This window comes from Phoenix dactylifera, unplaced genomic scaffold, assembly GCF_009389715.1.
Source record: "Phoenix dactylifera cultivar Barhee BC4 unplaced genomic scaffold, palm_55x_up_171113_PBpolish2nd_filt_p 000482F, whole genome shotgun sequence".
NCBI classification, from domain to species: Eukaryota; Viridiplantae; Streptophyta; class Magnoliopsida; order Arecales; family Arecaceae; genus Phoenix; species Phoenix dactylifera.
The window spans coordinates 23,916-96,004 of NW_024067903.1; the positions used below are offsets into that span (position 1 = coordinate 23,916).

General features: G+C 40.0%; 1 protein-coding gene across 1 annotated transcript; it reads left to right on the forward strand.

Moving 5' to 3' along the window:
- Positions 1–27,408: 27,408 nt before the first annotated feature.
- On the forward strand, positions 27,409–50,641 carry LOC103701267 (MADS-box transcription factor 16). The gene is made up of 7 exons (XM_008783267.3): positions 27,409–27,709; positions 27,817–27,883; positions 28,023–28,084; positions 28,206–28,305; positions 28,971–29,012; positions 50,049–50,093; positions 50,214–50,641. Exons 1-7 carry the CDS (start codon positions 27,522–27,524, stop codon positions 50,385–50,387), a joined length of 678 nt encoding a protein of 225 aa, XP_008781489.1. The 5' UTR covers positions 27,409–27,521; the 3' UTR covers positions 50,388–50,641.
- Positions 50,642–72,089: the final 21,448 nt, after the last annotated feature.

Consider the following 72,089-nt stretch of genomic DNA (forward strand, 5'->3'; position numbering starts at 1 on the left):
CTCAAGGACCCAAGCAAGCTTGGGTACCCAAAATGAAAATATGAGGATGTAGATGAAGGTGTGCCAAGATACCCATAAAATAAATAGAACTTTCATACAAATGGGTGCTCTAGACACACATTAAAGAGTGAAACTTAAATACACTTATGAAAAGTAATTAAAAAATAATAATAATGAAATCAGTAACCCTTGCATCTCATCATTACTTTTGCTTTAGTATTTGATTAAAATATGAATTGCAAGTATTGATCAATTTTGTGATATAGAAAATACTTTTGAAAATATTATCAAATCACTTCATTTTATAGTATGATTTACTCACTATTGGATAAGTTGCTAAGAATAACTCTATGAATTCTCTATATGCTTGATTGAGAGTTTTTATCCATGGCATTATTGTTTATCGATCATAGATATGAAAATGTGCACTTGGTATGCCTTTGAATATATGCACTATGAATACCAAGATTAAAGAAACCATCTTTGGGATATAAAATCAACTCATGCTAGTATGTACTTAATCTCAAAAGACCTTGCCATTGGCTTACTTAGAGTATCTTCTGAAAGGTCAAAGTTTACTATGCATGTTAACTAAGGAAACAAACAAAAATCAATTTCTAAATCTAAAGTTGTTGTTTCCAACACTAAGTTTTCAAAAGCTTACATTGGTTTTGTTCTTGGCACTTAAATTGAAATATTTTCTGCATTGGCACAAACTCACAAAAAGGGATCAAATGAAAAAGGTTTGCAAACTATGAAAGTAAAGAAGTATCATGGCATAGTGTTGAAAACCAATTTTGTATTAAGTTGTGCACAGAAAATAATATTGAATGCAATTGTTTCTGCACCAAGAACACTATAAGTAAAATAGGATCAATAGAATCCTTGAAGAAATGAAGAAGGCAATGTTGTATGATAGTCATCTACTTAAATGATTTGTTAAAAGCTATCATCATTGCTTGTCATATATATGGTTTCTATTAGATCTATTATTGATGAAAACTCCATTTGATCTTCTGAAAAATAGAAAATGATCTATTGCATATCTTTCATATTTTTCAGTAGCTTATGATATGCTTGATATGGTCTTTTGAAAATAATGCCAAATCTGATAAAGATATTTCTATCCTTGGATATCATTCATCAAGCAATGCGTATAGAATATTCAATGAAAAGATTCTAGTTGAAGAAATATCAATTCAGTTTATTCTTTATGAGACTAATGATTTATTATCAAAATACTAAAATCAAATTATATATGTATATGGTTAATCTTTTACCTATAACAATCTGAAAACTTGTTAATGATTAGAACCAAATTGAGTTCTTCAGAAATGCACTTAATGAAGAAAAATTGATAACTACTAAAAGACTAAATCAAGAAAAGATGAAATAGATCTTGATGAAATTCTTGCATGATTAGAAGTAAAGATCACCATTATCATTTGCTTGCTTATGAGCTTTATATTCTGTCAAATGAATGTGTAGAATACACTTCTATGTGGTTATTTCATTAAAAAAAAAAAGATCTATGTAAAATAACCACCTTATTTGAAAACATTCATTACAAATATGATAAAGCAATTTGTGATTTGGAACAAGCATCAAAAGCATGATAGAATAATTATTTTATCATATACCTAATAGACCAGATTATGTGATCATTATGTGCCTTTGTGCAAGACTTCAATCTAACTCTAATGAATCATAATTTATTGATAACAAATGAATCATAATCTGAATTTTGATAGAAACAATTGTTTAAGGCAATTTGATCAAAACTTAGCTAGCATGCCTTATTGATAATTATCTTAAGCAAATAGAATCTAAGCTAAATTGATGTTGAAAATAAGAAATTGATTTGATCTTGATAAATCTTTCTATTGTCTCACATGCTTGTCCTTGAACCTTCTTGGTTAATGAAACTATCTCTTAAGTTCAAGTGACATGTGTTTGCTTATATTTAGGCAATCTCTTGAGTAAAGTGACTCAACATTCAATTGTTGTCATATCTTATGATTGAGTCACCCAGTTAAGAAATATGCTCTATGAATGTTTTGTATCTTGAAGAAACTAATGACTTTCTTTCAAGAAAGAAAAGGAGTTTGTTAATAATGCAGGATCCTTGAGCAAGAAAATGAGATATTTCTACTTGAAGGATATCTCCATGTAAGATACAATAAACATTCACATGCAAACAAGAGAGAGGACCTTCATCAGCCAAAAGTTCATACATAAGAAATCTAGTAGATATTTGACTGAAGAATGTAGAATGAATTGATAATTCTAGATACCTCTCTCATAAATTAATTGAGCAAAGTCAATAACTTAAATCTTATTATGGCATGATTAAGATCTTTAATTGTTAATTTTTGATATCATGTCTATATATATATTGATTGACTTATACTTTTAGAAATTGTTTCATGGTTTGCCCAAACTAAAATATATCTTTGCCTATGTCATAACCATGAAATACACAAGTTTATGCTTAAAATTTTGATTTAAAATAACTTGTGAGAAATTATGAATCCATGAGCTTAATGAAAATGTTGTTTGCATGATATACATCTATATGGTACATAAGATTATTTCTTTATTCTGTTCTTTCATGTAAATTACTTGAGAATAACAAAAAGAGAGAGAGATAAAGAAAAAAAAATGGATATTATTCAAGAGAAGGCAAGTACTCCAATCTTAAGCAAAAGCAAAAACAAGCATAATATATTCGGCACATTTGTGATACTTGTGTGAGCATTCTTTTGGAAGGAATAAAATTCGTAATTAATTACACTTAAATAGAGAGAGTTTCAAGTGAACATTTTAACCTTTCTATATTGCTCATCATAGGGATGGTGCCAATGGGGAGGCTAGTGGTAGTACCCGGCACTATTTGACCCAACTATTCGGTGTAGGGCATTTTAGGGACGGCACAAGAGGGAGGCTAGTGGTAGTACCTCGTGCCCCTTCCAACTCCACCGGATAGGGAGCAAATAGAGTATAGAGCACAAGAAAGTAAAAATGAATGACAAAGTAAATGAAAGTATAAGAAGAATCAAGTCAAGCTTTAATCACTTGGAAACACACCTTAAGAATGAAATCAGTGCAAGATTATATTTAAATAAGGGGAGTTTATTTGAAAAGAATTGATTTTGGTCCTTGACATGCTTATTCTTAATATTTCAATGTATGACTTAACACATAATCTATTTTGCATATGGCATGATGTCTTGAATTATGGGTTCTCAATATTTTGTAATGCTCCATGCTTAGATAAGTTGATTGGAATATGTCTTAACTTTGCTCACAAGTTTTTGCTTCACCCTTGCCTCAAACTAACTTGTGTTCCAATGCTTGAATGTTTGAAATACTACATAAAGTTTTTAAGTAATATTAAGAAGAAATTTCAGTTTTATCATTCACGATTATCTTTGGAAGTTAAATAGATTTACAAAAAGAAGAAGAGAAGGATACTTCTATTTAGGCAAAATGAATTGATCTTGATCTATCTTTCTGCTTGCCTAACTTTGATACATAATGTCCTAATACTTATTAAAATATCCTCCATTGTGTATCGAAACTCAATATTAAATATAAAGATTCTGAAAGTGCTCTAATGTTATTGAAATATGTGTTTTCAATCTTAGTGATTTAAGATGAGCTTCAATGTGAAAGATACATATCTCAAATCATGATTTAAAAGCCTCTATTGAAAATCTTTATAAAATTCAGAATCTGATTTTGTATAAAAGCTTAAACTCAATATGATTCCTAGATAAAAACTACAGTTTAAGAAAAATAGAATAATTCTGATGCCTTGATTGTTTGCCCCGATACGCATCTGAAACATATCATTTCTTATCCTTACAGTGTACCAATATTGGTCCAAATAATGTGTCTTTCGATGATCTTGATTGCAAACAAAAATTTCTAAATATATAATTTTATTTTGATATTAAAAAGGGATTTATTGTGTTTCATGTATACATTGCTGAAAAACTATGATTAAGTAATTGAGTTCTATAAATCTATATACCTCAATGATCATCTATATGTTTTTCTCTCCTACATTCTTCAAGACTTCTATCAGAATATATATAGAGTGAATGATCTTAAAGCTAGAAATATTTCAGCTCACTCAAATGATTCTAAAAGAAAGAAAATGTAAATGCTTTTGAAAGAAACTGAGCTTAAAATGAATCATTTTCTGTTTAATATTTCTATACATTTTCTCTAAGATTAAGAGAAAGCATAACTTGTTCTTGAAGGATTAGAAAGAGTAATTGCCACAAATTTTGAATAATACTAGATTACTCTACATTCTCGATATCATAGAATTTCAGTCTTATTCACGTTTATCATTAAAATCTGAAATTCAACAATAGAAAAGAATGATTAAAGAAGAATGCATCTTTTGAGGGGGAGCTTTAGATATTCAGTATCTTTTTATGGATTGATTTTAATGAACCTCCTTATATTGCAAGACTTGCTTTAATTATATAATGAGTTTATACCTTGAGATGAGTTCTATAAAGGTTGTCTTATCTCAAACATTGAGTCTTATGAAAATAAGCTGAAACTTAATCGCATAAATCTATAACTAAAGGAGAGAGAAAGCATACTAAATGAAAAGTGATCCTAATGCTCTCCAAAATGTATCATCTGAAATTTAAATATACAAATCTTTATGATACACCTTGAGGCTTGTTATTTGGTTAATATATCTTATGCATAAATCATGAACCAAATTGCAATTCAAACAGTTGATCTTAAGAGCCTCTAACTTAATGAAAAAGGGGGAGAATTATGTGTTGAATTTTCTTGAGTATCTCTTAGAAAACCTATTTTTGAAATTTACTGATGAGGTCTCATTGGCTTGTTCTTTAGAACTTCAATTTTTGTGCCAATTCATTATTATATGTACCAAAATTTTTTTTAAGGATTAAAGTTTTTATAAGAACCTTCAAAGCTTTGAATTTTATGTATGTTCTAAGATATATCATAAATTGCATGAATTCATGTTTTTGGCATTTATGCCACAATATTTTTACACCATAAAAGAACTTTGCAATCATACTTAATATACTGCACTTATACTCTGAAAATTAATTAAATAGCTCTCATGTTGATAAAATACTTAATATATTGGGCAAAAGATCTTAAATGAACAAGCTTTCATACTTATTATTGAAGAGAGGTTAGATTTCCATTCGTGCTTTCTTTGAATATCATTCGTGGTACTTCTTGAATTAACTTAAGAAAGATTCCATCTACACTTGAGTTGAAAACTATCCTTGGAATCACATTCGATGTGTTCTGCTCTGAAATTATCTTAATTGGCTCTGATCTATGCTCATTAATCTTATTCTATATTATTGCCTTGAGTTATATGATTCATATCCTTGCAATAATTTGACATGCAAATCAGAGTACAATAAGAAAAAGAAATATTTGAGTAGTCTTATCTTTGTGCTTAATGTTTCACTATCTTTTTGATGTTGTCAAAAAGGGGGAGAAATATCTAAATATATGTTCACAATGCTTTATGTTTTGAATTGAATACAAACCAGCTTAAATTTAGATATGTTGATTATGTTAAGCTGATTAAATCTAAAGCATTATCATGAAGTATGTTTTAAATATATATGTTTTCTACTTCATGCAACTTAGCTATGCACTACTTCTAGAACACAATATATTTTATATTGCATATACTCCAAGTTTTGTCATCATCAAAAAGGAGGAGACTGATGACCCAAAGATTGATTTAAAGATTGATTTTGATGATCACAAAACCTTGAAGTATAAATACTAATGTTTGTGTTGCAAGGAGAAAGATATTTATTTTGCAAGGAACATAGCAAGTTGGAAGAACACAAGAAGAACTCCAAAGTTCTCAAGAAAAGTTGGAAGAAAGTTACACTTCATTGGCCCAAGTTTCAAATTCAAAGGACTCAAGTTGGAAGAGCAAATTCAAAGAAAAATTCAAAAGAATAGTCCTCGAGTCGACTCCTGGATAGTACGAGTCGACTCCAGGGAGTAACAAGGCAGAAACATAGAGAAGATATTTTGGACCCTGAGAGCTGAGTCGACTCCCGAAGAACTCGAGTCGACTCCGATGGTTGGCAGGTCGACTCCTAAGGAAGTAAGAGTCGACTCCCAGAGAAATACAAGGCAAAAAGTCAGAGAGCCAATTTCAGACACTGAGAGTCGAGTCGACTCCCGCGAAGTCCGAGTCGACTCCGAAGCAGCGCAACCCCAAAGACAGAAGACGGTATTTTCGTCTCTGAGAGGCGAGTCGACTCCAAGACAGTTCGAGTCGACTCCAAGGCAGCGCGACCCCAAAATACAGAGGATCAGTTTTCGGGCTCTGAGAGCCGAGTCGACTCCAAGAGAATCCGAGTCGACTCGAGGAAGAAAATCAGAAAATATGTCCTCTGGATTCCTGAGAATGAGCCGACCCCCAAGTGCCCGAGTCGTCTCCAGCTATTGGCGAGTCGACTCCAGTTTGGTCCGAGTCGACTCTAGGACAAGGCATGCACATTAATTCAAATTTGGAACAGTGGCCGAGTCGTCTCCAGAAAAGCACGAGCCGACTCCTGCAACAGGCGAGTCGACTCCAGATCGCGCGAGTCGACTCCGATCCCAACGGAAACTTTGTCAGGAGTTGCAGACTGTGCACAACGGCTCTATTTTTGTCTCTAACGGCTAGATTTCTATTTCCACGACATCTAAAGCTATAAAATCAAGAGGAGAGCTAGGATAGAGAGGATGGAAGTGGGAGAAAACATTTAGGAAAGAGATCTCAAAGAAAAATCTCCCAAAAGCACAAAAGGGCCATTCAAAGCAAATAGAGAGAAGAAGAGCATCCGAGTGAATCCCAAAGCTTTCTCTTCAACTGTGTGCTGCCTTGGTGATCCTCTACTTCGTGCAAAATCAGAAGAGGGTCAAGTGAAGAAGAAGCCGAGTTCCTCCATCTATGAATTAGTTTGAGGGCTTCTTCTCTTTACTTTACTTATTTATATTTGCTATATCTGCTTAAGTGAGAAGCTTGTATTTGTTTTTAAACCTTTGTTTTAATATCTTGTAACTTGATTCAATCAAGGGATTGAATCAAGGGGTTAAGGTTTGTTGGTGAGCCAAAGGAAAAACCAACGGTGTAAGGTTGTGGTTGGTGAGCCTTTGGAAAAACCAACTGGGTTGATTGTGAACCCGGAAAACAATCGTTGTAAGGTTGTGGTTGGTGAGCCTGTGGGAAAACCAACTGGGTTTGATTGTGAACCCGGGAAAACAATCGGTTGGTTCTAGTCGGTGAGCCTGTGAAAACCGACCGAGTTCATTGTTATCTCGCAAAACAACAAGTTGGGTTGTGAGCTTGTAAAACAACCGGCTGTAATCTGTAGGATTATAGTGAAATTCCCAAGAGGTCTTGAGGAGTGGATGTAGGTGCTGGGGTGCACCGAACCACTATATGTTTGTTGTGTTTGTAATGCTTCTTGTCATTGTCTAACTTACTCACTTACTTACTTAGATAAATTGCTTGCTTAACTCTTATCCGCGCATCCTTTAGTTGCAAGCATAATCAATCAAGTCACAATCTATACATCAAACTGTTGCTAAGTTTAAATTTCACTGTGCATCTATACAACTTAGCATAATTAACTCTAAAAGATTAGAAGTAGTTGAAAAGTTTTTAAAAGACCCAATTCACCCCCCCCTCTTGGGTTGTATTTACTGGGCAACATAGGTCAACAAGGAATCAGTCACTTCTAGTAAGAGAAGGTAACATCCTACTTACTCTAATCTTATGATGATTCAAGAAACTTTTGATCAAAGCAAAATGAATATTAGAAAGAGTTTCTAATGTTTCATTGTTTGAATTATCATATAAAAGATTGAGAGAGACATGAATAAGTGATTGAGTTTGATATTGATCCATACTCATGCACTTATTTAGGATGTAGTATGACTGAGGGATTGAATTGCACGGTAACTTGCCACTGAAGGGTATGTTTGAATTTGTCCAATACATTCCTCATCTTCCGGGTAGACATGATACGTTGCTAGACGTCAATCATGTCTTGTGGGTTGATCGGATCAAAGAGTTTGATTAGATCAAAGCATCAGAAAGGTTCTGATTGCTAAGTCAGGTTTAGCACTAAATTGAACCTAAATTGGATTAGAGGTATTCTAATCAGGTTAGGTCAACTTGCACCTGCACCTACTGCTGGCTAAGATAAGGAACCCAATGGGTCACACACAAGGAAATTGATCAAGGGTCTAATTGGATTAGATCATGTTTGCAAGATGAACATGCTAGCACGTGTTGCAAACCCTAGCTCCTGATTCAAATTAAATTCGAATCTGATTCTTAGGTTAGGTTGATCTAATATAATTAGATCATGACCTAAAATGGGTTAGCCATGAGTTGGAACCCATTTGGCTTTAATTAGACCTGATTTGATTAGGTTTAATGTTTTCTTTAAGTTGGTTAAACCCAATTGGATTGGGTTTGATAGGGCCTTCACTTCTGGACCATTGGATCGCTCCCTGGATGAAGGATCTTGTCCATTGGTTGGCACCTTCATCTGGACCATTGGATGGTTTTCTGGATGAAGGATCTAGTCTACTGGTTGGCGCCTTCATCTGGACCATTGGATGGATTCCTGGATGAAGGATCTGGACCATTGGTCAGCGCCTGAATCTGGACCACTGGATGGCTCTCTGGATGAAAGATCTGGACCGTTGCTCAGCGCCTGAATATGGACCATCGGTGATGACATCTTGCTTCTGGACCATTGGATGGCACCCTGGATGATGATGCCTTGATCTGGACCATTAGATGGCGCCTAGATCTGGACCATTGGCTTTGGTTCACTGCATTTGGGCCCTTGGATCATCAGGATTTAAGAGGGAGACATGAGAAAGAAGTTGATACACCCTTCTCCTTAGCACCCCATCATGATGGGATGCCTCTCTTGGTACATGCCTCATCATGATGAGGTGTGTGGATGGGATGCATCCCTTTATGATGCATCCCTCCATCTCTTATAAATAAGGAGGTGCCTTGGGGTTCTAAAGATCAACATCGGAGGATGAACATTTGGGCACCTTAGGACATCTTCAAACATATTGGATATAGCGTGATAGGTATTCTTCTATACCAAGATTATATTTCTACATTATTTGGTTATACTATTAAGGTGATCTTGGCTTATTAGGATTCATATAATGGGTTTTATAAGAAAATTTTATAATCCCGTATCTTCCGCTGCGCTCTAGGGCACTGGGAAACCCAACAAGCCTATCTCTAAAGCTAATACTAGTACAGCATAGAAAAATTTCCATGATGCTAGTAGTGAGGTTTTGTCAATTAGTGTCAATAGCTCTAGAAAAGAGTAGATTTTTTATTTTGATTGTTCTTTTCATATAACTCCTAATAGAGACTGGTTTGTATCTATTAGATTAGGGAATGAAAGGTTTTGTTGGGAGAATAAAGCTGTTGTGGTTATTGGTGTTAAAATAATTCAAATTAAGATGTACGATGGTATTGTGAGGATCATAGAAGCTAGGCATGTTCTAGAATTGAAAAAGAACATTATTTTCTTGGGTACTCTAGATTCTCAAGAGTATAAGTACACCTATAATAATAGTTTACTAAAAGTCTCTAAGGAAGCTTTCATAGTGATGAAGAAAAAGTTGGTTAATAGCTTGTATCATTTAGCATGTAAAACAATAGTAGGTACTACAATGATTTCTTCATCATTAGGATTGTCAGATATGGATGCTACGTAGTTATTGCATATGGCATATGCATTTAGGGCAATGAGTGTGAGAGATTGATAATGGTTTGTTCAAGAGAGGCCTACTTGATAGTGTGCAGATAGAAAAATTGGACTTCTATGAATATTGTGTACTCGGCAAATAATGCATGGCAAAGTTCAGGATTGATATTCATAGTACTAAGAGCACATTGGATTATATCCATTCAAGGTCCCTCTTCAGTTGCATTGATGAGTGGGTATCGTTATTTTTTGATATTCGTTGATAATTATTCTAGAAAGATTTGGGTGTATTTTCTGAAATACAAGATGAAGTATTTGTCAAATTTAAATAGTGAAAAGCTTTGGTTGAGAATCAGATCAGAAAAAAGATTAAAATACTGAGAATTGATAATGACTTGGAGTACTAATAAAAAAAAATTGATGATCTCTGCAAGAATGAAGGTATACTAAGACACTATACTGTACAAGGAATACCATAGTAGAATGAAGTTGCAGAATGGATGAATAGAGTACTCATGAAGAGTGCTTACTATATGCTCTCAAATGCTGGACTCCATAAAACTTCTGGGCTGAATAGTTAATACAGCATGGTACTTGGTAAATCGGTCTCCATCAACTACAGTTGAGTACAAAATTTCACATAAGGTATGGTCCAATCACTCTATTAATTAGGCTTTGTTTGGGGGAGCTGTTAGTAGTAGAGCTTTCGGAAGTAGAGCTGTTGGAAGTAGAGCTGTTGAAAGTAGAGCATTTATAAAAAGCTGTTTGCTGTTTGGTAACTACATTTGTAAAGTGCTGTGGTACTTTAATATGTGTTTGGTAAATAAATTGAGAAAATACTTTTGTATGACAAAATGACCATAAAGGACATTACTAGTATTATATAACAGAGCATAATAAAATATAATATGTATTAATACATAAATATATGATATAGTATAATATTAATGTAATGTAATATAATATTATTATAATACAGTACTATAACATTATGTATTATAGAATAATAATTTAATATAATATTAAATTATTTAACATAACATATCAATGTATTATGATATAACGTAATATAATATTATATTTATAGTATAATATAATAATAAATATATAAAATATTATAATTATTAGTGTAAATTAATTTTTCATCCTTCTAATGATCATTTATCTCTCTAACAAATTTTCTAGCTAGGTGATAAAATTGGTTAAATAATTACTAATATTTTTATTTATTTATTTATTTATTATTTTATTTCATTGAAATATAGAGGGATCGCTGGCCATGGGTGGTGGCCAGCATGGTGGCTACACAAGCTTCCAAAACAAAAAAAAAAGAAGAGGAAGAAGGAGCAGAGGCGGCGGTGTTGAGAGGAAGAAGAAGATAGAGAGGGACAAGGAGAGGATGGGTGAGAGAGGAAGAGGCGGGATGAGGGTTTTGGAAAAAAAAAGTGTGATTTAAATGGGGGTATTTTGGTCCAAAAAATAGCTTTCTGACAAAGCTGAAAATAGTGTTTTCGGAAAGCTCCAAATTGGAGCTTTTCCCCAAAAGCTATTTTCAGCTTCCCGCAAAAGCTGAAACAGCTTTCCGAAAATTTTACCAAACACCATTTTTTATCTAAAAGTACTTTTGGAGGGCCAGAAAGTGCTTTTTGGCCCTTCAAAAGTGTTGCCCAAGAAGACAATCCAAGAGGGGGGGTGAATTGGGTTTTAAGTAATAATTGCAAATTAAAACTTAATGAGTAACTAATTAATATTATTGCAGGCTGATTAATTAGATTACTAGTTGTAGTGAGTGGAGAGGATGGAAGAGACAATAAACCAATTACAAATACAAGAGGTTTTATAGTGGTTCGGAGCTAATCCTTGCTCCTATGTCCACTCCCCAAGCTTCACTTGGGAGTTCACTATAATCTCTAGGATTACAGTCGGTTGTTTTACAAGTTCACAACCCAACTTGTTGTTTTCACGAGATCACAACAAACTCGGTCGGTTTTCACAGGCTCACCGACTAGAACCACCCGATTGTTTTCTCGGGATCACAATCGAACCCTTACACCGTTGGTTTTAACTTTGGCTCACCAACAAACCTCAACAACCTTGATTCAATCCCCTGATTGAATCAAGTAACAAGAAAACAGTATGTAAAGAATACAGGAAAAGCTTCTTAAAAAGCAAATATGAACAATATAAATAATGTAGAGTTAGAAGCCCTCAAACAGATTTTCGAAGAGGAAGAAGGGGCTTCTCGAACTCTGAGTCTCCTCTTTGAATGCACTGATGATCTGATGTCAGAGGAGTGCCTTGAATGCGAAGGAAACGTTTGTTGGATGGAGTTCAATGCGCTTTTTCCTTCTTTCTCTTGTATTTACTCTTGAGAGCCTTTGGTAGGTGAAAATCCCTTTTTGTTTGAATGGAATAGCTCTCTTGATGTCTACTACTGTTCACTCTGGCTATTTAAGCAGTCCACTTTGAAAACTAGCCGTTAGACACCTTTTTGTGGCCGTTCTGCACACTCTGCAACTCCTGACAGTGTATCCGTTGGGGTCGGAGTCGACTCGCTCGATCTGGAGTCGACTCGCTCGATCTGGAGTCGACTCACACTTTACTGGAGACGACTCGCCTACTATTCAGGATTTGAATTAAAGTGCTGTCCCGTTCTGGAGTCGACTCGTCCAACCCAGGAGTAGACGCGCCAATGTCTGGAGATGACTCGGCCCTCCGGAGACGACTCGTTCTCAGGGTTCCAGAGATCTGATTTTCTGTATTTCTTTCTCGAGTCGACTCGAATCATCTTGGAGTCGACTCGAATCATCTTGGAGTCGACTCGGCTCTCAGAGTCCGAAAACTGTTTCTCTATTTTTTTTGAGTTGAACTGCCTTGGAGTCGTGCTTTCCTCAGAGAGTCGACTCGTACTTAACTAGGAGTCGACTCGCCAAACTTCGGAGTCGACTCGTAACCTTCTGGAGTCGACTCGGTTGCAGGGTCTGAAATACATTGTTCTGTCTTTCTTCTATTACCCTTTGGAGTCGACTCGGAAACGTTGGGAGTCGACTCGGCAACCATCGGAGTCGACTCGAACCCTTCTGGAGTCGACTCGCTGACAGGGTCTGAAAATCAACTTTCTATCTTTTTATCAGTTCTCAGTCGGAGTCGACTCGTAGTGTACCGGAGTCGACTCGAGCATGTGCCAGAGCTTCTGAAACACTTGGAGTCGACTCGTAATCTTCCGGAGTCGACTCGAGCTTCAGACTTTGGTTCAAACTGAGTTCCATACTTAGCCAAAATGTATTGAACCAAAGCTAGAGACACTTAAACATAAATTCACAAATATTTGGCTGAAACACTAGATTGAATTTATTAGTATAAGATATACTCAAATGCTTTGAGCTCATCAAAATCAAATAGGGTTATAATCAATCACTCCACAATCTCCCCCTTTTTGATGATGACAAAATATTGAGTATTTGTAAAGTGAATTGCTCAACCAAAAGGGAATTTATAATAAAGTTTTGAAATGAATTCAAGTGTCTAGTCATTTAATTTATCCAAAATTGAAAGGTGTGAAACAGTAAATCCTGAAGTTAAAGCTCCCCCTTTCATTTGGAATTATATAAGCCTTCATGTCATGCAATCAATTGTTTGGCTTATATGTGTTTAATGAATTTGCTTTCTTAAGATTTCAAATTCTCCCCCTCAACATATGCATTCAATTTTGTTTAGATTCTCTGAATTTTCTTTTAATGTCTTGAAGCTTTTGAGCTTAAATTTTTGGTTTTAGAGGAAAAATCTGCCAATTTGTTCTTGAGTATTATTCAACTAATCTCCGAATATCTCTTGAATAGATTCTGGAGATTACTCCTTTAGGAGCCCCAACAGAGAGATAATTAGCCTCGAGGTATCGAATCCACTTAGAACAAATTACATTTTGCTTTAAGAATTTTTTCTCTTTTTTTGTGATTCCCTTTGTATTCAATTCAACATATTTTCTCCCCCTTTTTGTCATCATAGCAAAAAGAAGCGCAGAACACAGAAAAGTATTGCACAGTTTTGTAAGAAAGTGTCTACTCATTATATTGATGCTAATTTGAGTACAATTGTAGAGAAAAAAATACAAATATAGAGCAAATACATCATAAGATGGAAAACAAAGCTACTCTAGGGTTTCTTTGTAGTGGAGGATGTGGCTCCTGATCTAAGTCTATTCATTTGCATGACTAAGCTTATCCCCTTAGATACGTTCCCTAGCTGTGCGATGATCTCCGGGGTGAGTCTAAACTGTGTCGAGGAATTCTCGTTCACTTTTTCCTGGATGGTGTCAAGCTTGAAGATCAACGCATTAGCTAGCCGCTCTGCACCCTGACTCTGGTTGCCTAACTCATGTCTGATGCTGTCTCGCATCTTTCTTGTGTCATCCTTGACGTCACTTATGTTCCAGTATTGAGCTTGAACTAGGCTTCGAATATTGAATATTTCCTCCTTTAGGTTTGCAACCATCTCTGTCACGGCTGCTAAGGAGGGAACTAGCTCGGTGGAGGGAGCACTCTGAGGACCTCGGAGCTCCCTCAGTAGATCATCTCTCAGTTCCCTCACTATCTCCTGCCGCAACTCTCGGAGCTGCTTAGAAGATATCCGAACCTCCAGGGGCTACTGCTGAGAAGGTGGGGCAGTGGAGGTGGAGGGCTCAGTATAGGTAGGAGCAGAGGTGGAAGGAAAGGTGGGAGGAGCTATGTCATGGTCCTGATCATGATCGGGACTAGTTGAGTGATGAGTGGTAGGGTCAGAAGGTGTGGATGTGGATGTGGATGGTTTCCATACCCAGACTCCCCCAACTCTATGGAAACCCATCCGATGGAAGGTCCCCTCACCCATGCGATCTGTAAAGCGCAGTGAGCGAGAGGGTTCCCCCTCAGGAATAGGGACCTCTAACTTCCTAAATATAAAGGTGAATAGCATGCCATATGGAAGGCTGAGCCTAGGTTTATCTAGGGGTTCACATATGTACTTGTAGATGAGCTTGCAGAAGTTGATGGGAGTGTCTTGGAGGAGATGGTACATCAGTGCCAGGTCTCTCTCTGAGATAAAGTCAAACCTACCCGTTTTGGGGAAGAGAGTCCTAGAGATGACACTTAGGAGAAGCCGCATTTCAGCCGAAAGCTGATTTACGAACACCTCCTCTATAGGGGACACAGGTGGACTCCCTAAGATGGCCGTAAGGGCCTCTGTCCTATCGGAGGGGTGTGTGGGAACAATCCCCTCACTCGAGAGATGGAGGACTCGAGCAATGAAATCCTCCGAGATGAAAATAGGGACACCCAAAACAGTTCCCTGGATACCCCCGCTAACCCGTGCGACAATACCATAGAATTTCCTAACTAACCCTAGATAGGTAGGGAGGTCAAGTGTGCAGAAAAACTCTAAACCCTGGGCCCTAAGGTGATGCCCTAGGTTGAACCCTTCCCGGGAGAGGAAGTCAAAGTTGACTTGCCTCCCGGTTGAGACAACCTTCCCGGCGCATGAGCGCGAGGGAACCGGCCTAGGCGGGGAAGGAATCGGAGGTGGTGGCCTCGCCGGTTCGTTCCGAGCCTTGGACCGTCGCTCGGCCCCACTCGCGGAGGAGGGTCTCTTTCGGCTCGGGACAATGACCTTCCTAGGCATTTTTGACCTAAAAACGGGGAAGGACACGGAAAATAGGGAGAAACCTCGACAGAGATGACCTAAAGTGGGTCGGAGACGAGGTCGGAGACGGCTCTAGGATTTTTGAACAGTGGCGGCTGAAAATAGAAGTAAAAAGGAAAGCATTCCACTTAGGGTTAAAAGTCGGATTTCCGACCTCGAGTCGACTCCGGTATGTCGCGAGTCGACTTGAACTCGAGTCGACTCCCAAATATGCGCGAGTCGACTCCCCCATGAGCCGACTCTAAAATGTATCTGAGTCGACTCGAACTCTGGCACACAATCAAGAATCTTGTTATTTTCGTGCCAAAACAGAGAGTTATTGACCTATCTAGGATTTAAGAACTGATTTGATGATCATAGATAAGAAATCCTATGTCCAACATAAACTAATCCTCAAAATCAATGAACTAGAGGAGAGTATCACTAGAATGGATCGATCACTCCTAACCCTCTTCTTAGTATGCAAAATCGATCTGCACTCAAAGGTTTTGTGAAGATATCAGCAAGTTGATCATCAGTACAAACAAATTGAAGTGTCACATCACCATTCAGTACATGATCTCTTATAAAGTGATGTCTTATCTCAATGTATTTAGTTCTTGAATGCTGAATTGGATTTTTAGTTAGATTAATGGCACTTGTATTATCACAGTTTATGGGAATTTTATCTTGTTTAATGCCATAATCTTCAAGTTGTTGTTTAATCCACAAGATTTGAGCACAACAACTCCCGGCAGCAACATATTCGGCTTCCGCCGTAGATAGTGCAACTGAGTTTTGTTTCTTGCTAAACCAAGAGATTAAATTTTCTCCTAAGAATTGACATGACCCGCTGGTGCTTTTTCTATCAAGTTTACAACCAGCAAAGTCTGAATCTGTGTACCCTATTAAGTTTATGCTATATTCTTTAGAGTACCATAAACCTATATTTTTTGTTCCTATTAGGTATTTAAAAATTCTCTTAACTGCAATTAAATATGATTCCTTAGGATTAGATTGATATCTAGCACACATGCATATACTAAACATGATATCTGCTCTACTTGCTGTAAGATATAGTAAAGAGCCTATCATACCTCTATACAGCTTTTGATCTATTGATTTACCTGATTCATCCTTATCTAGTTTGCATGATGAGCTCATGGGTGTGCTGATTGGCTTGTTTCCATCCATATCAAACTTCTTAAGCATCTCCTTAATGTATTTAGCTTGATTGATGAAGATCCCCTCTTTAGATTGTTTGATTTGGAGCCCGAGGAAATAGTTCAGCTCTTCCATCATGCTCATTTCAAATTCGCTCTGCATTAAGTCAGCAAATTCTTCGCAGTGGTGATTGTTAGTAGCACCAAAAATAATATCATCTACATAAATCTGCACTACTAACATTTCTTTGTTTTTCTTCTTTAAAAACAGTGTTGTATCAACATTTCCTCTAGAGAATTCATGGTCTAATAGAAATTTGCTAAGTCTTTCATACCATGCTCTAGGGGCTTGTTTTAGACCATAAAGTGCTTTATTTAGTTTATATACATGATTGGGATATTGATGATTTTCAAAATCAGGAGGTTGTTCTACATAAACCTCCTCATTAATATACCCATTCAGAAAGGTACTTTTTACATCCATTTGAAATAGTTTGAAGTCTTTAGAGCATGCAAATGCTAGTAATAATCTAATTGCTTCAAGTCTAGCCACATGAGCAAAGGTTTCATCAAAATCTATACCTTCTTCTTGATTATAGCCCTTTGCTACTAGTCTAGCCTTGTTTCTAACCACAACTCCATTTTCATCAAGTTTGTTTTTATATATCCATTTAGTTCCTATTATTGAGTATTCAGCGGGTCTTTCTACTAAATTCCATACCTTGTTTCTAGTAAATTGGTTTAGTTCCTCTTGCATAGCATTTATCCAATTTACATCATTTTCAGCTTCTCCAATGTTTTTAGGTTCTAAGTGTGAAACAAAAGCTAGGTGATTATTTAAGTTCCTAAGAGAAGCTCTAGTTCTAATAGGTTGTGATGGATTATCTAATATTAATTCTTTAGGGTGACTGTATGCATACCTCCAAGCCTTTGTAAGCCCATGATCATCAATTACCTCTTGACTTGTTGAGGTTTCTCCACTTTGCTTCGGTTCATCCTCTTGTAATGTCATATCATCTATCTTTTTCTCAAGTATTCCTGCATCATCATCAAGAGCTACTCTCTTGCTAGAAGAGACATCATTAGTATCATCAAAAACAACATGTATAGACTCTTCAGTAACAAGGGTTCTTTTGTTGAAGACTATATAAGCTTTACTTGATGTAGAATAGCCCAAAAAGATACCTTCATCAGATTTAGAATTAAATTTACCTAAGTTATCTTTGCCATTATTATGAATGAAACATCTACACCCAAAAACATGAAAATAGTTTACTTTGGGCTTTCTATCTCTCCAAAGTTCATAAGGTGTTTTCTTTATAATTGGTCTCAATAAAACTCTATTTAATATATGACATGATGTTTTAATGGCTTCTCCCCAAAAATACTTAGGGAGGTTACTTTCACACAACATGGTTCTAGCCATTTTCTCTAGGGTTCTATTCTTTCTTTCCACAACTCCATTTTATTGTGGTGTCCTAGGTGCAGAGAAATTATGAGTTATTCCATTTTTACTACAGAATTCATCAAATAGATGATTTTCAAATTCCGTTCCATGATCACTTCTAATAGCTATGACTGAAGCATTTCTTGCATTAGTTACTTCCTTATAAAATTTCTTAAATACAGAAAATGCTTCATCTTTATGAGCTAAAAACATGACCCAAGTATATCTAGAAAAATCATCTATTATAACAAGACCATATTTGTTTCCACCAAGACTTGTGGTTCTAGTTGGTCCAAATAGATCCATGTGTAGTAGTTCAAGAGGTCTAGACGTAGAGACACAGTTTATGGATTTAAAAGAGCTCCTAGATTGTTTGCCATATTGACATGCTTCACAAATTTTATTTTTCTCAAATTTTAGTTCTGGCAAATCTATTACAGAATCTCTTTTAACTAACTTAGATATTATATCCATAATTGCATTACCTAATTTACGGTGCCATAACCAACTTGCATCATCAACCTTAGTATCACTAGCTACTAAGCAAGGACTGTTTTTAGCAAGGTCTTCAAGATCTACTACATAGACGTTGCCACGTCTAATTCCTTTAAATACTAATCCATTGTCAATTGAGTTGGTTATGATGTATAAAGATGGCTTAAACAAAACATCAAAACCTCTATCACATAATTGACTAACGCTAAGTAGGTTATGCTTAAGACTATCTACAAATCATACATTATCAACGAAGGTTGAAGAGGTGATTTGTACTTTACCTATACCAACGATGTGACCTTGGTTATTGTCTCCAAATGTCAGAGCACCTCCCTTCTTAGGCTCTAAGGTGAAGAATTACTCCTTGTCACCCGTCATGTGTCTTGAGCAGCCACTATCCAAATACCAACAGTTTTTGTCGACTTTGGCTGCAAGACACTCCTACACAAGGAAATCATACAATTTTAGGTACCCAAGTTTTCTTGGGTCCTTCAAGGTTAGTAATGTTGGTTCCTTTTGGAACCCAAATCTTTTTAATTTTTCTTTTAGCTTCTGCTTTCCTATGGTCCCACACATTAGCTTTATGTCCTATTTTTCCACAGCAAAAATAGGTTATATTCTTAGTTTTACTTTCCTCTGCTTTCATAAAGATATTTTTAAGGAGCTTTTGCTTATTATTAGGTTTATACCCTAAACCAGCTCTATTAAACACAGCTCGTTGATTGTTAAATATCATTTCCAATTTTTCAGAACTATATGTAAACTTTTCAACAATAGGTTTGTATTTTTCAAGCTCTTGTGTTAGCTTTTGTTTTTCTGTTTTTAGTATGCTTAAGTCTTTTGTGAGATTATCTTTTAAAGTTTGTTTACCGTTTTTAAGTTCTGAAATTTTCTTGGTTAGTTTTTCGTTATCTTTACTTAAGGGATTAGTTTTTTGAATTAACATTTGGTTGCTTGTTTTAAGTTCTAAATTTTCTTTAATGATAAAATCCTTGTCCTTAATTAATTTATCATACTTATGGAAGTGAGATTGATTAGTTAGTTTTAGTTCTTTATTCTTAAGATTTATTGTCTTATATTCATTCATTAGTTCATTAAAAGCATCATACAATTCATCAAAGATAAAATCTAAATGCGTTTCAGATGTTACCTCATTTTTATTTGCCATAAAACAGAAGTTGGCCTTTTCCTCTTGCTCCTCATCCGATGATGATGACGATGAATCGGAGTCTGTCAGGGTGGTGACAAGAGCTTTCTTCTTCTTGTGCTTGATGCTCTTCTTCAGTAATGGACAGTCGATTCGAAATGTCCCGGTTTCTTGCACTCATAGCAACCGATTCCCTTACTTTCTCTTTCCTTACCTTTGTCCTTGTTGTAGAAATTTGAGGGACCTCTCCTCTGATGAAAGGACTTCTTCCGGTTGATGCACTTTCTGAACTTTCGCACGAGAAGAGCCTCATCATCAACTCTCTCATTGTCTTCTTCTTCGCTGCTGCTACTGCAAGATGGATCTTTGTTAGAAGAAGTAGATTTGAGGGCTATTACCTTTTTCTTATGAGAGGATTCTTCTTCGCTGTGTTGTTTCATTGTGAGCTCATGCGTCATCAGGGATCCAAGAAGCTCTTCGAGTGGCAGCTTGTTTAAGTCCTTGGCTTCTTGGATTGCCGTTACCTTGGCTTCCCATAATCTTGGCAAAGATCGAAGAATTTTTCTGACAAGGTCACTGTTAGCATAACTTTTGCCAAGGCTTTTTAGACCATTGACAATATCAGTAAATCTAGTAAACATGCAAGTGATAGTTTCATTAGAATCCATTTTAAATAGTTCATACTTATGAACTAGTATGTTTATTTTGGATTTCTTGACTTGATTCGTGCCCTCGTGGGTCACTTCAAGTCTGTCCCATATCTCTTTTGCAGAACTGCAAGTAGAGACTCTATTGAATTCATTACGGTCTAAGGCACAATAAAGCACATTCATTGCTTTGGCATTTAGTTGTGCCTTCCTTCTATCATTGTCATCCCAATCTTTTTCAAGCTTGGGAATAGTAATGTTATCTACAAAAATAAAAGGAATGTATGGTCCATTAACTATGATACTCCAAATCTCATAGTCTTGGGCTTGGATAAATATTTTTATCCTAGCCTTCCAATATGCGTAGTCGGTTCCATTGAAGAATGGAGGCCTATTGGTGGATTGTTGATAAGTGCTAAATAATGCATAAACTAATATCTTATTCACAGCACTTATCATTATTTTAATCCGCATATTTTGTAAATTTAACTAAAAAAAATGTGTTTTCTTTCATCATTTCATTTTAAATAAATTATTCAAGTTTGATTCTTTTTATTATTATTATTGGTTGAGTCTAATGGATGCAGGTCAAGCCGAATTGATTTAGGATGATCTCTGAACCCAAATCGCATGCACCCCGCAAATCAAGACCCTCTGATTCAGTCACCTAATTTTCTTCCCACTCGTTCCAACTCTTTTTCCACATGATCCAATTTTAATCTCAAAAACAATAAAATCTCTTCAAATATTTGTCTCTCATATCTCAAAGCATACCATCTTAGTTGCACAGATCCCAAAGCCTCACCCCTTCAATCCATTTCAACTTTCCACGAATAATCCTATAACTCCTCCCAGCCATTCCGCTTCCCTCCACGTCATTTAGGAACAGAGTCATATAAGCTCTCATATCCAAATTTCCCCTTCTTTCGGAGCGTTCTCACATTCATTCCATTCGAAACTCAAAGCTTCATCCAAACTCCTGGATTAATCCCAAACATCCGCAGCCAATCTCCTTCTGAAGTATCTCCCAGCCGTTCCATTTTCCCCAACTTCCAAATCCGAACCAGCTTATTCCAGCATCCACGGATAAGCTCGAAGCCCCTGTTCCACGTCAAACACAACCCGTCCTCGTTATCCCCTGCTACCAGCTCATCACAAATCAAGCTCAGCCATAATCCCACGAACCGAATCCAAGAACAAAGCTTTCTTCCGTTCACAGAATCAGCTCCCAGCTTCTTCCAAATCCCCTGCATCTCAGAGTCATCTTTCCAAAAATCAAGAGTCCAGCTTTCCCAACGTCCCGAGTTCATCTCGCGTCCGCATCCTTCTTCATCCAAATCGAATCCCCTGTTCCCAATCGTATCCACCATTTCCAAACCTCCTCAACTTCTCTTCATTCCGCATCGTGCACGGATGAATCCCCTGCATCCATAACCAGCCAACGGCTGTATTCCTGGATAAGCTTCATCCTCCCGTGATCCACTCATCTCCCAGCCACCCACTTGCCATCCTCCCCTGTTTCGAAACAGCAACAATCCTCCCAGCCGAGATCCTCTCAACTTCATGAGTTTTCCCCGCGTCCGAACCTTCTCCCAGCTTAATCCCAGCCAAATCCAAACTTCCTCGTCCACGGATCCCTCCACGTCTACGAACAAAACCCATCCCAAGCTCATCTCCTTCCAGCCGAATCCCTTGCATCCCAGCTCGCGATTCATTTTCATCTCCCCTGCTTCAGCGGAACAGAGTCATGAATAAATTCAAAGCTTTCACCCGGATTCGTTCCAGATTTCTCCCAGCTCATGAATCCGTTTCTTCCTCCCGTTCGGAATTGACTCCATCTTCCACGGATAAGATCCAGATCCTCCCAGCATTTCGCACATCCCACATGGCCGTCCGTTTCTCCCGTGCATCTCCGCGTTTGCTCTTCATCCTTATCCCACGGCTAGCCAGGATTCAACGTCATCACTGATCAGAGCCATAACCCCTTTGAGATCACTTCACATCCATAGATCTAGCAAATCCAGCAACGTCCTACAGCCATCCGAGATTTTCTTCACACCTCAACCACATCCGCGTATCCCAAAATCTTCCCAGATTTTCTCCTGTTCGCGTTCGGATATGCCATCCACGCCATCACCTGTTCAATCTCTACATCCTGATCCAAGACGTGAAGGAGAGAGGGAGGGGAGCAGTCTATATAAAGGAGTTAGGAGGTGAAGACGAAGGCATTCGGAGGGAGTGAGCCGGCTGATCCCAATCGCTCTTCTCAGGGAGTTCCCATTGAATAAAGAGTGAGAGAATAGTTTGGGATATTATGGGAAGAAAAGAGATGAAATGATAAGGAAGTTCCCACCGAATCCAGTGCAGGAAGAAGACACAGAAAGGAAGGAGATAGCCGTGATGGGAGTCCTCTACATCGCTGCTATCGCCCACGACTCCCATATTATGAAAGGCTGATTTCCTCTCTAGGGCTGGATGCAGCCCTAACAAAGGGACACGGATTTTATATTTTATTTTATATTCTTGGAGTTGTATAAACTTATTATTTTTAATAAATATCTTCTTTTATTTCATGTTTAATTTTTGTGATTTTAAATGTGAAGTTTATACAACTGTTCTTCATGATCACTAAGTAAATATAAGATAGTCCATGCTTAAGAAAAATGCGATGTGCTGCCACCTTAGATTAGGGTAGACATTTCATGCCAACTGAAGATGGATTATGCCTAAATTATTTTTGTGAATTTCTATTCGAATGCTTATTAGGCTTGTAGCCAATTTGCATGTTAATCCAAGAATAAATTAAAATACAAATAATCCTTGTTCTAATGTTAGTGGTGAATTCCTTGCCCTAGGTTCCTCCAAACTGATATCATTTTAATTGCCTTTCTTATTAAAATTGCTTAGTTTAATAGTCTTCACAAATTTTCTTTTTTTCAAATATTTTTAAGAAAACAACCGTACCCCAATCCCTGTGGATTGATACCTGTAATCACTATCCTACTAGATACGTGCTATTGTGTGGTCTTTAAAATTGACTATCAATTGTCCCTCAATAAGTGAAGATCTAAAAGGGGTTGTCATTTTGATCTTTTACTCTTTTGATAGAAGAGCTCCTGCTCTGATACCACTTGTTGCCCAAGAAGATAACCCAAGAGGGGGGTGAATTGGGTTTTAAGTAATAATTACAAATTAAAACTTAATGAGTAACTAATTAATATTATTGCAGGCTAATTAATTAGATTACTAGTTGTAGTGAGTGGAGAGGATGGAAGAGACAATGAACCAATTACAAACACAAGAGGTTTTATAGTGGTTCGGAGCTAACCCTTGCTCCTACGTCCACTCCCCAAGCTTCACTTGGGAGTTTACTATAATTCCTAGGATTACAGCCGGTTGTTTTACAAGTTCACAACCCAACTTGTTGTTTTCACGAGATCATAATGAACTCGGTCGGTTTTCACAGGCTCACCGACTAGAACCACCCGATTGTTTTTCCGGGATCATAATCGAACCCTTACACCGTTGGTTTTAACTTCGGCTCACCAACAAACCTCAACAACCTTGATTCAATCCCCTGATTGAATCAAATAACAAGAAAACAGTATGTAAAGAGTACAGAAAAAGCTTCTTAAAAAGCAAATATGAACAATATAAATAATGTAGAGTTAGAAGTCCTCAAACAGATTTTGGAAGAGGAAGAAGAGGCTTCTCGAACTCTGAGTCTCCTCTTTGAATGCACTGATGATCTGATGTCAGAGGAGTGCCTTGAATGCGAAGGAAACGTTTGTTGGATGGAATTCAATGCACTTTTCCTTCTTTCTCTTGTATTTACTCTTGAGAGCCTTTGGTAGGTGGAAATCCCTTTTTGTTTCAATGGAATAGCTCTCTTGATGTCTACTACTGTTCACTCTGGCTATTTAAGCAGTCCACTTTGAAAACTAGCCGTTAGACACCTTTTTGTGGCCGTTCTGCACACTCTGCAACTCCTGACAGTGTATCCGTTGGGGTCGGAGTCGACTCGCTCGATCTGGAGTCGACTCGGCTGTTGCTGGAGTCGACTCACACTTTACTGGAGACGACTCGCCCACTGTTCAGGATTTGAATTAAAGTGCTGTCCCGTTCTGGAGTCGACTCGTCCAACCCTGGAGTCGACTCGCCAATGTCTAGAGATGACTCGGCCCTCCGGAGACGACTCGTTCTCAGGGTTCCAGAGATCTGATTTTCTGTATTTCTTTCTCGAGTCGATTCGGATCATCTTGGAGTCGACTTGGCTCTCAGAGTCCGAAAACTGTTTCTCTATTTTTTTTGAGTTGAACTGCCTTGGAGTCGTGCTTTCCTCTGAGAGTCGACTCGTACTTAACTAGGAGTCGACTCGCCAAACTTCGGAGTCGACTCGTAACCTTCTGGAGTCGACTCGGTTGCAGGGTCTGAAATACATTGTTCTGTCTTTCTTCTGTTACCCTTTGGAGTCGACTCGGAAATGTTGGGAGTCGACTCGGCAACCATCGGAGTCGACTCGAACCCTTCTGGAGTCGACTCGCTGACAGAGTCTGAAAATCAACTTTCTGTCTTTCTGTCAGTTCTCAGTCGGAGTCGACTCGTAGTGTACCGGAGTCGACTCGAGCATGTGCCAGAGCTTCTGAATTACTTGGAGTCGACTCGTAATCTTCCGGAGTCGACTCGAGCTTCAGACTTTGGTTCAAACTGAGTTCCATACTTAGCCAAAATGTATTGAACCAAAGCTAGAGACACTTAAACATAAATTCACAAATATTTGGCTGAAATACTAGATTGAATTCATTAGTATAAGATATACTCAAATGCTTTGAGCTCATCAAAATCAAATAGGGTTATAATCAATCACTCCACAAAAAGCTCCTCCAAACGGGGCCTTAGTCTACTTTGAGAATATTTGGTTACCTTGTATATATTCAAGTCAATGATGGTAAATTTGAATTGAGGCCAAAGTAAACTTGAACTGAGGGCAAGAAGATGCATATTCCTAGATTATGTAGATGGGGTGAAGGGATATAGACTGTGGCATATAGATAATTCTAGATTATCCAAAATTATTAATAGAGATGTACTTTTGATGAGTTTGCTATATTAAACCAAATGAAGAAATTTGTTGACAGTGTAGGTATAGGCCATAGTGTAAGTAAATAGATGGGGCTTGATGTTGAAGCTCCAGAAAGAGTATTACAAAATTCTTCAATTCATCCTAATGAGACAGATATGCAGGATTCTATATAGGATGATGCGTCACAACAACAGGAGCAATACAAAATCGCTATTGGTACTAAGAGAAGGAAGATTAGGCCACCTTCATGATATGCAGGTATGATTGCTTATGCTCTTACAGTAGCTCAGAGTGTCGAATGTGAGAAATCTATCTCATATCAGGATACAATTAGCAACAAGAATTTTACAGAATGTGTTGCAGCAATTAATGAAAAGATTATGCTACTTTCAGTTGATAGGTTCAAGTATTGCTTGAACTTAATTGGTGTTTCTAGAGGTTGATGCCGTTAGGGGTTGTGTGGAAGAGACGATGAGATATGTTTCGATATATTTGACTCCGTATATTTCAAGCCAAGGTGGAAATTTGTTGAGTATATTTACAAGTCCTAAAGATCAAATCCAAATTGACTTAGGATACCAGATCGAGTCAGGATACTAGTTCAAGTTCAAATCAACTCAAAAATATCAGTTCGAATTTAAATTAACTAAATCTATTATATATATCTCTTATAACCACAAGGGAAAGAGAGCAATTGAGTGTCTTAGAGATTAAGATCTATTAGGGCTAGAGTTTTGTGAGAAAAACTGGTACTTTATGATCTCCAATTTTTTTTTATAATGAAGCTTTTGCATCATCTCTACTTATGGATATGGGTCAATGGATCAAACCATATAAATATTGAATGCTCTTGTTTTTCTCTCATACTTTTCTGTTTTTGCCTCTTGTTTTGTTATTTTTCTTGCTTGTCGTAACAAAGTCCATTGGCTAATACATTAGAATATTCATGCTGAGAAATGATGAACTCAAAAATGTCACTCATGATCATAGGGGAGAAAAAAAAAAGGAGAAAGATCTTGCTGAAAAAGAAAGGGAGAAAGATGTTGCTGAAAAGATCCACTCATCGAAGTTGCATTTCCATTGTTGCCCTTCTCATCCAACGCCTTAATAAGATTATTGCCACTCTAAAGTGTTGAATGTTAAAACTTCACATTATTTAAGTGACTCTTTTGAATGGGATTTTTGACGTACAAGCTGTTTAAGTTTTCACTCAAAAAAAAAGGCTGTACTAGTTTTGCTTGAATTGAGCATTTAACTCTATAAATTGTATCCAAAGCGCAGTGAAATCTAATTGAGATGAGAGTGAAATCTAATTGAGATGAGAGTGCCATCTAATAGAGTTGGTAAAGTCATTGAAGGATATAGGTATCAGTTATCTATGTTTGAATCCAACCCTCACCCGATTTAAACCAGGTAAATATACCCCTCGACGCAATTTATATACGATTTGTAGTAGAAAGCAGAAACTTTATCTTTCTGTAGGACAGAACATAGTTGATTTCAGCCCTTTATTTATGGTTGTCGGCTAGATACAGAGTTGTGCTTTCGGACTCTGATCTCCATCAACATAGTGGTAAATTGTATGCATGGTAATATGCTAACACCCACCTCAACGAGAACCTCTAAAATCCACCGTGCAGTGCCACTCACCCCGTCACTTAGGCATAACCGGTAGCCTCTTTTACAAGTGCAAGCCGTAGCACGCTTACAATGACAGGCAAGGAAGACTAGAAGAGAGAGAGAGAGAGAGAGAGAGAGAGAGAGAGAGAGAGAGATGAGGCATGGGGAAATGTGAAGCATGGAAAAGTGACTGATTCTCAAACTGGCAAGACAGCACACGGTACCCGGTACACCCAAGGCTTTCACGAATTTGGAAAGAGTAGACCATTTATGGAAGCTCTAGCTTTTTGCACTCCCTTCCTGGAATGGAAACCACCCAGCTTCTTTACCCTATCCTCCACGCCACCCACCCACCACTCTTCTATACGCACCTTCACAGCCCCTTCTCTAAAAGCAGCTCCCTCTCCCTCCGTGGGTGTTGAGAAATAGAGAGCTGTGCAAGAAAGAGAGAGAGAGAGAGAGAGAGAGAGAGAGAGAGAGAGATGGGGAGGGGGAAGATAGAGATCAAGAAGATAGAAAATCCTACTAACCGGCAGGTCACCTACTCCAAGAGGAGGACGGGGATCATGAAGAAGGCTAAGGAGCTGACGGTGCTTTGCGATGCCGAGGTCTCGCTTATCATGTTCTCCAGCACCGGCAAGTTCTCCGAGTACTGCAGCCCCTCAACCGAGTACGTACCGAATCTATCCCTCCCCCGTTGCACTCATATAGTTCTCTCTTCCCCTTCTTGTTATGGATTTGTAATAATGATGATGACGGAGGATTGACGGCTGGCAGCACCAAGAGGATATTTGATCGCTACCAGCAAGTCTCCGGGATCAACTTGTGGGGCGCCCAATACGAGGCAGGATCTCCGCTTCCGTTTTAGCTCGCTCTCTTCCTTTCTCTTGCTCTCCCTTTTGCTTCTAAAGAAAAGGGGAAAAACTGTTAAGTTTATCATGTTCGTGATTTCTAATATTCTTGTTTTTCTTTTGTGGGAATAGAAAATGCAAAATACTTTGAACCATCTGAAGGAGATCAACCGAAACCTCCGCAGAGAAATAAGGTGGAGGAGTAACTCTTTTCTAATCTTGGATTATATATGTTTTCTTTTACTATGGTATTTTGAGTACTTTCTGTATAAATTTTTTTTTTTTTTAATTTGGTCTACTGTGTTTCTTGAGTAGGCAGAGGATGGGGGAAGATCTCGATGGTTTGGACATCAACGAACTGCGCGGTCTTGAGCAAAATTTGGATGAGGCTTTGAAGGTTGTTCGTCAAAGAAAAGTAAGATCCCCTATTTATTGCACCAGCATACAAATATCTCCAGCTTATCCATTTTCTTCTCCCTAATTATTCTTGATATATATGTTCTGGGAAACCTTGTGAGAGATTATGAGAACTTTACCCTGAATTTTATGCTAGATGTATCTGAAATTATTAATATGTTATCTCAATGCTCTTCGCATGCTGTCATAACATTCTGCTAAGAATTATGAGTATATGCAATATCTGCTTACATAAGACTTTCTTACACATTGTTTTTGAATTTCCATTTGAGTAGAATCCAACAAAATCAATATTTACAAAATCTTCGATTGACATTCTGTTTCCCAAATAAAAAGCCTGAGATCTTCTAGTATAGTTACTCTTCTTCCAGACAAAATTTTATTTGGCTTTTGATCAGTTTGCTCAGCCGGTTAAGCTAGAAGGCAAATAGAGATAGGGAGTTTCTCTCTGAATAGGATCTCTATGCTACTATTCCATAAGCTAGGAGAGTTACTGTGGCTTCACCAGCAGTTTAGAATCAAAATTTTGAAAGAAAAATATGAGAAATCTAATAAACCTAAAATTAATTCGTTATGCTTTTTTTATTATCATAATTATTCTGCAAATTTTTGCATGTGCATTTAATCACACGGCTAATAGTTTGTCTCTCATCTGGATTGCAGTATCATGTGATCACCACGCAGACGGATACTTACAAGAAAAAGGCAAGTTAACTTGCTTCGTACAATATGTGATTACAATTAATCATTCTTTGAATGCATCAAAATAAATAAATAAATAAATAATCATTCCTTGTAGTCTTAGACTCGGTTTTGTATGTCCACTTTTATATGTAGTTGTTTTTGCACACTACTAGAACTGAGATAATGGTTTGCCAAAGTGTAGCTTTATTCCTTTCCTCTTCTTTGAGCTGATATTCCTTTCCTCTTTAACTTGATGAAAGATTACCCACATAAAAAAAAACAATCACAACTTGTAGAAACAATTCTACTGAATTGAATATGAGAAGAATTATGTTCAAGGGTCTTAATAGCCAGTTTAGAAAGCAGCCCCCTTTTCTTGAACAATTGTTTGTGACTCTTTCATTACTCCCAAATCTTTAGCACAATATGCAAGATTAAAGGACGCATTCACATATTTAGAGTAGTTCCTGTAATTGTGTCCAATATTATTTTTCTCTTCTGTCACTAGAAGATGTTATATTCCTCATCAACCAAACATGTGTCCTTTTTAAAATAGAAATTCTTATGAATACTGTAACTTGTTTCATTTTATTTGTCGGTTACTCCTAAGAGATTTGTTTGGGCACTCTGCATTCTTCATGGAAACCTTTGAGATGAGATATATTTGGGCCTTTTGACCATCCCTATTGAAATTGAACGCGACAAGTTCATTTCCTAATAATTACATCAAGTTATTTGTAGGAAAACTCCTGCTTGTCATTGTTATTCCAATAAAGGCATGAAGTGTTTTATGGATATATCTTTTGAACTTATAATGGCCAAATTTCTTATGTGAGTAACATGCCCTTAATAGTGCAACATTAAGATTCCTCTAACTAAACGAGGCTTTGGATTCAAAACTTGGAAGTTGTTTCCCAAATATAGGAACTTTCCCAAATATAGGAACTCTTGCTACGTTACTGTAAAATGGAAAATATTACAATGCCATCAACCTTGTGACCTGCTAACTCTTAGTATTCTTGAACTCATTCTCAACCATGCATGAAACAACTGACATTTCATAATGTCTTCTTATAATGAAAAAATGGCTTTTTATATATGCAATAACCAAAAATTGATGTATTGAATAAATAGTTGTAAGGGATATGAAAAACACAATCTCTTTAAGTCTTGGGATTAGTTTTGGTGGGAGCTTTAAATGTGAAGTGGTGGATGATTATTATTTTAACATTCTTATCGAGAATTGAAGAGTGTACTCCAAGATTATTTTACCTTTATGATGCTTCCGATGTTTTGTTTTTTATTAGGTTCTTACATAACCTAATTGCAACAAGTTATCCTAAAACAATTGAGCAATAAGGGGCATACCCCAATAATGCCATTAAAAATTTAAGCAATATCTACTAAAATAACTTGAATAAAATATTAAAATTTATAATTCTTGTGATGCTACTAGTGTAAAGAATATTTCATGCTTTTTGAATTTTGGGATAGATATCTCGACCATTAGATTTTGTGCACAAATCCTAGTAGCTAAATCTTATTCATTTTTGACCGCACTACTCAACAATGAAGTATGAGCAATTATTATTTTATTTTTGGGTTCCTTGTGTCTATATAAGCACCCAAAATCTTTCTAGTGTATACTTAGGATGGGACTAAATGCACGTTCACATGGGTCCTCACATACTCTCTCATTTAAGTTAATTTAAAGATTCAAATTTAGTCAAATTCAATAACATGCACCATGATTGGCTAGTAGTCATCTGTAAAAGGGCTCGTGCTATAGTATCCCTTAGTCTATATAGGCCATGGACCAGGTCTCTTCAGATAATATTGTAACAACTCAAAATGTCACCCAAAAAAGCCAGAAGGCTCTTTAGGTTACTTGGCATTGCATAAGTACCAAGGATCTTTCTACGTTACAATCATTGTTGGACTAAATATCTGCCCACACACAGATCCTCACAAAAATTCTATTTAATCTTTACATAATTATCTGGCAAATATTTTTATTCAACCTCTTACTTATAAATGTAAAGGCTAGAGGAATTTTTTTTGATCTCTTGCGGGTTTAAGACTACCCTCTAAAGGGAGATCGTTGTGTAGCAAGGGCTTAGATTTACTCATACTAATTGGTAGACCTCACTAAATTTCTATTAATTTTTAAAGTCTGGGAAAATCCCTTGTTCACCACTTACCAATAAATACTAAGATGAGAGCACTCTTTGACACCTTTTTAAGCTCTCTAGGTGCAAGACTAGCCTCTAACAGGAGATCAATATGTAACAAGGACATATATATATTCATTCTAATTGGTAGATCTCAATAAAATTCTATTTAATCTATAAATAATGAAGTCTCTATTTAATCTTTAAATTTTGGGAGACACTTCATATCTCTTAATATAAAAACAAAGGCAAGAGGACCCTTGACATTTCTTATCTTGGTGTCAAAGTGCTATCATCATGAGCTTATAGCTAAGGTCTCATTACTCCACCATGGCAAATTTTTCATCTTTCCTTTTGACTCCCTAAATAAGGAGACAACTGAACTCAAGGCAACAACTTTGAGTCCTCTTTAAATTCCTAATCTCTTCTATATAAACTTTTAAGAGTTTGCATTAACTGGCTTCCAATGAAACCCTAATAATATTGATTATCTATGGAGAATAGCGAAATACAAGCTCTCTAAGGAGAGACCATGTCAAAACTTCAAAGAAAAATCTAAAATTAATAGCCACACTATATAATGCAAGATTATATGAGATATTATTGCTATAACTAATATTTGCCTTAATATGGTTTAAAATCGCTATTCATAGCAAGATATCAATTAGAGACCAATTATGCTCACACAATCTTGTTAAAAACTTTAAGATATTGATGCAGGAGCATCATCCTCATACCATTAGTCCATGGACATTGGGTCAAGGTGCATGAGAAAATTGAGTCCATAGTTATTCGAGATCTTGTAATAAGTGAATTAATTCACAATGGTTTAGTATCCTTGACGTCTAAATTAGATTGAGTCCAAGACGTCGAGTGGGTCATTGGTTAACCACATGACATTTGGATTGAGTCCGAAGGAGTGGATTTTGATTTCATGCGCAAGGAAGATTCTAACTACTTGTGGGTGAAATCCTTCCCCTTCTCACGCCAATAAAAAGCTTCCACATGTGGATAAGCCCATTTGGTAAGTTATTTAGGAGTTCATTCAGGAGATTGAAGGTTTAAAAAGAGTCCTTATCTGGTTTAGAGTCCAACTAAATTCGGAATTGTAGTCCTTATCTTTTCCCAGCCTCCCTCTCTATATAAAGGAAATGTTTGAAGAATAAAATTCAAAAAAAAATTTTTTGAGTTCATTCAAAATAGACCCTTTGTTTCATGAAGAAGAGACTCTTCCTCCTTGGTGTGACGCCAAGAGGCTGAAGAAAATGGGTGAGACTCCTCTTTTCCTCCCGTCCGATTGATTTGGTTTGGGTGAGACTCCCACAACCATTTCTTCCTTATCTCCTTTTTTTTAATTCAAGTCTCTTCTTGTTTAAATCCTTTGAAATCATCCCACCACTCTCTAGCCTTTCTCCCACACCTCCCACAGTCCAAATCCCATCATCTTTCCTCCAAGTTTCACACCCAGATCAAGTTCCACGAAATCAGGCCGCCAGCGATTTTCAGAAAATTCTGAAAGAGTCGACTCCTCCCGACCTCGAGTCGACTACAGCTTCATCGAGTCGACTCCAAAGTCGACCCAAGTCGACCTCCCGAGCTTCTCAGGTCGACCCATCTGGAACAACCGCGAGTCCGTTCCTTGATACGCCCAGCGAGTCGACTCCAACTCCGCTCGAGTCGACTCCAACTCCGCTCGAGTCAACCCCAAGGATCCTTGAGTCGACCCCTAGTTGGAAAACAGAAAATTTGTTCTCTGAATTCTCTGAGAAAGGTCGACCCCAACCTGTCACGAGTCGACCCCAGTTTATCACGAGTCGACCCCAGGTTTGCTTACAGCAAGAAGGCCCTCTGCAATCTCCTTCCGCTTTTTGCGTAAGATATCATCATATCTTCTCCATATGAAAGAATTCTTATCACAATCTTTTGTGATTTCATGATCTCTCCATTCCTTGTATACTCATATATCATCTATATATAACCTTAATTCCTACATACAATGATTCAATATAGTTCAAGTCAAAATTCTTCATCCATTATTTTTAGGGTACTAGAGCCTACAAGGTATTTTAGGACAATAGAGCTGACCTAGGGCCTTCCTATCACCATATCCCTTGGAACAATTGTCTTCCAATCTTGGCTTCATCTTCCTTATCATCCATCATTTCACCCCTTATGGCTCTGACATCATCTGTCTTATTTCAAAGAAATTAGATTAAGAAAACTCTTTGAATTGGCATAGTCAATTTGAACCTATTCTTCATTCCAACAGTCTCTATGGCTTCGATAATAAATCAATGCAATTTCTAGAGAAGTTTTATAGGATGTAAACAACAAATTCTCTAGCACCAATTTTGGTATTATCTTGGCATTAGAAAGATCAAATATTAGGAAGCTAGCTCAAATTTATTTTGTTCGATCAAAATTACAAAAGCTTTCTCAAATTACTTACTATAAGAAAACTTATGTTACATGGCAATTCTTTGCTAGTCCATTTGCTACCATTGCTGATCATGTAAGGCTCATCTCCAACTTCAATTGGAGATCTTGAAAAGGGGGTTGGATTCCATTGATTAAAATTGAGCCAAATCTATTACCGATGTTCTATAAGCTATCATCCTATCCCTAAGGATGATTCTTAGTGATGCCATTTTTGTGGTTTACCTAAAGATTATTATAATGTATTTATTGAAGTTATCTCTAGTAATGACCAAACAACTCTAGATGCACTCCATGCCCTCTTCTTAGCCAAGAATTGAGACTTGAATCTCCAAATGAAAGGAAATGGTCTTTTGGATAAAATGCTCCTTCCAAAAATAATTTTCAATATGGCCAATAAACTCAACATTCAGGGTCCAACCCTCCATGTGGTTCTTGTTAGGCTAGCAATAAGAAAAACCTACAGTATTGGATTGCCATTAGAAAATGGATCACTCATATCAAGGACATCAACCATTGGCAAAACCTGCTGCCCTGGTTGCTTCAAACCAATGTAACGTAAAATGGGACTTAACATATATGACTTCATCTAAGAAGGGCTAGCTAGAAGTTATAAATTAGGTTACTTAGCCCTCTTTAAATACCCAAACCTTTCCCAACATATGTGATGTAGTACAAATATACATCTATGTGGGTCCTTACATGTCACGCCCGAAATTCAAAACATGATATGGCCATGCTACCGAGAAGTACAACCCATGATAATACGAAGCCAACATTATATTAGCTTTTAAATCTATCTCAAATACAATAAAATAAATAGGAATTCAATTTCATTATCCAATAAATGCAACTAATACTAGTTTAGAGCGTCTAAATCCAAACATAATACTAAACCATAATCTTGAATATTCAAACAATCATTAACTACAAATTCATAATCAATTGAAGATTTAAAATTCTACTTTGTTATGTAGATTGCCAAGCTTGCTAACGTAAACTCTAAGCCTAGACCATCCTTAATTTCTAATGATCCTATTTGTCTGGAGAGAGAGAAAAAAGTGGCATATGAGCAACACAACTTAGTAAATAAATTTTTCTTAAATGATACAGTATATTAAGAACAAGTCATAAAATAAATAATGCATGAACAAATTATTCATGTTTTATAAACATAGTTCCATTTATATTATTGCAAATAATTCGTAAGTCATTCTTCATGTCATTTAATTCTATCATGGATCAAAACATTGCTCATAGATATTCGTGCCATAGTCCTTATAATTCATGACAGAGCTATCTTCGTACTCGATAAGATATCATAGTTCGTATTCGTTACTAATTTTAACCCGTTGGCAGAGGGCCGTTTTTGTTAGATGCTAGCTCCAGAATATCTATTGTCCCCCATTTCTATGAGCGGTCATAGCAATCTAAGAGGCTTTAGAAAACTTATATTTTTTTAAAAAAATACACATAAATAGATGAAAAATACTAAATAGAATGATCAGATTCATATTTTATAATAAAACTATTTTCACCAAAACATTCATAAACTATTTTCATAACAAAATATGATTTTTATAATACATGCGCTGATCCATAATTTTAAAAAATGCATAATATTTCCACAAGCAAATTTTATGTACAAAAAATATGATCATCTAAAAAATAATGAGTATATGATCTATTTATCTCTTTCATCTTAGACATCAATCTTCACTAGGCAATTCAGTTAACTTTATTAAAAATATTAAAAGTAAAATTAATTTTTGTTTGATGATTTTAATCGAAATGAAATAATAAAAATATGGACGATTAGCTGGATGATAGCGTTCGATGATTTCGGATGGGTTAGGCCTGAGCGGTTCGATCAGTAAATCATAGGGCATAGACTCGTTCAGGGCCAAGGTTGTTTAACATAGTTCATCATCAGTGAGTTTCATAGACACTTGATAAGGCCAGCTGATCCATCTAGTAGGTTACTCGGGCACTAGGACAATTTAGGACCTTTTTTCAGGGATCAATTTGGGTCCGTAGATCAGATCGACATGACCCGATTCTAGTTTTCTTGGATCTTCTAGAGAGAGAAACTAGAGAGAAGAGACAAAGTAGAGAGAGGAGAGAGAGGAATAAGAGAGAGAAAGAGAGGGAATGTTCTCTCTCTCCTCCTCTTCTTTTTCTTCTTTTCTTCTTTCTTTTTCTTCTTTTCCCCTTTCTTCTTTCTTAGCAAAATAGGGGACGAAGGAGGCGGCTGGTTGCTATGATCATGGTGGTCCGATGAAGTAGCTGCAAACGGTGGTGGTAGGTTGCAGAGGGCAGTTGGCAGTGGTGGGTGGCCAGTCGAATTCGGCCTAAAAATAGGGCCAAACAAGGGGTCATGGCTTGGTCGATCTTGGGTCTCAAATCCGCTAGCTGGTAGTAAGGCTTCGACATCGGTTAAAGGTCAATGTCGGAGAGAGGCTAAGAGTTTCGGCAATGAGTGCCGACAGCGGCAGTGGTCGAAAAAGGAAAAAGAGAACGAAAATAGAGTAAAAAAAGGGAATCCTTTTTTTCAAGAGGATTTTGGCTAAATTTTTGGCCGGCAGCCATGAATCCTAGTCGTGGGAAGAAGAAGAAGAAGAAAAGAGGAGGAAGGACAAGGCGTTACCACTGCTCCGGCGGCATTCAGCAGCCTTGATTTTCGGTGAACATAAAGACATGCAGCCACAAGTTCAAGGAAAGAAAAGAGAGAGGAGTGAGATCAATGATCGTTATCTTAAGATCCTTGATATGTTTTGGGGGGCTACTCTAACAATTAAGATCCTTGATATGCCCGGCTATTGAGGATCCTAACAATGAGTTTGTAAGGGTTTTAATAATATTTTTTGAATTGAGATTGAATGGCATTTTTCAAATGACATTTTTTATGAAGAGACCAGATCTGTCATGAAAAAGGATATAAATATATGCCAATTGATATTTTTATTTTGTTTCAACTAATACCAATTAAAAATAGTCCTTAGTGTGGGGAGGTTGAAAATCTTAATAGTCGATTTTCTTTTTCTTTTATAAATTGATGTTGATTACTTTTTCAACTAATAATAATTAGGATTTTCAACTAAGATAATTAGGAAGAGTCTAGTTAGTTAATATTTTTTTAGTTTTTTCTAAACTATTTTTTAATTTGTGTGGATTAAATTTTTTATTTTGTTTCATATGTGGCCTATTACGAAGAGCTCTTACTATGTGATTTTTTTTTTGAGCAATATGATGGATATATCTATGCAATTCAAAATATTAATAGTGGGTTTTCTTTTGTTAAATAGATGAATATTTTATTTTTTGATATTGATTATCGTTTTTAATTAACCATAATTTAGAAGAGCCCAAATCCCTCATGTAGAAGTATTTATTTTCTTGAATTGATGCTAATTTAGATTTTTATTTTATTTCAACTAATATCTATGAAAAAAATCAATATGTAAGTTATGTGCCAGATATGTGGTCTGCAATTATGGATTAACTGGCTCCCTTATTGGAAATGGTTTAGGTTACAATAGAATGCAACTACAATCTTTAAAGAATTGAAGATCTTAGTGTGCAATTAAGATTCCATGCACCAAAGTTTAGAAACTAGTGCGAATCATGGGGCGTTAGATTATATCCATACTCTTATATCTTCCATCCATGCCTCTATTTTCATTGCAATATATTGTGATCTGATCCTTTCCCTCCTAATGATGTGATATTATCAATTTTTCTCTTATTTTCTGGTGACTTTTTCTGAATTTTGGAAATGGGAATAATTTCTCTCTCCTATCCGTTGAATATGTATAGAGATAATGTAATACAAAATAATACAAAAGATGATGACATACATGATATGATCTAGATTCTAGCTAAAGAAAGCATATGCCCACTTTTTATAATCACCTGACCGGGATGTATAATTAATTCATAATTAGACTCACAACTGATTTGTAGCAGGCGCTGGGGTTGCCACTTGAGTCTCCCTACGTGTCGGATGTGGTAGGAGATTGGTGTAGCTCGCAGATATACTGCGATGGATCAGATTCATCAAAGAAATTGAGGACATCCCACTACCGCCTGCATTCTAAGATTGCTGAAAGTCTGGTTTTAACATTGGAAGGTCAATCTTTCCAAATCAGCTGCCAATTTATCTACAAGAGTCCTAAACAGAAAGAAGAAAATATGAAAAAGGAACTATGGAATTAGAGGTTTCTTTCATTCGTTGAAAAAGGCACCGAGAATAAGAAGTCTCTCTCTTCCATCTTCGTCAATCGAATTCATCCCTAACCCCATCCTTGCCTTTGTATTCACCCTCCCTATGTGTCATGCTTCTCTTGCCCTAGTGGTCACTACCTATTGCTACTCCTTGCTCTAACTCATCGAAACCTAATTCCTAGTTCTTCCCTGTTACTTGATCTCTTCCCTTCACCTCCATATCTTGTGCTCATCGACCGGAGTCATACATTCAAGTGCATGTTACGAGATCTCGACTCGTTTTCCAAATTTAGCCAACCATGGGTGTTTGAGAGACCAAGATTTGGCCAATTGGGGCCTCATCTCTTGCCTCGCATTGAGTTCTTATTGGCAAAAGGGCTAAAAATTTCTCTTCGATGAGGTACTTCCCTGGCGCAGAGCTGCGGGCGGCTTGGATGAGTATGTATTACGTACGACGGGTGCTTCAAGTGACTTCAGTACTGCTGGAGGGTGACTCGGCTACAGTGATCAGCTGGGTCCGACAGGGCTCGAGCAGTGACGGAGGAGTTCATCCCCTACTCCGCGATATTTGGATGATAGTGAGAGAGGGTGTTACATTTCAGGCTATGCATGTATATCGTGAAGCTAATGGGGCAGCCGACTGGGTGGCCGCATATGTAGCGAGCCACTCAGGAGGCACCGTATGGACTAGGGAGGGTGAAATGCCCGGAGCACTTCGGGACCTTTATTTTTTGATTCCATTGGGTGTATTCTTACTATGATGTTTGAAATGCCCGTTTCAAAAAAAAAAAAGAAAAAAAAGGTACTTCCCTATCTCCTCTCCCTAGAATTCCGTCCATCTTCTTCCTATCAACGTCCCCTTTCTAGAGATGGGTTTAGCAATTTTAAGAATTCGATCTTGATTGGAGCTTGAACTTGAGCTCAGCCTATATAGTCAAATGAGCCAAACACAAAATGGGCTTGAGCCTTATGGCCTTTTATATGTGCTTAAGCTTGGTTCAACATCAAGCTTGCCTTGTACATTTATAGTCTTGACCGAACTAATTAAGCCCGGGTAGCTTAATACTCAGCTGAACTCAACTCATTGGCACCCCTAGACTCATTTCCCATCCAATATTCTATATGGATGCACTCCTTGATATATTTGGTATATTTTCGAGCACCAAGACCTTGCAAACTGAAGTAAGCAATCCTATTTCACCTATCTAACCTCTTTCTAATGTCATACTTCTTGCTACCTATTATTATACCTATTGTACTATAAGAACCATATGTCCTTCACTCAGCAAACATTTGACTTAACTCCTCTTCCCATTACCAATAATAGCCTCATTGTTAATTGTTCAAAATAGGGCAATTTTAATCCCAAGGAACCATATGCTGGATTTTTTTTTTACTGGGTAAACCTTAACGACACTATTGGTGTCATCTTTTCTTTTGCTGGAGCCTAATTCATAAGCCTCTAAAAGCCTAGATTGGATAGCTATCATGGCAGTTGAGATGGATGCATTGATCAAGATGGCCACGTGGACCTTGGTTCTAGTTTGACATAATCAAAACATTATTCAATGTCTTGTGTGTTTATTCATGTTAAGCAAAAGTTTGATGGCATTCTAGAAAAATTATTAAGCTTCTTTGGTAGCAAAAGGCTATCACCGAGAATCGGATATCAACTATGGTTGTTTAAAATATCATTTAGCATTACCTTTTTGGGGAGGATATTTTCATGACTTAACCAATGCTATATGGTCCTTGCTCACCCAGCTAATGTGTATAGATTCAATTGATCTATTTATGGGTTGAAGCAAAGCTGTTGTGCAGGGTTCCCGTCTGATTCATTATGTAAATGAGCTTGGCCCCCAGGGTTCGATTACCTATCCTTCAATATTTATTGACACCAATCACAAGGCTCCACCATCATAATTATTTATATAGATGATCTTCTTGTCACTCTATTTCAGTAGATTCATTGCAGCGACTAATGGGTGATCTTAGCTGCATTTGCCCTGAAGGACCTAAGACTATTAAGTTAATTTTTGGGTGCCCAAACTTATATGTTTTCTTCTGATCTTTATCTTTGTCAGACTTGCTATATCATAATTGTTCTCACCTACGTTTAGTTGGAAGGGGCAGGGCAAAGCCACCTAACTTATGTTGTTTTTGGGTCCATGCTCTCAAAGGATTTGGCTTAGCCCTTAAAACCCCACTCATTATCATAGCATCATTGGTGCCTTGCTATATGTTAGTATTACAAGACCTTACATAGCATTTGTTATCATTCAAGTCCCCTATGTTTTGCATGCACCTATGACCATTCACTGGAAAATTCTTAAAGAATAGTTCCTTAAAGGAAAGCATACTCATCATCTTCATCTCCAAGCTGGCTCTATAACAATCCAGGACCTCACCCAAAGTGGCTAGCCGGAAGGTATTATTTGAGTTTCTTAATCCTGTATAAGTACCCAAGATCTACCCAGCGAATAACCGATGTGGGACTAAACACACGCCTGCACAGGTCCTCACATACTCCCCCCGTTCAAGCCCTGGCGTCCTCGTCAGGCTAAGGGTTCAAATCCATTCAAATCTAATCACAAACACCATGATCGGTCCGTGGTCAACCCCAATGGATCCTTGCTGCAGTATCCCCTAGTCCACATAAGTTATGGGCCGGGTTCGTTCTGATACCATTTGTAACAACCTAGAACTTCACCCAAAATAACTAGCCGGAAGGTATTATTTGGGTTCCTTCATTCTGTATAAGTACCCAAGATCTACCCAGCGAATAACCGATGTGGGACTAAACACACGCCCGCACATGTCCTCACAGGCTCCTTCTTGCCAATTGCTCTGACACAAATTGTGATAGTGATATTGATGATTGATTTTTGGTTAAGGGCTTTGGCATCTTTATTTATAGTAATCTTATGTCCTAAAGTACCAAAGAACAATCCACTATCATTCACTTAAATATAGAATAAGAAATATCACACATTAATGCAGAGATCTGTTGAGGTGCCTTGGATTCTCTCTTCAGAAGGATTTTGTTATGTTAGTTGCATCAACTACTAATCAATTTTTCTGACAATCAAAGTGTTTGTCGCATGGAAGGTATTACTATTTTTCATATTTGCACAAAACATATTGAGGTGAACTATCATTTTATGCATGAAAAAGTGATCGGAGAACTACTTAATATTTACTTTGTTACTTCTACTGATCAAGTGGCTAATACCTTCACCAAGGACCTACCATCCACTTGGTTTAATTATTTGAACTCCAATCTATATCTTCTCACTCCAAGATTGAGCTTGAAGGGTGTAATAGCCATACCAATGTCGCAAGATTATATGAGATATTCTTAATATGATTGAGATATTCCCAATAAGGTAGAACATCCATCATTCCAGTCGTCCATCGCAAGATGTGGATCAGATATCAATTATATTGACAAAATCCTATTGTGAGTTGTGAGGAATTGATGTATCTTCTTCCATATGGATGAATCCTTATCACAATCTTTATAATCTCATTATGATCTTGTCATAATCTGTGCTTTCCTTGCATTTTCATATATATTAGCTATATAGCCTTCATATGTACAATAATTGATGTACTTCAAGACAAAATTTTTCTTCCACCATTATTTAAAGAATGACAAAAAAAATAAAATTTAATACCTTGGAAAATCTCACTTTACTGAAAATTTCCCAATGGAGATTCCTACATAATCCTAATGGAAGGTTTAGGGAACTTTGAAGTCCCTAAAACTAGTCTCTATGATGGTTGGTTTCCCAAGCTTGAATAACTTAATGTTATCATCCAAAGCTTGAAGATGATGCGGACTAGTAAAATTGTTACTCCTCCTTAATTGTCATTGAGTCCAAGACTATTACTAAGTTTGACAAAAAGGCAAACTAGCTTGACTAGGTCAGCAATAAATTGAGTTTGGTTTTGGATCCAATTCGGGTAATAAGCAAATTTAAGTTAGATTAAACCCTAGGCAGAATAGTAACTTAATAGCAACCATCTAGTAAATGGCCTTGAACAATATGACTTAGTCTAGCAAATTCATGGATGCCAAGCAGCAACTAAGCAATTTAAATGTTTTGAACCTTCAATCAAAAAGGAACCAAAGATGTCAAGTGCAAAACATGTAAATCACGTGTGAACCCTTGAACAAAGAATGGCAATACTGTAATTCATCTCTATTGTATAAAAATACAAGTTTCAAATTTTGAGAATGTTCTTTCTATATTTCATCTATCATTTCTTTATCATACAAATACCTACCTACTTTTTCTAGCTTACCTATATAACCTCATTATCTACAGATAAGAGAACAAAATTAATTTCTATTCTTGATTTGCTTATTGCCATGATTGTAATTAGGTAAAATTTCTTCGGGTAATAAGCAAATTTAAGTTAGATTAAACCCTAGGCAGAATTGTAACTTAATAGCAACCATCTAGTAAATGGCCTTGAACAATATGACTTAGTCTAGCAAATTCATGGAATGCCAAGCAGCAACTAAGTAATTTAAATGTTATGAACCTTCAATCAAAAAGGAACCAAAGATGCCAAGTGCAAAACATGTAAATCAGGTGTGAACCCTTGAACAAAGAATGGCAATACTGTAATTCATCTCTATTGTATAAAAATACAAGTTTCAAATTTTGAGAATGTTCTTTCTATATTTCATCTATCATTTCTTTATCATACAAATACCTACCTACTTTTTCTAGCTTACCTATATAACCTCATTATCTACAGATAAGAGAACAAAATTAAACTCATGGGGAGTAAAACAAAGGAATTTTACCTAATTACAATCATGGCAATAAGCAAATCAAGAATAGAAAATCCTGAAAGGGGAATAAAAAAAAATATGATAGAATAAATAAGAAAAATTGATATACCAACTAAAAATAATGAAAAGAAATATAATAAGATATTCTCCTTTTTGTTGAGATCATACAAAAGCAATCCTTTTTTTTCTTATTCCTTCAGCAACATTTTGTGAGAATAAATAAATGAATAATAAAAAATTAAAATCATGTTGCAAATTAATAGAAAAATAGCATGAAATTTTATGAGAGTAAATAAATCAGACACATCAGCTATATATGGATAAGAAATATTTAATTAAGATACTTATTCAAGGGATAGTTTTCCATTCAGCATCCAGGCATATCTTTAATGTGTAAATAACCCATCTCAAAGTTAAAATACCACTGGTTACATATTGGGCTTCGGTGCGTCCGCTATGGTAGCCGAGCCTCATCCATGCACTTAACAGCCTGTCTGCGTGTGTCAAGCACCTGAACATACCCCTTGGCTCACGCAAAGTGCGTCACGCGTGATACATAAGTCTGCGGCGGTAGCCTAATTTGGACTACATTTGTTCCGAAAAATAGGCTTCAGCTTCTAGTCTCTTGGATTTGACATGGGATATCCGATGCTGATTGCTAGCTTGTTCACTATCCTTTTTGCCATGAACAGAGGAGTGGATGTATCAAGAATCCGCCAGTTATACAAGAATCGTAAACTGGCTTCTTGTTGAGATTATATATTATATAATGAAAACTCCGTAAAACAGAGCACGGCCTATGGAGCCAGAACCTCATCCATTTTCTCCCACTGCCCCCCTCAAAAAAATTCTTGTGTTTTTTTTGAATATGCAGATTGTTGATGCCAAAATTTCATCCGACAAAAATGATGAGCATCAGCCAATCGGCACACATGAAGAAAAAAGAACAATGAAGCCATTGGATTAACTCAAAAAGGACTTTGAAATAACAGTTGGAAAGCAAAAAAAAATTAAAAAATATAAGACAGGCGTAGAATAATGAGATTTGTGTACTTGGTGCCTTGGGATTTTTTTTTAGAATAATTTGCAAGATAGCTTGGTCCATTGGAAAAAGTCGACCTGAATAGCTTGGCTTATTAGATAGATTGGCCTGGATAGCTTGGCATGTAGAGCTCGGTTTGGACAAATCGGCTTAAAAAACTCGGCCTAAAAAGCTTGGCCTGTAGAGCTCAGTTTGGACAAATCTACTTGAAGAACTCAGCCTGAATTGCTCGTCGACATGCAAGAAATTAGTTAGCATATCAACCTGCAAGAAAAAAAAAAAAAAGCAGAATGACACTATGAGCTAATGGATGAGCTATGAAAGCCCCTTTGAGGTCCTTTGGCCCAATTTAAATAGAGGAAAGAGCAAATTTCTGTTACGATTGGAGATAAAATTAGGGAATGAGCCATAATTATCCTTCCTTTTTTTGTATCCCCTTAGTTGCAGAGCTGTAACCACCCAGATTTCAAATTTGTTTAAAATTGAACTTGCCACATGTCGATCTACGTAGGCAAATTGATTTTAGGCTCCATCACACATTCAAAATGTTAATATAATTTGGACATCCCAAGGTGATAACAATTATAATAATTTTATCATGCCCATAATAGTGGTTTCCTAAGCCAGTCTACATATGAACAAGGATATTTTTTTTCCAAGGAAGTGGGAAGGGATTTATCGACCCTGCCTCAAAGGTAGAAGGGATCTGAGTCACTAGTACATTGACTTTACCACCTACACTAGTCTGTATGCACATGAACAGAGAATCTTGTATGCCATATAACATGAACAGTCTTCATACTAACAACATTGTCTAGGTAACATTCAAATCTTCATGCGTCTTGTATGAAATAGCCTTTTGTTCGGAAAAAAGCTTGCTTGAAGTAATAGCATCACTTACCTTTCCATTGCTATCATTTTTTTTTCTTGTTATAATTGCAAAAGATCGATGTTATAATAAAGGACTTGCAGAAAACGGTCATCACATCAAAATACAAAAAATGAACTTTATGGCCATTTTTTTGTTGTAATGGTATTTGGGTAAATTGACCTTATGAAATCTCAGTAAAGCTCTCTCTCATAGTTGGGGTGAATACCGTTCATCTGAAATTCTGCTTCTCCAATCTTCAGCAAGAAAGATTTCATTCTTGGAGCTCTTTTTTGCATGTCTAAAAAGTTATTAGTTTTTTTAATTGAATCAATAGTCTAGACAATTAATTTTAAACTTTACTAGCTGAACAAGTGTCTAGCACTGAGTGATGTTAGATACAAATATAATGCATTTGCTCATATTACGTGATGAACTATGTATTCTAAGATATTGGCTGATACAAAATTAATGCATGATGAATTTTTATATTGTCTTGTTTCATTATTGTTTTTTTATTAAATATTAAAAAAAAATCTGATTCCTGAAATAGTTTTCAATCTTGGCCAAGACCTCAGTCATGATACTGGTTAATAATATAGAAAAAAATATTGGCACTTATTTGCTTTGCACATATAAAAGATAACGTATCCTATAGTATTAGTCAATATCACACTAGTATATCAGGTGAGATATACGTAATTACATATCTTTCTTTTACTATCTTAAAAGGACTTTTTGATTACTAAATTATGAAAATTATAGTAGTTAATATTGTTTTTCCTGTGCAACAAGTAATTCAATGCCTCTTTTATACATTGGTCCGGGATATTGAGATATCTCGATTTTTGTAAATTAAAAATTTCTCTTCACTTCATTGAGAAAGACTAATATCTTAGTTCATCTTGCTATCATCTAACAGGGTTGCTCAGACATCGGCCTTTCAACTTAAAACTTTAGTTAAAAGTCATATTGAATATATCAGTTCTGATATCAAAATCTCTTAACCTTTCTCATATTCCATCAACCTTTCATCTTGATCGAGATGATACTGTATCTTGGATCAGCTTGATATCAGTTTGGACATCCAATCCCTAGGCTTAAAGAGGCTGTATCATGGTCAACGACGTCAGGAATATGGAGGATTATTCATCAATTTATAGGATTGTTTCTTCTTATATTTGTTCCTGTATGGGGTTCAAAGAAGCTTATTTCAGGATCGTTGTTTAGAAAGAGGAAAAGAATTGGTGATTTGTCTGATTCTATACACCTTTAATAGTGGGCTTTGATGGGTACAAGGTGGCTAGTAGGCAAAACCTCACAATTAGTCACACAAAAAACAATTAAAACAACCAAGGTTAATTCTTCAACTCACTTTATTTAACTCAATTGGTTACAAATAGTCAAGAAGCACTTCCTTATGGAATAAGGGAATGCATTGTTATAAGCAATATTAAAAGATCTAATATTGCTTAAATTTTTCATTTCTTTATATCACTAACTCTAGCTACAATTTAAGTTATATTTGAAGCTTGATGCGGATTTTTAGCTTTAGCTATTACTTGATCTAAAACTCCATCAAGGAATGCAAACGGGTCAGGTTGACCCATGAGCTGAGTTGGTTGCAACCCTATTAGACCTTATCCAATCCATATTTGAATATTTGTGTCAAATAAGGTTAAAAATTATACCAAATTTGAAAACCTAGTTGAGTCTGGGTTAGGTAATATTTGACTCAACCTGTATATCATCCAGGTCTAATTCGGGTTGATAAAAAATAGGCGACCCTACCTAGACCTGATCCAGCTTGACTTTAAAACCAAAATCATATAATAAAATCCCTTTTTTTTTACCCTAAATGTCCTTTCCAATTCATTAACTAAACCTATCATTTAAACTAATCACTATTTACTCATCTCAACAACCCCATCTTCTCCACCTACTTTTACTTAATTATATTAAAATTTTCATTGTTTGTTTTAGTGGATTCCTACTTATATTATTTTCAACTATCTAAATATATATTTAAAAGGAAAGAAGTTTCTAAACCTATAGTTTAAGAATGATCAATTTCTTCCATGAAATATATTTTTTTTGAATAGAAATTCATATTTAAATTGAGTTTTATAGTTTTATTTAATTTTTTTTAGTAATTTTATATTTATTTATCAATTATTATATTTTAGCTATAAAAGAATATTTAAATGCTTGATCCAAATTGCAGAACTGATGGGACCATTCCACATCTATACTCGAATATTTTAGGATAGCTTTGAGTCCTACTTGACCCCAACCGGACCCAATAACTTATTGGATCTAAAATCTTTTTTATGGACCTAATCCAATTAGCTAATGGGTTGGGTCCAGGTCCAAAATCAAAACTCAAACATTGAAGTCATGTATACTTCAATGGCGTATATGGTGAAAGCTTGGGAATAGTAATCCTAAATTTGAAAATTTTGGTTCATACAACTCCAACAAAAAGTCTAGATTGTAAATTTAGATACAGTTATGCACAGATGTAGCCATCATGATCAAGCAAAATGACTTATTGTATTTTAAATTTGAGCAACTACTTTATTGCTCTAAACAATCATAATCCTCTCCAATTCCATGTAGTTCAATGAAAGGGCTCTACAATGACAACCTTTGTTAGCCTGGTAAGGATGGATAATGACTTTCAAATGTATTTTCTCTCTTAGAGGCAAATAGTGGTACTCCTAGCCATAATAGTCAGAGAATGGTGATCTTAGTTACAGACATATGATAGTTGTTTTATTTTGATGCTCATCCTTTCCTGGATCTAGATAGCTAGAGACACAAAACAGTAAATACTAAACGTGCTAGAGGGAATCATGGGAAGAAATTGATAATTCTAACATGAAAGATGTAAAATTGGGATATGTTGTGAGGGCAAGAGAATATTATATTTAGAGTATTAATTGCTTGATATAATAGTAGCGGTGGATCTCAACAGAAATGCCTGGTGAAGAAATATCTATGGTCGATGCTTGATAGTTATGGTTACAGTAGAGTTACAAGACAGATGTCCCACCTTAGTGGCATTGTCAACATTAGCATAGCTAGAGTGGTATTTTCTTTCATGGGAAAACAAGCAATGTAAGATACCTTTCACATAAAGAGAAAAATAGTGCCTACTCATGTTAGTTGTTTTTACCTCAAATCACCAAAGGATCTAGAGAAATATTTGTTGAATTAGCAGAAAATAAATTATCATCTATAAAAGAGGAGAACTCCATACTGTTATATTTTTAACACCTCTTGAGACTTCAAAACAATTGAGGAATTTGTTTACCTAAAAGCAATCCATAAAAGTTGATGTTTCATCCTCTCAGTAGCTACCTAAGGTGACTCACTCAAGTTGCCCATACTTGGACCTTCTAACACTGAAGTTGCATTGCAACTTAAGTAGCAATGTAGTAGTTGACTTACAAAGAAGCTCACTTCCTGTATTTGGAAGAGTTTAGAAAAAAGAGAGATATATTTGATAGTCATTTCATAGATCACCTTGCAAGCAAACTTCAGATCTGAGCAATTGTCGTACATCAACAAGGAAATCCTTGATGAAGAGATCGACATCCAAGTTGTCGGTAGCATGAGCTTAGGCGTCGACCTAAGCACCCATGGAGAGGAAGCGAGCAGTGATGCAGACCTTTAGGAGGGTGGAGAAGGTGAAAGCACAAGGCTGGAGGTCAGAGGCAATGCATGGTAACATGAAGGTAAAGGTGGTGGGAGATGGAGGAGGAGGTCGATGCCACGAATGATAGCGATACAGGTGAAGGGGTAGGGGTAAGGGACCTAGGCAAAGTTAAGGAGTGGTTGGGAGGATCTAGATGTGGTAGTCAGCAAGATGATGGAGGAGGCGAACCATACGAAAGCAGTTATAGTGTAGTTCAAGATTGAGGAGGCATTTTGCGCCTCCCAAGGATAGTGGGGGTCAGCGATGGCATCGAGGCGGGTGGCAAGGTGGGACTTGAGAGTAGGGTGGGGAAGGAGAGGGGAAGGGAATAAGGAGGAGGAGGAGGAGAGGCCAGGGAGAGGTTCAATGAGGCACAAGTAGGGAGATCTAGCAGGAGGTGACATCGAAATGGGGCACTGGAGCGAAGGGGAACGATGACATAGGGTTGCATGCTAAGGCTTTGATTGAGATGGAATAGAGAGAAAATTCTTGTTTTGAGTTAAAATACCTACTCAAAAGTTTGCAACTCAACCTGACTATTTTGACCGTTAGTCAATCTAGTGTAAGATAACCTTGAGTTGCTGAGTTGTAGCACAAGTAACTGAACTTATTATATAGTTTTAGTTACAAACATTCAAACAAGTATATTGACCGGCACTTGCAACTTGAGTTGGTTCCATTTACAGAACTCCAAATAGCCCATAAGGCATGTGCAGCTACCAAGTTAGTTTGAGGTTACAAATAGTAACCGACAATGTTGGATAAAATCCTTTTTCTCAAATAAACCTTAGACTTGTTCTTCCTTAGATGATATGGGATTCATAGTATAGTCTACTTCTCGGTGTCTTTCTCTATCATTAACACTAACAAGCTCATCATCAAGGAAATAGAGTGCACCATGTTTTCTATATTTCTCTCATAATTTCAGCACATCTGATGATACCAAAGGCAAAATATAATCAACATAACTGCTTTACTTGCAAAATCTGAACTCATCGTACATTTGGCATTGTATTTATAAAAAACTACAATACAATACGTCAAATGCACCATGTGGGAATATACAACCTTCCTAACACCGCTCTAGAGTATGGGTAACACTGATCTACATACTATTTTAAAATATAACATTTTTAATTTTCATCATTTTCTTCTCTAGATTCTGTCTATCAACTTTTCTAACAAAAATGCCCTAAGAGATTGTTTTTTCAAAATTACCAATCTCATTTCAATTGCTTCATTGTTTGAATGAATATTCAACCAATAAAAAATGCTCTTCTTCTCTAATTTTCTTGTCTATATTGATAACTTGATTCATCTCTCTCCAATCACAAACAAATTAAACTATGAGATCAGGTAATATTTATAGTTTAGAATTTGGTCTATAAGATTATAAAATTCAAAATCTCCCAACCCTTTATGGTAACATGTTCTCCCCCCCCCCTCCTGACACACATTAAAATACATATATAAAATTATTTTTTATTCAAATGGTATTTATATAATTAACTAATTTGGATTTAGTCTTTTTCAAATGCATTAATACATGCCTGGTTACTGGTAGGTCCAAGGAAAGCAGTTCTACACTAGTAGTTTGTTCGCTTTACAGAAGTTTAACCAAACCTTTGACAATATGTTTCCACATCATTGGGAAGGTGCGGAAATATGCATGGTATAAAGGAAATACATGTTGTCCTGCACATAAATTGCATACAAGTATATATGTCCTTTAAATTATAGCACATGACAAGAGTATATTTTCTTTAGTAACTGTATGCAAATTATTCTCCCTTTTAATGTTTGTGGCAGTTGAAGAACTCCCATGAAGCTCACAGAAACTTACTGCATGAACTTGTAAGCGGTGATAGATGCCTCTGTTATTACCCATTTACTTCTTTTCTTTAAAATAATCTATCATTCGAATGGGAAAATAAAAATGAACTAATTAGCTACTGAATGCTCTGTTGAATTCAGGAGATGAAAGATGAGCACCCAGTTTATGGTTTTGTGGATAATGACCCCAGCAACTATGAGGGTGCACTTGCTCTTGCAAATGGGGGTTCCCACATGTACGCATTCCGTGTTCAGCCGAACCAGCCCAACCTCCATGGAATGAGATATGGCTCCCATGATCTTCGCCTTGCTTGATTTTCTGTAGCTTAAAGCCCTTACTAGCTGCAGACCTATTACTTATATTCCTGCTCTCATCATGTGATGTGGGGTGTGTAATAACAGCTTATGCTATACCAGAAGTAAACTTTCTCTACCTACTATTTGTTATAATTTCCTTGTGTTACCTGCTGTCTTCCTCATGGTACTGGAGTGATGATGTTAAGTGTAATGGAGTTGTTCAAATCCTGACTGGAAATTCTACTGGTCCAATTGCATGACTATGTTCCATATATGGCTTCAATTTTTCTGTGGTCATCCATTACAGATAAGCTTTTGATAAGAAATAGTTTTCTGGCACTAATAATTTGGAATTGTCTTCGAGTTAGGGAAACCTACATTGGTTTGTTATGCTTCATTGGACAGATGCTCATCCCTTGATCCATAATTAGACCTCTATTTCATTTCATTCCGCTGTGAAAAATTGAAACGGGGCATAAATTAGTAGGAATAGAACAGGTGATTCCTGCGCTTGAGAAGTGACACCTTCCTTTAGGGTGTGCAGCATTAGTTTAACTCTATAAACACCATGCTTCTCAATGCCCTAGATGCTCTAGTACTTCAAAGAATACTGCTCAACCTCCTGATCTAGCTACTGATAAACCTCAAAAACCGAGAGAATAATATCTCAAACCTTTCTTCGTTTCCTAATATTTAACTACTAATTGGAGTACCTTTTGAATAGATATCAGATAGAGGAAATGCTGTTCTTATTGGCTCGAAGGTCTTGTAGGACATGTTTACCAGAAAAAAAATTATTCCGGACTCTCTCTTTCTTGGACACTGGATGGTCTGAAACTGATGCTGTGACTTCAAAACAGTGATTATTGAGCTCATTATATGCATATTGGATTTGTATCCGGTTAAATGAACACTTCAAATCCCCATCCCAGCTGTGGGATCACAATTTTACTCATGGCAAAATCTAACTTTGGTATGCTGCAAGGGAAGATCTGTCCACATAAGCAAAATAAAAAGCACCGCAAAGAGGAAGAGAGCCACATAAGAACTACTGTGATCACCATCAACAGTCTCTTCCCATGGGCAAAGGTGTTGGAAAAATTAATGCGCACACGGCCCGAGACAGTCTCGGACGCGCATGCGCTGGGGTCCGCTGGGCCATTCGTGAAACATCCGCTGGCAGCAAAATTACCGCAGACGCATCCGCAAAAGACCAATAAGCCCCTGCAAAGAATCCTATAAATACCTCCTATTTCATCCTATTCGGTACACGAAGAAATAGAGAAAAATATTGGAGAAATTATGAAAAAAGTTCTTCCTCCTCTTAGCCACTTTTGATTTTTATTTCTGCTCTTTTATATTTTATTTTATTCTTTTATTTCATTCTTTATTGGATCTGCAAGTTCGATTGGATTCATTTTGGCTTCTTCCAAGACGTACCGAAGAAAAAGTTGTAAGGTCGTCGTATCTCAGAGGAGAATTGCCGAGAGATCTGTACGTGGGAGTAAACACTTCTTTCGGACAGCGTCTACGCACTTCGACTTGCTTTCAATTAGGCTATTTCCTCTAACTTTTATTTTTAATTTAATATTAGTAGATTTGTAGGATTTGCAATTTTGTGATTTAAATTTATTAAATGAATATATTTATTTTGTGCTAGAATAGATTTCTTTTGTACTATAATAGATTTATTTTGATCCGAATAATATATACTATTCATTTTAAGATTTTCTATTAATTATAATTTTTAGATTTATTTGCTTATTTAGGTGATATATTACTAACAATCCAAATAAGTGTTTGTTTATTTTTTTTGTTAGTAATATATAATTTAGTAAATCATTCTAAAAAAGTAATAATTTGTTTAACCTCCAAGAGGTTTATCGTACCCCCATTTGGACTCTTCAAAGAGTAATTTTGAGATCTCATTCAAATAGGAAATTCGAAAATTGGTTGATCCACAATAACTAATTCATTGAATTAACAAATTAGATCGTAATTACAATAATTGATTTGCTACCATAAATTAGTAATCAATTATTCTAATAAGGTATAAATTTTATAATTCATTGAATTGATATTTTAGATCTCAACTACAATAATTGATTTGCTACAACAAAATTAGTAATCAATTATTCTAATAATATAATAAATTTTATAATTCATTGAATTGATATTTTAGATCTCAATTACAATAAATGATTTGCTACCACAAAATTACTAATCAATTATTTTAATAAGGCAATAAATCAATTCTAATATATAATTCATTGAATTGACATATTAGATTTCAATTACAATAATTGTCTAGCTAGCACTAAATTAATAATTAATTATTACTAATTCAGAAAATTTAAATAAAAAATTCAGAAATTGATTAATCCATAACAACAAATTTAAGTTTGCACTTAGGTTTTGTAAAAATTGAATTTGTATGATTTCTAGTGATTATATCTGTTACGGGGGAAATAAGCCGCCATGCCCCACGTGACCGGCACGCGCGCCCAGGAAGACTACGGCTGCCCTTTGATCCAGCAATCCGACCCCGAGTCGGATATCCTCGGCTCCGCAGCCCGACCCCGAGTCGGCTGCCCTTTGATCCAGCAATCCGACCCCGAGTCGGATATCCTCGGCTCCGCAGCCCGACCCCGAGTCGGCTGCCCTTTGATCCAGCAATCCGACCCCGAGTCGGATATCCTCGGCTCCGCAGCCCGACCCCGAGTCGGCTGCCCCTTGATCCAGCGCTCCGACCCCGAGTCGGAGATCTCTTGATAACGACAGGCTATTCCCCAGAGGCACGCCGCGGCCTCCTGCTCCACTACTCCCTGCAACGGCTGTATCCGATGCTGCTCCACGATCTCCTGCATCAGCCGTACAAAGCGGAGCCCCACTATGCCCTGACGTGGCCGTACCCGGTGCTGCTCCACGACGCCCTGTAACGGCCATGTCAGTGGCCACACCATCGTGCCCCACGATAACGAACCCCCTGAGAGACCCCCCAGCCAGGTATATATGCGGCTGGGGGGAGAAAGGGGGGAGGTGAGCAATATCTCCCAGAGCACTCTCTTACTTGCGATTATCACCTCTCCTCCTCCTCCAATCTCCTCTGACTTGACCGTCGGAGGGCCATCACACCCTGGTGGTGGTGCAAGGCTTGTTTGCAGGTTTCTTGGCGGAAGGTGGAGCGCAACCAACACCAACCAAGACAACTCAGACGGAACCCCCGTTCACACCGCAGTGCCAATCGTTCTCGGTTTGGACCACCAGCAACAGTTGGCGCTAGAAGGAGGGGCCCGAATCTTAGAACGATCGTAATGGCAACGGCGAGGTGGTCGTGGAGCTTCCAATGCTTCCGGTCGCGGAGCCTCTCGCGCCTCCGGCCGAGAGGGCTGCTGCGTCCCCAACGCACTCTCAGCAGCACTCCACCGCCCCTTCTCCCATTCAGACGGTCGAAGCTGCTCAGTTCGACCAGCTAGCCCCAGCAGGTTCGCACCCTCGCGGAGGCAGTGCAGAATCTGCAGGGTGTGATCTCTCGGGTGCCGCAACGGGCTCAGGAGCCGCTGCCCCCCGAGCACTCGCCTCTTCCTCACAACCCGCGCTCCTTCCTCTCCATGGAGAGGAGCGCGGCGCGAGGAGGATTCTCGAGTGCGGTCCATTCTGCCAGGACCTTCTCATCGGAGCTGTGCGGGGTACGAGAGGCGGACCCGGGCGCGTTCTCAGACACCCCAGTCCTCTGAGGGGCCCGCACTCCAGTCGGTCCCCTCCGCCGCCGCTCCTTGTCCCCCACCCCACCGGTCGCGCTCCCTGGACGGCGGGTGGACGATCTCCACCAGACAACTCAGGTCCTGAAGGGCCACTCCAAAGATCCCTTCGCTGACTTGGAGATCTCCTCCCAGCCGGCGCTTGCCTCGAGGATCCTGCCGGACCCCGAACCCCGCCGGGTTCAAATGCCGGCGATCGAACCCCTACGACGGGGCCGGCGGACCCGCGGGACCACGTGGAGAGTTTCAGGACTCTTATGCTCCTCCATGGAGCATCGGATCCGCTCCTCTGCAAGGCCTTCCCGGCGACCCTCCGTGGCCCGGCACAGGGCATGGTTCGCCGGCCGTGGAGGCCTAACTCCATCCAGTCCTTCGACCAGCTCTCACGCCCGCTTCTTCACTCAGCCATTTCGCCCGTCAGTAGCAGGCGGCGACTGTCCTCCCCGACTCCCTCTTTGATGTCCGGCAAAACGAGGGAGAAAGCCTGCGGGATTATCTCACCCGCTTCAACAAGGCTACACTGGAGGTCCCGGAACCTGAGCCCAGGAAGTGGCTTCTCAGCCCTGAAGCGTGCCTTCCGGAAGGCAGACTCACCCTTCTCCCTGGACAAACGCTTGCCCGGGAGGCCTTCCCGGAGCTTGTTATCTCGGGCAAACCAGTATGCCAAGAACCACCGCCCGAGGAGGCAGCATCCCCACCGGAACACCAAGGAGGCCGCCGAGGCCCCTCTAAAGCCCGGGAAGAAAAGGCGAAAAGAGGCCACCCCAGAGGAGGAGCCCGACGCCTCAACGCCGGCGCAGAAGCCCCGTCACAGCCCAAGGAACCAGCGGCGCCACACGCCCTCGTCTCCGCACGCGACGCTTCAACCGGTACACCCCCACTCCTGGCCCCCGGGCCCAGAGTCCTCATGGAGGTCAAGGGCGGGAGGACCTCCCGGTCCCGAGGCAGATGAAGAAGATCCCTGGGAGGAGGCCTTCTCGGGCGTACTGTGAGTACCACCGAGACCACGGCCACGATACCGAAGACTGCTCTCCAGCTTCGGGACGAGATCGAGGCTCTCATTCGCCGAGGGCCGTCTCGGTCGATATGTAAACGACCGACCGTCCCCCGGCAGACCCCGCGTCCCGGCCGACCCGGCCCCCTCAGGAGCCTCGGAGCAGAATCGACCCGTTGCGGGAGTGATCCACACATCATGGGGGCTGCTCTTGGCCCCGTGAGGAACGCAGGGGGCTCGGCGGAAGCATCAGGAGTGGCCGTCCGCGAAGAGGCAGCGGGTCGGAAATGTAATCACTTTTTGTGATGAAGATGTAAAGGGGGTTCCAGACTCCCCACGATTGAACACGCCATGGGTGATCTCTCTCACTATGGCGAACTATGATGTAAGGGCGTGTTCTTGTGGATAGTGGAAGCTCAGCTGATCTTTTGTATTACGAGCTTCCAAAAAGATGAGCTTGTCCGACAATTGTTGCAACAAACATCCACCCCCCTCCTCAGGATTCACTGGAGACGCTATCTCCGCCGAAGGTGTCTTGAGCTGCCTGTGACTGCAGGCGTTGCACCCGCAGAAGCACGGTGCGACTTGGGTTCTTGGTGTCCGTGTCCCTCGGCCTACAACGCTATCCTCGGAGACCGGATTGAACGCCCTTCGCGCGGTGGTTTCTACCTACCATTTGCTCATGCGGTTCCCACGGCGGCCGGGATTGGAGAGGTCCGAGGTGACCAACCAACCGCACGGCAGTGTTTCCTAGCAACTCTCAAAGGGAAGAGCATATGGAGGCGCGGTCCGGACTGAGCGTCTGGTGCAGAGCTCGATCGGGAGGCTGAACTTCAAGGAGGGGAGATTGATCCCGGATGAAACGCCTAGAGCGGAGCTCCGGCGGGAAGACCCTCCTTGTTGATCCCAGATGAAACGGCTAGTTGGCTGAAGTCGCAAGGGGACGTCTCCCTTTCCTTCAACAGGAGTCTCTCAGTCATATGCCAAGGAGGAGGTCCGCGATCCATGGCAACCTGAACAGCTCCGGCTTGGCAAACTCCATCGTACCTGCACCTGTATTTATAGCCAAACTGCGGCCCCCTGGTCGTTCCGATGCGGGTGGCTCCAATAAATGCAGGCGCATTGAAACCGGAGCCGTTCCGGCTCCTGAGGCGTATCTCCCGCGATTTCCTAAGCGTCATTCTCCTTAAACCGCATTCTTTGTGCAGGACAATCCGGGTGTCATGTACCCCTAGGTCCACATATCTCCGCTCGCGCCCAGCGCCGTATCCTCCTCGAAGAACCCGCGTATCGCGGCCGCTCAACTAACACTCCTCGCAAGCAGCAGCTGGTGATCCGATTTCCCAGGTAACGCATTAATTAGCGTTTAATGCCCTTCTCGTGTTCCCCAGGCAACGCTTAGAGAAAAGGAGAAACATGATCGCGGCTGGCCACGGAGAAACCCCGTCGGGCAGCGAGCGACAAGCGCACGACCAGCGCGGAATTTCCCGAGGCTCGGCCCTCGGATGCCTGGCTAGCCCGATGATCATCCGGGAGCAGACTAGCCGGAAGCCCCGACCGTCGCCCTCGGCTTGCGCCCAGCCTTGACCGACCACACGAGCGGAATTTCCTGAGGCTTGACAACCCTCACGGATGCCAGACGCCTAACCCGACGATCATCCGGGACAGACTAGCCTGAAAGGCCACCGACCGGTCGCCCGGCTTTGCGCCCTTGGCCGACTCAACGAGCGGAATTTCCGAGGCTCGGCCCTCGGATGCCAGGCTTACACCCGACGATCATCCCGGGAGCAGACTAGCCTGCAGCCCCGAGCCGGGTCGCCTCGGCTGTGCGCAGCCTTGGCCGACCAACGATGCGGAAATTTCGGAGGCTCGGCCCTCGGATCGCCTGGCTAACCCCGATGATCACTCCCGGGACGCAGACTAGCCGGAAGCCCCGCACGGTCGCCTCGGCTTGCGGCCAGCCTTGGCCGAACCAACGAGCGGAATTCCTGAGCTTCCGGGCCCTCGGGATGCCAGGCTAACCCGACGATCAATCCCGGGAGCACAAGACTAGCCGTGAAGCGACCGACCGGTCGGCCCTCAGCTTGCGCCAGCCTTGGCCGACCAACGAGCGGAATTTCCTGAGGCTTGACAACCCTCGGATGCCAGGCTAACCCGACGATCATCCCGGGAGCAGACTAGCCTGAAGCCCCGACCGGTCGCCTCGGCTTGCGCCAGCCTTGGCCGACCACGAGCGGAATTTCCTGAGGCTTGACAACCCTCGGATGCCAGGCTAACCCGACGATCATCCCGGGAGCAAGACTAGCCTGAAGCCCCCGACCGGTCGCCTCGGCTTGCGCCAGTCTTGGCCCGACCAACGAGCGGAATTTCCTGAGGCTTGACGGCCCTCGGATGCCTGGCTAGCCCGATGATCATCCCGGGAGCAGACTAGCCGGAAGCCCCGGACCGGTCGCCTCGGCTTGCGCCAGCCTTGGCCGACCAACGAGTGGAAGGTCCCGAGGCTCGGCCCTCGGATGCCAGGCTAACCCGATGACCATCCCGGGGAGCAGACTAGCCTGAAGCCCCGACCAGTTGCCTCGGCATGCGCCAGCCTTGGTCGACCAACGAGTGGAATTTCCTGAAGGCCTAACCCTCGGATGCCTGGCTTGGCGCCGGAAGAATTTCCTGAGGCCTAACCCTCGGAATGCCTGGCCTTAGGCGCCGGAAGAATTTCCCGAGGCCTAACCCTGCGATGCCTGGCTTAGCGCCGGAAGAATTTCCCGAGGCCTAACCCTCGGATGCCTGGCTTAGCGCGGGAAGAATTTCCTGAGGCCTAACCCTCGGATGCCTGGCTTTAGCGCCGGAAGAGTTTCCTGAGGCCCTAACCCTCGGATGCCTGCTTAGCGCCGGAAGAATTTCCCGAGGGCCTAACCCTCGGATGCCTGGCTTAGCGCCGGAAGAATTTCCCGAGGCCCCAACCCTGCGATGCCTGGCTTAGCGCCGGAAGAGTTTCCTGAGCCTAACCCTCGGATGCCTGGCCTAGCGCCGGAAGAATTTCGGGAGCCCAGGAGTCAGCAAGACGCTACCGAGAGTTTAAAAAGAAAAAGAAGGACGAAGGCGAGATGAGAAACAATTCAACTTGCATTAATTTTCATTGTTTCAGGGCCGAGGCCCATACAATTTGGCAAAACCCCGGTATACAAAAAAAAAGAGAAGACAACGAAAGGTACAAGAGGTCAGCTTGGAGGAACTCCCGGGTCGGGAACGTCGGGCTCGTCCGCAGGAAGGTAGGGAAGCAGCAGGAGAACCAGCAGGCAATTGGCGTCCGGAGAGGAGTCAAGAAGGGAAATCTCGCTCAGGTCAACTTCGGGGTACTTAGCCGACACCCTTGCCAGGCCCTCCTCGAAGCCTAAGATAAAGGCTTCGGCCCCCGCGTCCGACGCGTCACGGACAAACTCGTCGGACTGACGATAGGTCTGTACTGCCTCCGACATATCATGAGCGAACTCGGCGGACTGGCGATAAGCCTCTACCGCCTGACGCCCGATTTCCGCACTCCTCTCGGCCAGCGCCGCCTCTGCCCGCTCCATAATCTGGGCTTTCGCCTCCAAGACCTTCGCCACAATCCGGCCTTCCGCCTCGGTGGAGACCCTCAGCAGCTCAGCCCGAGCCTCCTTGTGCTTCGCTTCGGCAGCAATGCGAGCAGCCTCAGCCTCCGTCAGGCGCGGAATGAAGCTCCTGATCGCTCGCACGGGACTTCTCCAAGGCCGACTCCAATTCGCCCAGCTTAGCTTCAAGAGACCGGATTCGGTTGCGGGCGTTGTCGGCTGACCGCTGGGCCTTCTCCACTCCTCCCGGTAGTCGGCAGCCTTCCGGGACTGCTTCTCGGCCCGCTCATACCGCCTTCTTGACCTCGCCCTCGAGACCCGAGGCAAGCTCCTGAGCCTCCACAGTTGCCTCTCGAGGGCAGCAAAGCCGAGTGCCCGCTCTTCGGCCTCCCGGAGCCTGCCTCGAAGTCCCCGGTTGTCCTGCCCTGCCACAGCCTGGCCTCCCTTTTTCCACTGCTTTCAGCCGGTCCTCGGCCTTCGCCAGAAGCCCCGCCTGTTCCTTGTAGCACTCCTCCAGACGGATCATGTACTGGGCGAGCTAAGAAATAGGAAAAATAAGGGAGTCAGGCGGAGAACAACAGAGCCAATGAATGGTGAAAAGCGGCCAGAAGACACTCACCGACATGAGACAGACACAGCTGGCAGCCCCAACGTCAGAGACCTCCAACTCCCGGACCGCCGACGGTCCTTCTCCAGCAGCACTGTTTCGATGAGATTTCGGGCGCCATCGGTAGTGAAGGCAGACCCCGATTTCTCCCCAGAGCCGGACGGTGGTTCTGCAGCCTTACCCCTATCCATCGCCTGGGGAAGAGTCCGGCCGATCGCGCTCGGGGGCGGGGGTCACCCCAGGAATTGATAGGGGTCCCGCTCGGTCGGGGCCTCGGCGCGTCCCTCCTCGAGTCATCAGGAGCCGACCGAGTCGAAGGCCGGTCGGGGACCGATCACGTCCGACCCGTCCGTCTCGGGCAGGCTCGGGTGATACCTCCGGAGTAGCGGCAATCTTACCACCGGAGGGCTGATACAGCGTCCGCTGCCGGTCCGTGCCCACGACGTCTCCCTGATCGGTGGGCCCGGACTCGTCGGTCGGCGTCGGAGGCACCTCCTTACGGGACTTCTTCGCCGGTGGGGGCCCCGCTCGGAAGAGCTCGTTTCCTCCTCTGGGCTGCTTCCAGCAGGGACGCCCCTACCAACAGCCTTTGTCTTCACCGACCGCATGACGTCGTCGATCTCTGCAAAAAGGACGGGGATAGTCGGAGACGGAGAAACCAAAGGAAAGAACGGGACGAAAGAAGGGAAAAAGTCAAGAAAGAATCGGTGGCGGACTCACGGTCGGTGGGGACCGAGCTCAGACCGACATTCACCAAAGTATCCTCGGAAATAAGGCGGGCCACCGGGGGGGAGCTGGCCCTCGGCAACCAACCCCTTCAAGGCGGCCAAGCCATCGGACTCCTCCCTTGACAGTCTCGATAGGCCGATCGGAGACTTCATCGGGGTCTCCCAGGTCGCCCTGATTTCCCAAGAGGGATCTGCATCAACAAAAAAGAAGCGCTCCTTCCATTTGTGAATGGAGGTAGGAGCCTCCTTGACAAGGCCGCATCCTCGCCGCGCTGCGAAGCACCACCACCCTTTGTCCTGGGGGTGGCCGCTCAGGCTGTAGAACTCCCAAAAAATATTCAGGGTGGCGGGGATCTCGTGCATACGGCAGAGAACCTGGAAGACCGTCAGGGCCCGCCACGAGTTCGGCCACCAGTTGCGTCGGTGCCACTCTTAAACCCCGTAGCACCTGCATGACCAAGTCCGAAGGGGGAAAGCGGAACCCGGCCTGGAGAATGCCCTCATTGATGGCGATCTTCCCTGGAGGAGGATGGGACATCCTCTCTCAGGCCCGGGAGCGTGGCGTTGCAGGCCTCGGGAAGGTGGTACCGAGCCACGAGTCTGTCTAAGTCTGTGGCGACCAGCTCCGACTTAATTTGGTCTGCCCTCACTTCGCCCATTCCTAATGGCCAATAAACCTACGGTCAGGACGGGGGACAGGAAGGGGGGAAAGACCGGAGCGACTGGAGTTACACTAGTATAAGAGGGGAAAGTATGGAGAGCCCTAAGCAGAAGAATGGGGAAAACTCACCGGAAAAGAAGGTAAGAACGGCTCCGAGAGCGCCAAAGGAGAAACGAGTGAACAGTCCGACGGCAGCAACAGCAGCGCAAAGGGGAAACTTGAAAATATCTGTAAAGAAGAAGACGGACGGGGAAAGGCCCCCGATTAAATAGGCGGAAAGGCAAGTGACGCCTCAATGACGCCAGAGGACGCCTGGCTGCCGAAGGGTCGCTCGCGCCCCAAAGGCGAATCGACACCATTAAGGGAAGGATGTCCGCCGAAATCCTCAGACTGCCGGGTCAGCAATAACGCCATACGCCATAAAAAGGGCGGGGAGCTCGAAGCGCGCGCGCCTCTCCGAGGAACGGCGGCAATCCCGAAACATCACTCCCTTCACCTGTTCCCCTTCTGGTTCCAGGTCGGAAGTGGGGGGCTACTGTTACGGGGGAATAAGCCGCCATGCCCCACGTGACCGGGCACGCGCGCCCAGGAAGACTACGGCTGCCCTTTGATCCAGCAATCCGACCCCGAGTCGGATATCCTCGGCTCCGCAGGCCCGACCCCGAGTCGGCTGCCCTTTGATCCAGCAATCCGACCCCGAGTCGGATATCTTCGGCTCCGCAGCCCGACCCCGAGTCGGCTGCCCTTTGATCCAGCAATCCGACCCCGAGTCGGATATCCTCGGCTCCGCAGCCCGACCCCGAGTCGGCTGCCCCTTGATCCAGCGCTCCGACCCCGAGTCGGAGATCTCTTGATAACGACAGGCTATTCCCCAGAGGCACGCGGCGGCCTCCTGCTCCACTACTCCCTGCAACGGCTGTATCCGATGCTGCTCCACGATCTCCTGCATCAGCCGTACAAAGCGGAGCCCCACTATGCCCTGACGTGGCCGTACCCGGTGCTGCTCCACGACGCCCTGTAAACGGCCAGTCAGTGGCCACACCATCGTGCCCCACGATAACGAACCCCCTGAGAGACCCCCCCAGCCAGGTATATATGCGGTGGGGGAGAAAAGGGGGGAGGTGAGCAATATCTCCCAGAGCACTCTCTTACTTGCGATTATCACCTCTCCTCCTCCTCCAATCTCCTCTGACTTGACCGTCGGGGGCCATCACCACCCTGGTGGTGGTGCAAGGCTTGTTTGCAGATTTCTTGGCGGAAGGTGGAGCGCAACCAACACCAACCAAGACAACTCAGACGGAACCCCGTTCACACCGCAGTGCCAATCGTTCTCGGTTTGGACCACGGCAACAATATCACTAACTAATAGTGTCAAAGAAAAACTTGTCAAAAAAGGTATATGCGCCTAAGAAAGGCTGATACTTAAGTGAAGCCAGTACTCCACCACCGATCTGAAGCTGATCTGGCTATTATTTTTATGGATATATCAACTAGACATTCAAAATTCAATACAAATTTTAGTGCAATTTTTTGACATAAACTTTTTACCTTCATTCAAGTTTCTGTCCCTTCTCTATAACCTTGAACCTATGGCCACTAACACTAGTGATCACCTTAGTGCCCAAACCTGAAAAAATTTGATGGCCATAACTTTAGGAGGTGGTAGAACCAAATGCAGTTCTGGCTCACCATAATAGGGTTGATCTCGGCCATAGCTGAGAGCACTACTAAAGTTGATAACGAGTCCAAACTAACTACTTCACGACATGTTACTCGCCAAAATCCAAAACCCAAACCGGAGTTCATCCTCCTCCCAAACTGAACCTTTTGCCTCCACCAGCACACCCCTCTAGGACACATGATAAGATAGACTATCGTTGCATCCATAGAATCCTAGGTGCCCTTTTTGAAAGAATATATGACATTTATTACACAGCCAAGAGTGCCAAAAAACTCTGGGACACTCTAGATAGCAAATATGGTCTTGATGATGCTGGGATAAAGAGGTTCAAGGCCTCCGACTTCAATAACTTTAGGATGGTGGACTCAAAGCCTATGAATGACCAAATCCATAATTTTGAAATCTTGATCCACTAGCTTAGGGCTAATAGGACCAATTTGGATGAATCATTCCAGGTTTGCCTGTCTGATAGATAAAACTACCTAATTCCTTGTCTGATTTTGCAAAGACTCTAAGCCAAACCCAAGGAGGTCTTATTTTAATCCAAGTTTTGAACTCCATTAGAATTGAAGAGCATCATTAGGCTCAGGAGTAAAAGCTCTACTGGACACAAGAATGATGCTTATAATGTAGAGGCCCCATCTAGAAAAATCAGAACTGACCCTTCAAAAATAAGCATTACAAAAAGAAACCCTACCACCCTAGAAACCCTAACCACCACAATGGAAAACCAATCCAATCCCAGGAGCAGAAGAAGAAGAGGAAGATGGTGTTCATTTCTGTTATGTGTGTGGTCGGACCAACCATTTGGCTCCCAGTGCTTCTATAAGAAGACTGTATCTCTTCAATCTAAGAAGAAAGGTCCACACACAACCAGTGCTCAAGTCAACATGGGTGACTGCCGGTGCTGGCTCCTCTAGACTGTTTTCAGGTCTGTTTCATTCACTCCTGAAGTTAACATGGACTTTACAAGCACTTGATTGGTGGATTGGTACCGGAGCTGGTATTCACATTTGTTCGGATTGCTCCTGATTTTCTCTTACCAGGTCTCAAGCGGAGGAAACTGTGATCATGGCAAATAGCTCGGAGGTGCGTGTGCTAGGAGTTGGAGATGTAGACTTAAAGCTTACTTCTGAAAAAGTTCTGTCCTGCACGGCGTCCAACATTTTCTGGCCATTAGGAGAAACCTAATTAGTGGTTCCTTGCTTGTCCAGCAAGGCTATCGTCTTATTTTTGAGTCTAATAAAGTTGTAATTTCTCATGGTATAATGTTTATTAGAATAGAATTTCTAAGTGAAAGATTGTTTTAAATTGAATGTAATAGTTCCTTCAATAAATGAAAATTCTTTGATCATGAATAAGAACCTCCTTCTATTTGGTATAGTAGATTAGGTCATATAAATCATAATACAATTAAACAACTAATGAACCTAAATTTAATACCAAAAAGTGATCTTAAAAAGCATGAGAAATGTAAAATTTGTGTAAAAGCCAAACTCCCTTGGAAGCCTTTTTAAATCTGTTAATAGGGATTTGGATCTATTAGAGTTGATCCATAGTGATGTTTGTGACTTTGGTAGAACTTCTAGGGGAGGTAATAGATACTCTGTGACCTTCATAGATAATCTGTCCAAGTTCTATTATATCTACCTAATTAAAACCCAAGAATGAGGTTCTTACCAAATTTAAGATTTTTAAGATCAAAGCTGAGAACTAACAGGAAAAGAAAATTTAAAATTCTTTAGATCAAGATCGGGGAGGTGAATATACATCTAATGACATAACTCAATTTTGTAAAGATCATGGAATCATTCATGAAGTGACTGCTCCTATTCTCTCCAATCAAATGGAGAGGAGTAGCAGAAAGGGAAGAATAAGAATTTAATGGATATGGTTAACTCCATGCTTATAAGCTTAGGAGTACCAGAGAATTTGTAGGGGAAAAGCTCTAGTTTCAGCCTGTTATATTCTCAATAGGATTCCCTTCAAAAATAATGCTCTAACCCCATATGAAGTTTGGAAACATAAAAAACTAATCTTAGTTATTTGAAAGTGTGGGGGTGCTTGGCAAAAGTAAAAATACCTGATTTTAAGAGAAAGAAAATAGGATCTAAACAGTGGATGCCATATTCATAGGATATGAAGCCAAAAGTAATGCCAATAATTTTTGGTGATTAATTCAGAAGAAAGTGATATTAGTAACAACACTATCATAGAAGCCAGAGATGCAACATATTTGAAGACACCTTTCCACTTAGGACTAGAGTAGATAGTGGTAATAGCTAGTTAATCTAGTAGAATAAGGACAAGAAAATAGAAATAGAAGTAGAACCTAGGAGGAGTAAGAAATTCAGGATAGAGAAAATATTTTGAGATGACTTCTATATCTTTCTTATAGAGGACTCTCCAACTACTTTTTGAGGACGCAATGAAATCCTTGGATTCACCCTTTTGGAGAGAAGCTGTGGACAATGAGATGCAGTCAATTATCCAAAATCATACTTGGCAACTGACTGATTTTCCTTCTGGCTGTAAAACTATAGGGTGCAAATAGATCTTTAAGAAGAAACTTAGGCCTGATGGGTTTTACTCAAAGACCTAGGGTAGATTTCTTTGATGTTTATGCATCTGTAGTTAGGATTACTACTATTAGGGTCCTGATAGCATTAGCTTCCATCCATAGATTAGTGATTCATTAGATGGATGTGAAAATAGCTTTTCTAAATGGAGACTTAAATAAAGAAATTTATATCGACGAGCCAGAGGAATTTATAATCTCAGGCCAAGAAAATAAAGTTTGTAGATTAATCAGATCTCTCTTAAACAAGCACCCAAGCAATGGCATTGAAATTTGATGAAACCATACTGATATTTGGATTTGAAATCAATAGTACAGACGAATACGTATACCATAAGAGAGTTGGAAATAAATTTGTGATCTTGTGCCTCTATATAGATGATATACTGATCTTTGGGATAGATCTTTAGATAGTTGATGAAGTAAAGCAATTCTTAAGTTATAAGTTTGATATGAAAGACTTGGGATAAGCTGAACTTAATTTTGAATACCAAAATAATTAGAAGTGCAAATAGTATTAAGTTATCCCAAGTCATTATGTTGACAAGATTCTCAATAAATTTAATTATACCAATTGTCAGCCTGTCCTACTTCCTTTGATCCTCTACACATCTTAAGAAGAACTTAGGAACTCTTATCCTTCAAAGCCTATATGCTCAAATCATAGGCTCACTAGGATTTCTAGCAAAAACTACACCAGGCCAGACATAGCATATGCTGTAAATAGATTATTAGATATACTATTAATCCAAATAGAGATCACTGGACAATATTAGAGAGGATCCTTAGGTATCTTAAGGGTATCAAGTCCTATAGTTTGCACTTTTAATGGGTTTCCTGCTATTCTAGAAGGCTATAGTGATACCCAACTGGATCCGCGATACCTTAAATATTAAATCCACCACAGGACATATTTTTCTCCTAGGAGGTGATGTTGTGTCTTGGAAATCCACCAAACAAATCTTGATATTTAGGAGTACTATGGAGTCTGAACTGATAGTTTTAGGACACCACTAGCATTGAGGTTGAGTGGCTCAGAGATCTACTTATAGACCTTCCTGTATATGAGTCACCTTTACCACCTATCTCCTTACATTATGACTGTAATCTGCAATAGATAAGTGCAACCAAAAAATGCAAATATAAAATAAACAGGCACTTAAAAGTACGTCATAAATTATTAAGATATAAATTGAAAAATAAATGTTATAGTTTTTAAATTTTGTAAATCAAAAATAATTTGGCTGATCAGCTTACAAAAGGTTTGTCTAGAACAATAGTTCTAGAGTCATCGAGGGGGATGGGGCTTAGCCCATAAAGATAGATCACCATGGTGGGAATCTACCTTAAAAAATTCAATGGGGTAGAAAACAAACCGGAGTGTGACTAAGAGGAGCACTGTTTTATGTTTTTCTCATTCCTATGGTGCTAGTGCTCATAAAAGCAAGCGGTAGGATGAGTTTGTTTGTATAACTATTAATGAGTCCGAGACCTAAGAGGCAGGAGCTTCCTTGCTAGCTTCTTTATTAGGACTAACCTATATGTGCAGTCGTGAGGGCCGCAATTATGGGTAATGGACGATTTTCTAAAAAGCACATTAAAGATACCTGTGCATGGCCATATTAGTGCAACCTACTTAGAACCCAGATCGGGCTATATTATGTGTGCTGATTTAATTTGAGCCATGAATAGAGATTCAAGGTTAAGGACACCTTTGCTTCACAGATGTAATCAATTGTCGCTAAGTAAAGGTTTCAAACCAAAAGGTACCTACACCTATTAGATAATATAAGATATCCAACATTTTATTTTGATTTTAAAATTATTTAAAAATTAATTTGTGGAGAATTGTTGGAAAATTAATGCGCACGCGGACCCGAGACACCATGTCTTAGACGTGCGTGCATTGGGGTCCATTGGGCCATTTGCGAAACGTCGCTGGCCGTTAACAATTATCGCAGAAACATCCGTAAAAGACCAATAAGCCCCTGCGAAGAACCCTATAAATACCTCCTATTTCATCTTATTCGGTACACGAAAAAAATAAGAAAGAATATCAAAAAAATTCTGAAGAAAAGTTCTTCCTCCTCTTAGCCATTTCAGATTTTTATTTTTGCTCTTTATTATTTTATTTTATTCTTTTATTTCGTTCTTTTGCTGGATCTGGAAGTCTGATCGGGTTCGTTTTGGCTTCTTCCGAGAACGTACCGAAGAAAAAGTTGTAGAGTCATTGTATCTCAGAGGAGGATTGTCGGAAGACCTGTACATGGGGGGCAAACACTTCTTTGGGACAGTGTCTACGCGCTTCGACCTACCTTCAATCAGGTTATTTTCTCTAACTTTTATTTTTAATTACTATTAGTAGATCCGTAGGATTTGCAATTTTTGTGATTTAAATTTATTAAATGAATAAATTTATGTTGTGCTAGAATAGATTTCTTTTGTACTATAATAGATTTATTTTGATGCCGAATAATATACATATATATATATTATTCATTTTAAGATATTTTATTAATTGTAATTATTAGATTTATTTGCTTATTTAGGTGATATATTGCTAACAAAAGGCTATTCTAGAGAAATTCCATTGAAATTCAAAGGAAGTGTGCAAGAACCACTTCAAAAATCTCATGAGAACTCTCAACGGGAACCACATCAGTATAGGTAACTTTAAGTGCTATTCGGATGGGCTGGATATCTCCAATTTGATCTAAAAACTTAGGTGATTGGATTAGACATATAAGACAGTGAATTGAATATACCACTCCATAGTTAATATGTGTGTAGGGTTGGCAAATAGGTCGGATCGGTCAGATACAGGTCAGGTTGGTTGGCAAGTCCGGTCAAAAATTTTATCAACACCAAAGCCCACTTGCTATTAAACATATTAAAATTTCAAAATCTGAATCCGACATGTCTATTAAATAGGTAATCCGACCAACATAACCCATTTAATAAACATGTCAAGTCACGTTAAATAGGTTTAATGGGTTTAAACACGTTAAGCCGGTTGGGTTTAAATAGGTCAGAAATAGATTAAGCAGATTTCAAATAGGCTTTAACAGATCAGGTCAGAATCCAGCCTAATTATTAAACGGGGTTAAAACGAATCAAAGTTTTAACCAGAACCCCAACGTAGTTAATAAATAGGTTCAGACAGAATTGACCTGTTTACGACCCAAACCCTATTTATGTCAAACCTAAAACTTGCTTAAAGAGGGTCATTCACAGGCTAGGTCATAAATTGCCACCTTACATATTGTTGGTTCCAGTTGTTAAAATATATTTTTTCTGAATTAGATTGAGATTTGCTTTTGTGGAGCAACGTGATTGAATTAATTGGATTGTGGACTTAATTGCGATGAATCAATTATCTGTAGAAAGAAAAATGTCAAATATCTTGCAAGGAATGACTACACGCTTTCTCCTATTATTTACATTGTTTTTTAGTCCAATAAATTCTAATGACTGAGTTGGGGAGATCAATTTTCATGGCATTTATGGCGCCTCTAGTGACTGTAGAGCAATGATAGAAGTTCATGATGAAAGGGAATGGACGTTATAACGTTACGTAAGGGACTGTTGGGTGCTCAAATTCTTACTAGGTTGATCACAGTGGGTTGATCTTAACCAATTGATGCTAAGACAATGTTTCGAACGTGAAGCACTAAGTCAACCAATATGAAATTGACAATTTCTAGGAAGCAACCATTACAAGAATTGAAATTGAGCATAGATACAATGTGATGCACAATTTTCATTATAGGGAGCAGTATAGTCTTGAATGGCCATCATTGCCATCCGGTCATTGAGATGGACAGCTATTAAACAGGGGTGAGCATTGCGTGCCATACACAACACGTTTTATTTGCCATATATCGTGTCCTGTTTAATAGCTATCCATCTCTATGATCGGATGGTGGTGGTCACCAGCAAGGGCTGTACTATCTTTTGTAGTGCAAAAACCCACATCATAGAGGATCCTCGGTCGAATCATAGGGCATTCCAGTGATAGAGAGAAGCCTCGGGGCTTCTCTTGAATGCAACCGAACGTTGAAGGTCAATAATTATTATTCCCTTGGCATGATAGTTAATTTGCCCATTAAAAAATGAGGGCATTCTCTATATTAATTGCAAAATCTCTTCGATTGGGTGAAACTACCAAAATAGAGACTTGACGCACTTACCATGAATTGATTGGGTGCATGCATGATTAAGTTTATACGACTTCTGTTGCAAGTCAAATTACTATTATACACTCAAAGGAATAATATTGATTCCCAGCTTTCTTGAAGGTTATCGTAGTAATTAACCGATATATACACTCAAGGGTTTTGCTCTAGGAATTGAAAGTGGCAAGCAAATTCCTACGCCAAAATTGGTTGGAACGTACAGTCAGATGGATGGAAATTGATTGCACAGTGGCTATTCATTTGAACTAAAATGAAGAATACAAGTACAAAGAAATAAATCTTAGTGGGATATACAAGGTTCCCGCACTAGACCAATCTACTAAGGACTCGGAAGGAATTCCTAATAGCCTAATCTAGAAGAGGTAGACAATCCTCTGGCTAGCCTAATCTAGTAAAACTTGATTGTGGTTCTCCTTAGCCCAAGCCCTAAGGCCGAATTATATAAGTGGACTCACCACATGTTTCTTCACAATCTGGATGGATGCCCCGCACTTCTGCCTTTCAAGGATATTTATAAGCTGCAAGGTTTGATACAGTTGCTGGGAATGCAGTTGCGGTTGGCTGCGGTTGACCGTGGTTGGCTGCAGTTGGTGGGTTTGGCCACAGTTGGCTCGCGGAATCCTATTGACCGGGCCCGGCACGTCGAAAAACTGGGCGCGCATCCAGGCAAGGTTCTTTAAAATGCTTCTCAAGTCTTTTGGAACCCTCGGGGTGGAATTTGGGCGGATGCCCTGCTAGTATAGTAGGGGCCGCTGCTGCGGCGCGCCCACACATAGCCATGGCCACGGGTGCCCGTGCACGGCCAAGACCACGGCTTGGCCGAATCCATTTGCAATGCTCCTCGGGACTTCGGAACCCTTGGGGTGGGCTTTAGGCGGATGCCCTGATGGATTAGTAAGACAAAAGCCACGGATGGATCTGGCTCGGGGCCAGATCCATTTGAAGTGCGCCTCAGTACTTTGGAACCTTCGGGGTGAGCTTTGGCCGGATGCCTTGTTGGGTAAGTAGGGAAGAAATTGCCCCGCTAGGGTTGGACAAAGCGCGCGCAAGGGCACGCACCGCTAGATGGGCGCGCCTAAGCTTGTGGATTGAGCGCTTGGGTAGGGCGTGCGCCAGGGCGCGCATGACTGGTCGAGCACACAGAAAGCTTGTAAGTTGCGTGCCCGGCATTGCCTTGTTTGGTTGGCGCACGTGGCTGGCCGGGCGCGCAAGCACTTAGAGCGTAGCCGCGCGCAGTCGTTGCTTTGTTTGGCTGAGCGCGCTCGTCTAAGCCGTGCTGCGCTCGGCTGGCCGGGCGGCGCAAACACTGGTGCATAGCGCACTCGGCGCTTGGCCTTGCTCGGTTTGGCGCCTGTTGTGCTGATGGGGCAAATTCTGGCACGCGGGCTGGTCCGCACGCTTGCCGTTGGTGTTGTCGTCATGCACAGGTGGTAAGTGCTAAATAATGTATAAATAAATCTATTTTACATAGCACTTATTAATATTTTTATACATATTTTAAGTTTAACATGAGAAAAATGTATTCACCTTCATCAATGCATTATAATTCGATTTTGATTATTGATTGAGCCTAATGTATGCAGGTCGAGTCAAGCTCAATTAGATAAAGCCTAAACCTACACTACATCATTTCACAACTCTACATCCTCCGGAGTCGACTCCAAGAACTCTCCTCCAAAACCCAGTGCTTCCTATTAATTCACTTCTCTTCACAAGTTCACCTAATTTTCTTCCCACACGTTCCAACTCTCTTTCCACGTGTTCCTATTCCCCTATTTTAACCTCAAAAACAATAGAATCCCTTCAAACATTTGTTTCTTAGATATCAAAGTGTATCATCCACAGTCGCATGGATTTCAGAAAATTCTAGCCGTTGGCCTCTTCCTAGCCGAAGGAAATTCAAATCTTCAAACAATCCCTTCATCCCAACGGCATCATCACCTGTTCCCAGCCGAAGAAATCAAACATTCAAAACAAGTAAATCCCCTCATCCCAACAAATCAATCCTTCATCCAACCTGGATCAACTCCAATCTTCCTCCTGAGGTGATCGCATCCTAAATAGCTTCATCTCGAGCATCACGGAATTCCCAGCATCGCCATCTTCGAATGGAACACATCAGCGAACAGAGGAATAACAGCAAATTAAACTCCCAAACGACATCATCCCAAGCTGATTAACATCTCAACCAGAATTCTCCCGAGTTTTATGGATCAAACAACTTCGAATTCCACCTGTTTCCCCATGGATTATTACCTATTCCACGCGTACGGCTCCTCTTCTTCATCCAACTAAATCCCCTGTTTCAGCCGTGAAGAGCAAAACTCCCAACAAATTGCAACTAATCAACCGATTTCTTCACATCCCCTGCTCCTAAATCATCTCCTCTTCATACCGAATCAAAGCACCCGCTTCCCCCTCCACGGATAAGCTCCCAACCATCAAATCTTCTTTCCACATTTCCTTGCTTCGGAACAGAGTCGAAGCGGTTTTCCGTGATCCATCTAGATCCCGCGCCCGAATTGAAGCTCCCCTGCTTCACGTGTCCAGATGAAAGCCAGCAGCCGTTCGAGATCCTCTCCACGTCTGTTTGCCCAACGATATGATAAATATAGGTGCAGTGGAAGCAATAGTAGTAAAGCTCAAAACAATTGTGATTAAGCCACTTTTAGAATTTAAGCTAGCGCAATTGCTTAAGTAAAGGAAATAAACCAAGAAGCACATAATGCAAACACAATCGAGTATAGTGATCCATCTCCTAGGCTCTTGAGAATTCACTATACCCCCTCAGATTACAGTTGGATTATTTTTCCGGGCTCACCAATCCAAAAACCCCTTACAATTGATTTTCCGGGCTCACCAAAAACCTATATTGGTTTTTCGGACTCACCAACAACCTAATGTTGATTTTTCGGGCTCACCAACAA

Excerpts from the sequence above, each read along its gene's own strand:
- LOC103701267 (XM_008783267.3), top strand. The coding sequence starts at position 27,522 with ATGGGGAGGGGGAAGATAGAGATCAAGAAGATAGAAAATCCTACTAAC. Across the intron at positions 27,710-27,816 it reads TACTGCAGCCCCTCAACCGA|CACCAAGAGGATATTTGATC; the intron begins GTACGTACCGAA and ends GACGGCTGGCAG. Across the intron at positions 28,306-28,970 it reads AGGTTGTTCGTCAAAGAAAA|TATCATGTGATCACCACGCA; the intron begins GTAAGATCCCCT and ends TCTGGATTGCAG.